Source organism: Scyliorhinus canicula, chromosome 17, assembly GCF_902713615.1.
Source record: "Scyliorhinus canicula chromosome 17, sScyCan1.1, whole genome shotgun sequence".
Classification (NCBI taxonomy): domain Eukaryota; kingdom Metazoa; phylum Chordata; class Chondrichthyes; order Carcharhiniformes; family Scyliorhinidae; genus Scyliorhinus; species Scyliorhinus canicula.
Window position 1 is genome coordinate 133775379 of NC_052162.1, and position 66233 is coordinate 133841611.

Sequence of the window (66233 nt, forward strand, 5' to 3'; positions counted from 1 at the left end):
CACTGAGAACAGGTGAATGGCCTCTCCCCCGTGTGAACTTGCTGATGTCTCTGCAGGTTGGATAACTGGGTGAATCCCTTCCCACACTGAGAGCAGGTGAATGGCTTCGCCCCAGTGTGAACTCGCTGGTGTACCTGCAGGCTGGATAACTGTGTGAATCCCTTCCCACACTGAGAGCAGGTGAACGGTCTTTCCCCAGTGTGACTGCGTCGATGAATCTCCAGCTCAGATGGGAATCCGTATCCCTTCCCACAGTCCCCACATTTCCATGGTTTCTCCATGTTTTGGGTCTCCTCGTGTTTCTCCAGATTGGACAATCAGTGGAAGCCTTGGCTACACACAGAACATGTGCACTGTGTCTCCTCACTGTGAATGGTGTGTTGTTTTTTCAATTTGTGTAACCTGTTGAAGCCCTTTCCACAGTCAGTTCACTGGAACACTCTCACTCGGGTGTGTGTTGTGTGGGTCTCGGTGCTTTTCAAGTCACATTCACATTTAAAATCTTTTGAAGTCGACAGATCAGACAAATCTGCTTTCCCCCGATGATATTCAGATCAGAAGGAATCGAGTGAGTTTGTCACATCGAGACGTGATGTTTGACATTTCTGTCTATAATTCCTCCTCTTCCAATATCCTTTAAAAACAATTTACAAAAGTCATCATTGTTAGTACAGGATAGAAATTCAGAACAGACAATTCTAGTTCCTATGAAATATTATTTCCTCTATTGTTCTCCAAAAGCTGTAAATCTCCATCCCACACAATCTCCCTCCATTCTCACTCTGCTGTATCTAATATTCATCCTTCCAATTCTCCTGAAGGTGCTGGTTCATGTTGATTGACAGATCCAAGCTCAGCTCACTGCTTCCTGACCAGGACACAGAGATTAGAATAGGAGCAAGAGTAGGCCATTCGGCCCACCGAGTCTGCTCAACTATGCAATGAGACCCTTGGCCGATCTACCTCAGCACCATTTTCTCCACATGATCCCCATATCTCTCGATATCTTCAATATCTAGAAACCTATCAATATTTGTCTTGAACATACCTGATGACCAAGGCTGCACATTCCTCTGGGGTAGCGAATTCCAAAGCTTCACCACATCCTCGAGTGAAGAGATCCCTCCTCATCTCAACTTTCACTCTATTTTTCTACCTGTTCCCCATAACTCTTAACTTCATTGTCAATAAAATATCTGTCAAACTTGTGCTTCAATATATTCAATGACCCCCAGATACAACTGGTCCCTGTGGGACAGAAATCCAAAGACTAACAACCCTCTGAGGGAAGAGATGACTGGAAATCTATAACATAGCTACAGTTGGAGATTACATGCCGAGAAATAATAATATATTTACTTTATTACAGAACGGTAAATAATATATCTAATCTGTATCATGTAACAACACTGGATATATCTCTGTCCATTATTAATTTAATTGTCCTGAAATGTCAGCCATCACCTGGGGAACCCACCCCTTTAATTGTGAACATGAGGAAAGAAACAAGCCTTTTTTGAAATAAATTTAGAGTAACCAATTTTTTTTTTGCAATTAAGGTACAATTTAGCGTGGCCAATCCATCTACCTAGCACATCTTTAGGTTGTAGGGCTTAGACCCACGCACACACAGGGAGAATGTGCAAACTCCACACAGACAGTGACCCGGGGCCGGGATCGAACCCGGGTCCTTGGCGCCATGAGGCAGCAGTGCTAACCACTGTGCGTCAGAGACTATCCTTTTAGTCAATCAAATAAATGCATCACCTGTTAAGGAGATGGGTGGAAAGAGATGGAAACACTTTGTGCAGCCGCTAACCTTCATGTAATTTTTTTTCCCCAATTAAGGGGCAATTTAGCGTGGTTCCAGTTTGGGCTCAAAGCATCAATGAGGACTCTGATCTCCGGCAAGGAAGGAAACCCTGGCAGGTGGGCGGAGAGGATTCACAAACACCTGCTGGAGGCCCCAAACCCCCAATAAGACCCATTGATTTTATTGTCAGTCTGCAGACAGGAGCTGGAGAACTGAACCCAGGCAGAGGAGAGGGAGGGAGAAAACTGGGAGTGAAGGAAAGAGATGGTGCAGATGGTGAGATGGGTTTGGATTTCAGCCCAGGGAGAGTGTGTCGGACAGATAAAAATGTTCCAGAGAAACTAGAATTGTCTGTTCAGAATTTCTATCCTGGACTGACAGTGATGGCTTTTGTTTATTTCTAATTAAAACAGTTTTTTTTTAAAAAAAAGAGTACTCAATACCTTTCCCCCAATGGAGGCATAATCGTTGCGAGGCCAATTCACCTCCCCTGCACATCTTTTTGGATTGTGGGGGTGAATCCCACACAGACACGGGGAGAATGTGCAAACTCCATACGGCAGTGACCCGGAGCCGGAATCAAACCCGGGTCCTCGGCTAACCAGATGGAAACTCAAATCAAACTTCATATCAAGATTTAACAGAGTCACTCAATTCATGAAAATGAAATGAAAATCGCTTATTGTCACGAGTAGGCTTCAATGAAGTTACTGTGAAAAGCCCCTAGTCGCCACATTCCGGCGCCTGTCCGGGGAGGCTGGTACGGGAATTCATCAGGACCTGAATATCATTGGCCTGTGAATGTGGAAGACAAAATGCTGTCTGTTCTGTCCATAGGAAAACACTTTATTTTTCCCCCAATAAGTTTAGAATACCCAATTATGTTTTTCCACTTATGGGTCAATCGTAGCAGGAGAGAGAGAGAGGCAGACAGAGAGAGAGAGAGGCAGACAAAGAGAGAGAGACAGACAAAGAGAGAGAGAGAGACAGACAAAGAGAGAGAGAGAGAGACAAAGAGAGAGAGAGACAGACAGACAGACAGAGAGAGAGAGGCAGAAACAGAGAGAGAGAGAGAGAGAGAGACGGTCCCGTTGGAAACTAGGTCTAGTAAGGGACTGCATTCTAAAATATGTTTTATCCTCGAAGTGGGCAGTATGGTTGATTTACTTTTCTTGCTGCCCTCAGAGAGCTGCCCCGGCAGCAGTAAGCTGGTTGGGAGGTGGGAGGGGTGGGGGTGGGAGGGGGGGGGGGGGTGAGGCTGCTGCCAGTGAACCAGTTTTGGCTGGTTGAACAAGCTTAGCTTCTGGGTGAGAGCCTGGGGGGTGGATTTGGATCTTGAGTTTGGTTTCAATTTGTGTGTCTAGGTGGGGCGCTGGTGGGAACTGAGGGTGGGGATGAATGTGGTAGCTCAACGATGATGACTATAGAACTGTTTTTTTTTTACTCTAAGGGTGTGTGTGTGGCGGCTATCTTGGGTGGACCCTTGGCCTGTACTTTTGAAGATTTACTGGATTGACCCTCACAGATTCAGTGATGTGGGGGTGGGGAGGGGGGCACGACCCCCTGATTCAGGGCTGGTCACCTGGACCGTAAAGGAATTGGGTGGACCAGTGAAGGTCGAGGGTTTTCGCTCACCTGAAGATTCTAAATGCTGGTGTGGTGTCCTTGCAGGAGACTCACTTGCGGGTTAGAGATCAGACCAGACTGCGGAGGGGTGAGCCAAGTGTTTCACTCGGGCTTTGACGGAAAGGCTCGATGTGCTGCAATTTTAATCAATAAACAGGTCCCTCCTTCGGTCACTGGGGTCATTGCGGACACTAATGGGAGATACGAGGTGGTCAGTGGGTCATTGGCAGGTACATTGGTGATGCTGGTGAATGGCTAAGCCCCTAACTGGGATGATGTGGCACTTTTTAATAAATTGTTGGGATCCATCACAGACCTGGATACACATCAATTAATTCTTGGAGCAAACTTCAATTGTGAACTGCATCCAAAAATGGACAGGTCCAAGCCCATTCAAACACTACACAGAAAAATGGAGTGAAATCTGGATGGAACACCCGGCATCGACACAGGCATCGGAAACGACAACAGCAAACCAGGCAAAAAATAAGTAAATCTGATCCCATCAGTAGATTGTAACAGAATTATGGGACACAGATTTCAGATTGTGAGCAAGATCTACAGGGGAGATATGAGGAAGAAATTTTACAGAGTGTGTGATAATGATCTGAACTCAATGCTTACACACAAAGGTCGATAATCTCCAGGTCCTGATAACCCGAATGGTGCTGTCAGAATTTGATGTGAGGATTGGTTGTGAATTTCCTGTCTGCAAATCCCTTTCTAAGTCCCTGTGAAAGAAGTTTACAAAGGCATCACTGTCAGTCCAGAATAGTAATTCAGGAAAGATAAACATTTCTCCTGGTTTGAATTTGCTGTGTGTAAATCCTCCCCTACTAATCCCCTGTAAAAGGAGTTTCCAAAATTAATCACTGTCAGTCCAGGATAGAAATTCACAACATTCTCCCCTCCTGCTCCCTGGTCCAGGATGACCGCTCATGCCCCCCACTGCACACTGACCCTCGTTGTCATCAGCAGTCCCCAGATTTGAGGGTGATGTTGACTCAGGGCTGAGAGATTCTGCCCTGGGTCTTCATGTGACAGAACAGAGCCACAGAGCTTTGGACACATGGGGCAGGATGTCCAATAAAACAGTGAAATCTGGAGAGCAGGATTGGCTTCCTTTTCTTTCCATCTCTGCCACCGCTTTAAGACCATAAGACCATAAGAAATAGGAGTGGAAGTAAGGCCATTCGGCCCATCGAGTCCACTCTGCCATTCAATCATGGTTGGGCATTTCAACTCCACCTACCAGCATTCTCCCCGTAGCCCTTAATTCCTCGCGACATCAATAAGACATTGGGACTGAAAGACTAACCCAGTTTGATGGACAATTTGTCTCCAATCTGAACAATGGGGAACAAGCTCCTCCCACTCATTGAAACATCGCCCCGACAAAGATGACAAACGTGCATGCCCCCTGATGTACATCCAAGAAAGATGGCGGCCGTTAACGCGAAACGAATATGAGGAGCTGCAGACCGCTCGGTGTGGTGGATGTGGCGAATGTATAAAAACTGTTAATTCACCAGTATATTGTGTTACATTATACCATGTTATTAACCCTGTGGGCTCCATCCATGGGCGACTGTGTGGCTTCACCCACAGGGGGAGATGTGGAGGATGTACGGGCTCTGCCCATGGCTCCGCCCCTTTTAGGAAGTATAAGTGCAGCAGACCTGTGGGACCGCCTTCAGTATTGTACCGGTCGCAGGCACGCAAATTTGTAAGCAGATTAAAACCACTCTTTACTTCGACTCGCGTCTCCGAGTGAATTGATGGTCGCATCACTCGGTACAAACGGAGTTCCAGAAACTCTTTTCCGAGGATTGCAGCTTACAACAGCTTTACACAACGTTTCCACCCACTCCCGCAATCTCTCACTCCCTGCATATTGTTAAACGCCTCTTACCAATTTCGGATCCTAAGAAACGAAAATGCTGGAAAATCTCAGCAGGTCTGGCAGCATCTGTAGGGAGAGAAAGGAGCTTGTTTCAGATTCCAGCATCCGCAGTAATTTGCTTTTATCCAGTGTTTAACTCACTGACACCTCTCTTCCAGGAATGCCTACCCTGAAGAAGTACTGCTCTGTCTGTTAGCTTTGACAAAGAGTCATCGGACTCAAAACGTTCGCTCTTTTCTCTCCCTACCGATGCTGCCAGACTTGCTGAGATTTTCCAGCATTTTCCCTTTCGTTTCAGATTCCAGCATCCGCAGTAATTTGCTTTTATCGGATCTGCAGAAGACGTTCTTCCCCTTCGCCATGACCCACACTGCGCATGCTTCAATCACAGCGGGCCCCGCCCCGCATTCACTCCGATTGGTTGGAGGACCAGCGGCTCCCAGTAAGTCCTCCATTTCCGCCCCTGCTCTACCTATTGGTCCGGAGCTGCCGTCAATCACCCGGGCATTGTGACGGTTTCAGATGGTGAGAGCAGCCACAGGCTCAGGCTGACTCGCTGATTGTCCAATAATAACAGTGAGAGTCTCAGTGGGACAATCAGACAATAATAGTGGAGATGGGGCCCAGAGGAGAAACAGCAAAGGATTTACTCACTTTGAGAGTAACAAACACAGTATCTGTTCCCATAATAAAAGTCAGGCTGCAGTATGTGAGTGAACACATCATTGGATCCTATGCAGAATCTTAGAATCCCAACAGTGCAGAAGAACATACAGTGCAGAGGGAAGCCATTCAGGCCATCGAGTCTGCACCAACCCACTTAACTTCTCACTTCCACCCTATCCCCATAACCCTAATAACTACTGCTAACCTTTTTGGACACTAAGGGCAATTTAGAGTGGCCAATCCTCCTAATCTGGACTGTGAGAGGAAACTGGAGCGCCCGATGGAAACCCACGCAGGGGAGAACGTGCAGACTCCGCACAGACAGTGACCCAGGTGGGATCGAACCTGGGACCCTGGTGCTGCGAAGTCACAGTGCTAGCCCCTTGTGCTACCGTGCTGCCTAAAGGAGGCCATTCAGCAAATCGAGTCTGCACCAACCCTCAGAAAGGCCACCCTACCTTGGTGAATTCCCCACCCTATCTCCATAATCCCTCCCAGGGACAATTTTGCACAGCCAATCCACCTAACCTGCACACTTTGGACTGAGGGACGAAACCGGAGCACCCAGAAGAAATTTACGCAGGAAGACAGGAAGAATGTACAAATTCCACACAGACAGTGCCCCGAGGTTGGAATTAATCATCGAATCTACAGTGCAGAAGGAGGCCATTCAGCCCATCGGGTCTGCACCGGCATTACCTGATCTGGCCAACCCACTGAAATGTGGTTAATTCTGAATTGCCTTCTGAAATTGCCAAGCAAACCACTCAGTTTAACGGCAATTAGGAATGGGCAACCAAGCTGGTTTGCCCGTGACACTCACATCCCATAAAGAACAGAGAAAATCAAAGGGCTGTTTCCAGTGCCGGTTTCCAAGGAATCAGTACTGGGCCCTTCACTCCTGGTTACATCATTGACTTGAAAGTAAATGGAGGAACATGAATAAGAAGTTTACCTGTGACACAAAAAATGATTGAACACTTGAGGAATGAGGAAGAAAGCTGGAGGGAAAACAAGGCAAAGGATTACATGATAAATGGCAGGACAGGACTAGTTAGACCAGAGCTAGATTCCTGTGCACAGGAAGATTGCACCAGAGAGAGCAGAGTGGGGATTTAACAACATCAGCCAGAAATTGACAATGTTTGCTCTGAGGAAAGTTTGGATAAACTGGGGCTGTTTTCTTTGGAACAGGAAAGACTGAGGAGACCAAAATGAAATTATGAAAAGCAGCCTGGCTAGCTCAATCGGTAGAGCATGGGACTCTTAATCCCAGGGCCGTGGGTTCAAGACCCACGTTGGATGCTTCTGTTTCTTTAATCTGAGAACATTGAACTGAACTGTTTTATGGGAGGCACGGTAGCACATTGGTTAGCACTGTTGCTTCACAATTCCAGGGTCCTGGGTTCAATTCTCCCTCAGGTCATTGTCTGTGTGGAGTCTGCACGTTCTCTCCGTCTCTATTGTGGGATTCCTCCCGGTGCTCAGATTTCCTCCACAAGTCCCGAAAGACGTGCTGTTAGGTAAATTGGACATTCTGAATTCTCCGTCTGTGTACCGGAACAGGTGTCAGAATGTGGCAACTAGGGGATTTTCACAGTAACTTCATTGCAGTGTGAAAAAATGAAATGAAAATCGCTTATTGTCACGAGTAGGCTTCAATGAAGTTACTGTGAAAAGCCCCTAGCCGCCACATTCCGGCACCTGTCCGGGGAGGCTGGTACGGGAATTGAACGGTGCTGCTGGCCTGCTTGGTATGCTTTAAAAGCCAGTGATTTAGCTCAGTGAGCTAAACCAGTGTTAATGGAAGCCTACTTGTGACAATAATAAAGATTATTATAAGTGTATAAAATTCTGAGGGATCGAGGGCGGCACGGTGGCTCGCAGTGCTGACTGTGCGCTGAGGACCGGCTTCGATCCCAGGCCCGGGTCACTGTCTGTCAGGAGTTTGCACATTCTCCTGGTGTCTGCATGGGTTTCACCCCCACAACCCAAATATGTGCAGGTTAGGTGGATGGGCAAAATTAAATTGCCGCTTAATTGGAAAAAATATAAATTTATATTTTTAAAAAATTCTGAGGGATGAAAATAGATTGGATAGGAAGGTCCTATTCCCTTTGGTTTTAGGGAAGGACCAGGAGGTTTAGAGGGTGGCGAGAATCTGTGACATGCTGCCTGAAATGATGGCAGAAACCCTCATAACATTAAAGTATTTAGATTGACATTTGAATTGATGTAACTTAAAAACCACAATCTGCCCTTAAATTGCCCCTTAATTGTAAAAAAAATAATTGGGTACTCTAAATTCATATTTTTTTTTTTTTTTAAATAATTTTTATTGAAAGAGTTTTTCCATACAAACATTTACCCCTACTAATTTTTAAATTATTTACAACACAATCCCTCTAGGCAAATGTCCCTCCCTCGCCCGCCCTCTCGCGCGCACCAGTCCTCCCCCCCCCCCCCCCCCCAGGCAACCTTAACAAACAAGGCAGCCTACAGTTTCAGACATGAGCAGCGAGCAGACTTGCCCGCGTTACAGTCGTGCATGTCCCCCCACGACCCTTGCTGCCCCCCCCCTCCCCCCCCTCCCTCCCCCCCCCCCTCCCTCCCTCCCCCCCTCCCCCACCCCCCCCCCGGGTTGCTGCTGCCACGACCCCGAACGTCTATCTCTGATCTAAAAAGTCAAGGAAAGGTTGCCACCGCCTGGAGAATCCCTGTACCGACCCTCTCAGGGCAAATTTGATCCTTTCTAGCTGAATATAGCTAGCCATATCGTTAATCCAAGTTTCAACGCTTGGAGGCCTCGCGTCCTTCCATTGAATTAATATCCTTCGTCGAGCCACTAGGGATGCAAAGGCCAGTATTCCGGCCTCCCTAGCCTCCTGTACCCCCGGTTCTACCCCGACCCCAAAGATCGCAAGCCCCCATCCTGGTTTGACCCTGGACCCCACCACCTTCGACACCGTCCTTGCCACCCCCTTCCAGAACCCTTCCAGCACCGGACATGCCCAGAACATATGCACATGGTTCGCTGGGCTTCCCAGACATCTGACACACCTGTCCTCACCCCCAAAGAACCGGCTCATCCTTGTCCCCGTCATGTGAGCTCTATGCAGCACCTTAAATTGAATGAGGCTCAGCCTCGCACACGAGGAGGAAGAATTGACCTTCTCCAGTGCATCCGCCCACGTCCCGTCTTCTATCTGCTCTCCCAGCTCCCCTTCCCACTTGGCTTTCAGCTCCTCCCCTGATGCTTCTTCCGCCTCCTGCATTATCTTGTAGATGTCTGATATCTTCCCCCCTCCGACCCAGACCCCCGAGAGCACCCTATCACTCGCCCCCTTACTGGGGAGCAGGGGGAACCCCTCCACCTGCCGTCTAGCAAATGCCTTCACTTGTAAATATCTGAACATGTTTCCCGGGGGGAGCTCAAACTTCTCCTCCAGCCCTCCCAGGCTCGCAAACCTCCCCTCTATAAACAGGTCCTTCAGCTGCCGTATGCCCACCCTGTACCAGCTCTGAAATCCCCCGTCGATGTTCCCCGGGATGAATCTATGGTTCCCTCTTATTGGCGCCGCCAACAGACCTCCCATTTCCCCCCTATGTCGCCTCCACTGCCCCCATATCTTGAGGGTGGCCGCCACCACCGGGCTCGTGGTGTACCTCGTGGGGGGGAGCGGCCATGGTGCCGTTACTAGGGCCCCCAGGCTTGTGTTGCCACAGGACGCCCTCTCCATTCGTTTCCAAGCTGCCCCCTCCCCTTCCATCATCCACTTGCGCACCATTGACACATTTGCCGCCCAGTAGTACCCCGAAAGATTGGGTAGTGCCAGCCCTCCACTGTCCCTACTCCGCTCCAAAAAGACCCTCCTCACCCTTGGGGTGCCATGCGCCCACACGTAGCTCATGATGCTACTCGTCACCTTTTTGAAGAAGGCCCTAGGGAGGAAGATGGGCAAGCACTGAAATAAAAACAAGAACCTTGGGAGGACCGTCATTTTGATTGACTGCACCCTCCCCGCCAGCGACAACGGTACCATGTCCCACCTCTTAAATTCCTCCTCCATCTGTTCCACCAGCCTGGAAAAGTTCAACTTGTGGAGGGTCCCCCAGTTCCTTGCCACCTGCACCCCTAAGTACCTAAAGCTCTTTCCTGCTCGCTTGAAGGGGAGTCTCCCAATACCCTCTCCCTGGTCCCCCGGGTGTATCACAAAAACCTCGCTTTTGCCCAAATTTAGTTTGTACCCCGAAAAGTCCCCAAACTCTGCTAATAGTTCCATTATCTCCGGCATTCCCCCTTCTGGGTCTGCCACGTACAGCAGTAGATCATCCGCATACAGCGATACTCGATGTTCCTCCCCTCCCCTAGTCAGTCCTCTCCACCCCCCTGAACCCCTCAGTGCCATCGCCAACGGTTCAATCGCCAGTGCGAAAAGTAGGGGGGATAGGGGACATCCCTGCCTGGTCCCTCGGTGGAGCCCGAAATACTCCGACCTCCTCCCGTTTGTCACTACACTCGCCGTCGGGGCCGAGTAGAGCAGCTTCACCCACTTAATAAAGCCTTCCCCAAACCCAAACCGTTCCAACGTCTCCCACAGGTACTCCCACTCCACCCTATCGAATGCCTTCTCCGCGTCCAGCGCTACCACTATCTCAGCCTCCCCCTCCACTGCCGGCATCATAATTACATTCAGCAATCTCCGCACGTTCGTGTTGAGCTGCCGCCCCTTCACGAACCCCGTCTGGTCCTCATGGATTACCCCTGGCACACAATCCTCTATTCTAGCTGCCAGGATCTTTGCCAGCAACTTGGCATCCACGTTCAGAAGCGAGATAGGCCTGTAGGACCCGCACTGCACGGGGTCTTTATCCCGCTTCAATATCAGGGAGATCAGAGCCTGCGACATTGTCGGGGGCAGAACCCCCCCCTCTCGCGCCTCATTAAAGGCTCGTACCAGTACCGGTCCCACCAAGTCCACATTTTTCTTATAGAATTCCACCGGGAACCCATCTGGCCCCGGCGCCTTCCCCGCCTGCATCTGACCTATTCCCTTGACTAGCTCCTCTAGCCCTATTGGCGCCCCCAGCCCTTCTACCAGCCCCTCCTGGACCCTTGGGAACCTCAATTTGTTTAGGAAGTCCTCCATTCCCCCTCTCCTCGTCGGCGGCTCAGACCGATACAACTCCTTGTAAAAATCCCTGAAGACCCCGTTCACTTCTTGCCCCTTCTGCACTACCTTCCCGCCCCTCTCCTTCACTCCCCCAATCTCCCTAGCCGCATCTCGTTTGCGGAGCTGATGTGCCAGCATCCTGCTCGCCTTTTCCCCATACTCATAAACCGCGCCCTGTGCCCTTCTCCACTGCGTCTCTGCCTTTCTGGTGGTCAGCAGGTCGAACTTGACCTGCAGGCTGCGCCGTTCTCCCAGCAGCCCCTCCTCTGGTGCCTCCGCATATCTCCTATCCACTTCCAATAGCTCCCCCACCAGCCTCTCCCTCTCCTGCCTCTCCTTTCTTTCTCTGTGCGCCCTTATGGAGATCAGCTCTCCCCTGATCACTGCCTTCAGGGCCTCCCAGACCATCCCCACCTGCACCTCACCCGTGTCATTCAAGTCCAGATAGCTCTCAATGCTCTTCCGGACCCTTTTACACACCTCGTCGTCCGCTAACAGCCCCACATCCAGCCGCCACAGCGGGCGCTGGTCCCGCGCCTCCCCCATTTCCACATCCACCCAATGTGGTGCATGATCAGAGATCGCAATGGCCGAGTACTCAGCTTCCCGTACCCTCGGGATCAGCCCCCTGCTCAACACGAAGAAATCGATTCTGGAGTACACTCTATGGACGTGGGAGAAAAAGGAATACTCCCTCGCCCTCGGCCTACCAAACCTCCATGGGTCTACTCCTCCCATCTGCTCCATGTACCCCCTCAGCACTTCTGCCGCTGCCGGCCTCCTATTGGTCCTTGAGCTCGATCTGTCTAGCCCGGGGTCCAGCACTGTGTTAAAGTCCCCCCCCATGATCAAGCCCCCTGCCTCCAGTCCCGGAATGAGGCCCAATAGGCGCCTCATGAAACCCGCGTCATCCCAGTTCGGGGCATATACGTTGACCATCACCACTTTCTCCCCCTGCAGCTTACCCTTCACCATCACATACCTACCCTCCTTATCCGCCACCACCTCCTCCGCCACGAACGACACCCTCTTTCCCACCAGAATCGCCACCCCCCGGTTCTTTGCGTCCAATCCAGAGTGGAACACCTGTCCCACCCACCCCCTTCTCAGGCGAACCTGGTCCACTACCTTCAAATGGGTCTCCTGTAACATTGCTACATCAGCCTTCAGTCCCTTCAGGTGTGAGAATACCCTTGATCTCTTGACCGGCCCATTCAACCCCCTCACGTTCCAAGTGATCAGCCGGGTCGCGGGACGACCCGCCCCCCTCCCCTGCCGATTAGCCATGTCCTGTTCCCTGCTCGCCCCGGGTCGACCCTCCCCTTCTGACCCGCTCCCCATGGCGATGTCCCCCTCCCCCCACCTCTCCAGTCCTCCACTTCTCGTTTCTGGTCTTTTCAGCAGCAACCCGGTGTCCCTCCCTAACCCCCCTCCCTCCCCAGGCTAGGACCCCTCCTAGCCGCGATGTACCCTCCATTGTACTCCCGTAAGTCAGCTGGTTCACGCTGACCCGGCTGCTCCTGCCACACTCCGACTCCCCCCGGCTCGGGGGGGGGGGGCCTCCCCCCCCTTGCCACTCCTCCCTGGCCCCGCTCCAGCGCGGGAAAGGTCGCCATTGCTAGCCACGCCCCGCACTCCTCCCCTCCCCCCTCCTCTGCCCCGCGCGCGGGAAAACAGAGGAAAGCCCGCGCTTTCGCCCTGCCACACCCCACCCCGCCATCTTCAGTTCCACCCCCGTCCCCGTCCATGCCTGTAAAGAACCCCCCCTAGGAGCCCATATCCCCGATCTGCTCTCCCCCCCCCGTCCCGCCTCCCCAACTTAACATTATAAATAACAGATAAATAACAAATAACAATGTACTTAACAGTCGCCCTCTCCCAAACAGCATAAATAACCATAAATAACCATGAATAACCACAATAACAATAACTAAGGGAAGTTGGCAAAGGGGGAAAAAACATCAGAAGAAAAACCACAGCAAGAGTTCAAAATCCAAACAAAGAATTCAGCTGAAAGTACCCGAGCGGCTACGGCCGCCAAGTATCCCCTGGGTCTAATTCGAGTCCAGTTTCTCTTCCTGTACAAAGGCCCACGCCTCCTCTGGGGACTCAAAATAGTGGTGTTGGTTCCTGTAGGTGACCCACAAGCGCGCTGGCTGCAGCATTCCGAACCTGATCCGTTTTGCATGTAGCACCGCCTTCGTCCGGTTGTACCGGGCCCGCCGCTTTGCCACCTCCGCACTCCAGTCCTGGTAGACCCTCACCGTCGAATTCTCCCACTTGCTGCTCCTTTCCCTCTTGGCCCACTCCAGCACTCTTTCACGGTCGCTGAGTCGCTGGAACCGCACCAGCACCGCCCTCGGGGGCTCATTTGCTCTTGGCCTCCTAGCCATGACCCTGTAGGCCTCTTCCAGCTCCAGGGGCGAAGGGACGGCCCCTGCCCCCATCAGGGAGCTCAGCATTTCTGCTACATATCCCGGGAGGTCTGACCCCTCCAGGCCTTCTGCCAGGCCCAAGATCCTCAGGTTCTTCCGCCTCATTCGGGTATCCAGCTCCTCCAAACGGCTCTGCCATTTCAGGTGGAGTGCCTCGTGCACCTCTACCTTTCCCACGAGGACCGTGGCCTCCTCCTCCCTCGCAGTCATCTCCTGTTGCAGCTCCCGAATCGACGCCTCTTGGGTCGCCTGGGCTCCCATCAGCCTGGTGGTCGTCGCATTCATTGACTCCAAGAGCTCCATTTTCAGCTCCGTAAAGAAGCGCAGGAGAGCGGCCTGCTGCTCCTCCGCCCATTTCCTCCATTCCTCGGGTGCACCACCGGCCGCCATTTTGGTCTTCTTCCCCCGCTTTTTTTTGGGAGCTGCTGTTGCTCTCTTTACCACCCCACTCCGGGTACCGACCATAAAGTTGGTCTGGTTCTCTTCAGGGAGCCTTCCCCCACCGGGATTTGTCCTTACAGCGCCGTTGGGGCCCTCCAATCGGCCCGAAAACACCTTTGTAGCAGGAGCAGCCAAACGTGCGACTTAGCTGGTCATAGCCGCAACCGGAAGCCCCTAAATTCATATTTTAAAAACATTCCAAATAGATTGGAAGCTGTGGGATCCAAAAAAAACTGGGCAGAGATTTAGGGAAGAACAAGGAGATTTAGAGGGTGAAAGGGTGGTGAGGATCTGTGACATGCTTCCTGAAATGATGGCACAAACACTCATAACATTTTAAAAGTACTTCGATACTTAGCATACTTGGCAGCTAAACTGGGCGGACTGCCCAGTTTTAGCTCAGGTTGAAGAAGGAGCAGTACTCCGAAAGCCAGTGATTTGAAACAAACCTGTTGGACTTTAACCTGGTGTTGTCAGACTTCTTACTGTGCTCACCCCAGTCCAACGCCGGCATCTCCGTATCATGACGAATAACAAGGTCAGCAGTATGCACAGTTTAGCTGCCAAGTATGCTAATACGGTAATTTTAAAATTTACCTGCCTACAAAATATTTAACTTCCCCAATATAATCGATGTAATTAGTCTCAAATTCAACCTGGAATGGTTATTAAAAGTTTCCCAGTCACTCTGATATATGAAATCTTGGTCCTCAGACAGAACAAACCATTTTACCTCCCAATGATATTCAGGTCCTGATGAATCGAGTAACTCAGTAAGATGATGATGTGATGTTTGAAGTTCCCATCAGTAAATCCTCCTCTTTCTAAAGGAGTTTCCAAAGGAATTTCACTCTCACTCCAGGTAGCATGGTGGTTAGCATAAATGCTTCACAGCTCCAGGGTCCCAGGTTCGATTCCCGGCTGGGTCACTGTCTGTGTGGAGTCTGCACGTCCTCCCCCTGTGTGCGTGGGTTTCCTCCGGGTGCTCCGGTTTCCTCCCACAGTCCAAAGATGTGCGGGTTAGGTGGATTGGCCATGCTAAATTGCCCGTAGTGTCCTAATAAAAAGTAATGTTAAGGGGGGGGGTTGTTTGGATACGTGGGTTTGAGTAGGGTGATCATGGCTCGGCACAACATTGAGGGCCGAAGGGCCTGTTCTGTGCTGTACTGTTCTATGTTCTATGTTCTAAGAGAAATTCACAAGATTCTCTCTTCCGGCTTCCGGGTCCAGGACGGCTGCGCATGCGCCCTGCTGCAGCTCAGAAAGATGGCGGCCGCACAGGCGCCGTGCGGCATATCGCCCCCTAAACAGATGACAGCTGTTAACAGGGGCCGATCAAAGAGACAAACACCAATGCCGCCGCCCCATTCGGTACAAACATAAACGTAAAGCGCCTCTCTATGCGGAGCATGCGCGGTGCTGCTCCGGGCTGAGCACAGCCGCAGTGAGAGTGAGTGCGGCTCCCAGAGGCTGAATGAGAGCCGCCGCGAGCGGGGACAATGGTGAGAACCCAAACCCCCCAATAAGACCCATTGGTTTTATTGTCAGTCTGCAGACAGGAGCTGGAGAACTGATCCCAGCAGAGGAGGGGGAGGGAGAAAACTGGGAGTGGACGAAAGAGATGGTGCAGATGGGTTTGGATTTCAGCCCAGGGAGGAGGGAGAGTGTGTGGGACGGGGATTTACAGCTTTGGGGGAACAAGAGAGGAGAAAATGTTCCAGAGAAACTAGAATTGTCTGTTCAGAACTTCCATCCTGGACTGACAGTGATGGCTTTTGTAAACTCCTTTTACAGGCTATTGGAAGTGGAGGATTGGCCGACAGAAAACTCAAACCAAACATCACATCGAAATCTGACAGCCACTCGATTCATCAGGAGCTGAATATCATCATGCTTTGAAACTGGAAGGAGAAATGTTTGTCTCTTCCGTTTAAGGAAAAACATTTCAAAGATCAGTGTGACTGGAAAAGCACCGAGACACAGACACACCCAAATGAGAGTGTTTCATTGCACTGACTGTGGAAAGAGCTTGAGCTAGTTACACAGCCTGAAGGAAAATCACACCATTCACAGCAGGGAGAAACTATACTTCTGCTGCGTGTGTCGACAAGGCTTTAAACGGGAGAGACATAAGGACACCCTCACCATGGAAAAACCATGGAAATGTTCGGACTGTGGGAAGGGATTCAGTTACCCATCACAACTGGGAGTTCATCGCCACAGTCACGCTGGGGAGAGAAAGTTCATTTACTCCATTTATGGGAAGGGATTCACCTATTCATACAACCTTCTGACACACCAGCGAGTTCACAGTGAGGAGAGGCCATTCACCTGCCCTGTGTGTGGGAAGGTATTCACTCGGTTATCCCACATTGCGACACACCGAATTGTTCACACTGATAAGAGACCATTTACATGTCCTGACTGTGAGAAGAGTTTTAAATGTAAAAAGGATCTGCTGACACATCAATGTATTCACAATGGGGAGAGACCATTTACCTTCTCTGTATGTGGGAAAGGATTCATTCAGTTATCTAACCTGCAGACACATCAACTTGTTCACTCTGATAATAAACATTTTAACTGTCCTGACTGTGAGAAGAGCTTTAAAAACAAAAAGGATTTACTAACACACCAATATGCTCACACTGGGGAGAGGCCATTCACTTTGTGTGTGGGAAAGGATTCAGCCGTCCATCTGCCCTACTGAACCACCAGAGAATTCACACTGGGGAGAGGCCATTCACCTGCTCTGACTGTGGGAAAGGATTCATTAATTCATCCAACCTTCTGATACACCAGCAGCTTCATACAGGGGATAGACCGTTCACCTGCTCTGAATGTGGGAAGGGATTCACACGTTCATACACATTAGCAGGTTCACAGTGAGGAGAGACCTTTCACTTGCTCAGTGTGTGGGAAAGGGATTCACTCGTTCATCCAACCTATTGAATCGCCAGCACGTTCACACTGGGGAGAGGCCATTTACCTGTGTGTGGGAAGGGAATCAGTCAGTCATCCAACCTGCTGACACACCAGAGAGTTCACACTGGGGAGAGGCCGTTCACTTGCTCCATATGTGGGAAGGAATTTTCTCATTTATCTTCTGAAACACCATCGACTTCACACTGGGAGCGGCCATCCAACTGCAATGTCTGTGGAAAGGGATTTACTCACTCATCCCACAAGCTAACACACCAATGAGTTCACAAGCGACTACAAGGTTTAGATTATACCCTTATTGATGCTGTTAATCATGTCCAGGACGTTGAATAATGTTCACTCTGACTGTCTTAATCTGCTGATGAGGTTTATTATTCTGAATAAATGTGAAATAAATCAGCTTTGTTTGAAACGTTGTTGCAGATTTTTGTCTTTCCCACCTGAGTGTTTAACATCACCTGTCTGCAGCTCAGAAAGGACAATCTGAGGGAGGATCACACGGCAGGAACAGAACTTCAGCCTGGACACAGTCCTTCAGGGTCACACTGAGAGGGACAAACAACACTTTGGTCTTTCTCATCTCTCTTCACTGTCAGCAAAGTCCCCGTGTGGGTTAATCCTGAGGTGTGTAAGAAATGTGTCCCAGCTGCTCTCTTCCACATCTCAAAACCCCGAGACACGGAACAGAAGCTTCTGTACAACTGTGTTCAGAGTCGGGAAGAACAATGGTGACTGCTGGAAATGTAATAATAATAATTGCTGATACATTTCGGATTCAATTAAGTTACTGTGAAAAGCCCCTAGTCACCACTTTCCAGCGCCTGTTCGGGGAGGCCGGTACGGGAATTAAACCCGTGCTGTTAGCCTTCATCTGCATTACACGCCTGTTGTTTAGCCCACTGCTGGCAAATCAGCAATTGGTGTAAAACTGTGATGTTCCTGACTGAATGTAAAGCAGCTGGTTTCAGTTTCCAGGCTGAAAATACATCGGAATCCATGTGTTTGTATACATTTTAATGTGTTTGTGTGACAGTCACAATGAATTAATTGAATTAAAACTTACTTAAAATAATTAAAATAGATTGGTTGAAGTTTGCATTAAAATAGCAGCAGGCGGGACATCACAGGAACCTGGTAATAGCAGGGAGAATTAGACAATAGTTTCATTCCTCGATGAGGAAGGAGCTGCAGCTTGTGTCCAAGAATTCCCAGTTTTATAGATGTGTGCTTCCCACATTCCGTCCTTTTAAATAAACCTCACTCCTACCAGCCTTTAACAAACATAAACATAAGAGAAAAGGGCGAAGCTGTGTCTGCCCCTTTAAGGGGAGCGGAGCAGTGTCAGAGCCCCGACTGTCCCTTTAAGAATGAGTGATGTGTTCAGCTGAAGATTCCTATTGGCCGTTTTCTGGATTGTGTGCTTACTCTGATCATTCTCAGTGATCCTCGGGTATGTGAACCTGTTCTCCTGTCTCTCATTCACTGAACATCTCTGTTCTCTCTCAGATTATCACTTAACCTCTCCCCGCACTCACACTCACTAATTTCACATACCTCCCACCTCTCTACCTTCTCTCTGGCACTCTCTCTGTAAACATTTCTATTTCACAGAGCGCCTAAATTCACTAAACTTTTCTCTCTCTCATTATCTCTCTCTGAAGACGCACCGAACCTCTCCGCTTTCTGAGTGAACATCTCATTTATGAAGACTCAGTCCTTTCTCTCTCTACCTCTCACTTTCTCTCTCTCTGATTGGCCCTGACTCACTTTTAATCTCCTATTTTCTAATAACCCACTTTGAGGAAAATTTAAGTTTCTATAATGTCCCCTCATTTCTCCCAGTGATATCCTCAGTCCATCTTCCAACTCAGTGAATATGTTAATAAATTAAATAACCTCATATTTTGATGTATAAAAAGGAAACGGGATGAATGTAATGCTGAGGCCGGCAGCAATCTGTGTGGGTGTTCTTGATGCTGTCACAGTGAGTTCACCCTCACAGGCAGGAAGACTGTTCACGGCGATAACATGAAACTGACGCCTGCTGTTTCATTCTCAGGTAACACAACTTCCTGTTTCTCTGCTGCCCGTTCCAAACCGCACATCTCACTTCTGGGCAGAAAATAAATCCAGGGACCACAATCTGGTGAGAATATCTGTCAGTGCGGCCTATATCTGTCCACAGAGTGAGGGCAGAGTCACACAGATCACATTGTGGTGACATTTACAAATGAGCCGGTTATTTCTGTTCAGAGTCTCCATTCCCGGACAGAACCGGCTGTGTCTGTGAACCAGTCACTGAGTTCCCTCTGCTCTCTGTAGCTGGGAACTAATAACCTGCTCCCTTATATTTTCTATCATTCTTTATGTGTTACTTGTTTCCTCTATTTCTCAGCTTTTATCTCTCGCCACCTCATCTTTTTGCTGTTTAAAATCTCAGTTTTTCTCACAGTTCTTCTGCCTCTCCTTTCCTCTGTATCTCTCTCTGTCTCGATGTCTGTATGTTCCTCTTTAATAGAGGTGTTGAATTTGATGAAGGGGTTGTAATAGGTTAAAGAAAGAAAGAGGGAGAAAATTAGTAAATGTTAGAAAAACTCAGCCGTTCTGGCAGCATCGGTACTGAGAGAAACAGAGTTAACGTTTCGAGTCCCTGTGACTCAGAGCAGGAGAAACCGGGATTGTCCCTCTGAGATCAGGGAAGGTGAAGAGGTGATTTAATAGAACATAGAACAGTACAGCACAGAACAGGCCCTTCGGCCCTCGATGTTGTGCCGAGCCATGATCACCCTACTCAAGCCAACGTATCCACCCTATACCAATTCCCAGTTCTGTCATTTGTAAATGTCACCACAATGTGATCTGTGTGACTCTGCCCTGACTCTGTGGACAGATATAGGCCGCACTGACAAAATAGAGGTGTTTAAAATGAGGAAGGATTTGTGATAGTGTCGATGGGGAGAAACTGTTTCCCAGGAGCAGGAGGATTTGTAACCAGAGGACACAGAGATTTAAGATATTTGACAACAGAACCCAAGGGGGTGATGAGGAGAATTGTTTTAACACAGTGATGTGATGTGATCTGGAATTCCACTGACAGGCTGCTGGAAGCAGATTTACAGTAACTTTCAAAGGGAATTGGATAAACACTTGCAGAGGGTAAATTGGCAGAGTTATGGTGAATGGGGTTAATTGGACAGTTCACTCATCTTTGTAACATTCTGAATTTTCCTCAAACTGAGATTTTAACATTTGACCTTTTCAGTCACACTGTGTCTCAAAGAGAAGATTAAAACTTTAATTTTGATGAGCTGTCAGATCAATTTCCTGTGTGACTGTGTAACTCGAGAACTATGAGAAGGATCTGAATATTTTCAGTTCCTCTAACAGATGCACCTCAGATATCAGAAATCTCTGGAGTTCCCCATGTCCTCATTGCTGTCCCCTTGGGTATAACAGCTCTCAGTCAGGTGGAGTCAGTCACATGTGTCTCTGTCATGTTTCCATTCCTATTTTATCACACACCTCCCGGTGACACCACAACACAGAAACCTCAACATATCATTGCTTCCTTACACCTTGTCCTCCTATTACAATTGGATGTTTATTGGGCCACTTGTCTCCATTAACATCAGATTATCTGCAGTTAAAATGACCTCAGAGGCACTGGAACCAGACTATGTTTATGATACCAGACTCCAATCAGCCCAGGACCTGCAGTGGCAACATCGACCAGAATTGGAATAAAAGGCAGGTTATTGTCTAATAAAGGGGGCAACACGGTTGCACAGTGCTTAGTTTGATCCCGGCCCTGGGTCACTGTCCGTTTGGAGTTGGCACATTCTCCCCGTGTCTGCGTGGGTCTCACCCCCACAACCCAAAGATGTGCAGGGTAGGTGGATTGACCATGCTAAATTGCCCCTTAATTGGTACTCTAAATTTATTTTTTTAAAAGGTTATGGTCTAACAGTGACAGAGTAACACACACCAGAAGTGGATTATATTATGTTGTCGACAAACCATGACTAACTCACTATTATATGAAAACCAAATTTAGTTATGGTTCTCTAGATACTGAGTGTATTATCATTACATTGGATCCAATGATATGTTCACTCACACGCACTGCAGTCTGACTTATTATGGGAACAGACACTGTGTTTGTTACTCTCAAAGTGAGTGAATCCTTTGCTGGTTATCCTCTGGGCCCCTATTATTGTCTGAGACCCTGTGGTTTTATAGGGTTTAACGACTGTCATATGATAAGGGCAGATAATTATAACAATAAAATTTTTTTTTAGTTTTGTGCGTGATGACCTGCTGTGTTTACCTACACGCAGCAGGAGTATATCCTCCATCCGCCACTTAGTCTGGTGTGATACACGGTGTGAAAACTAAGTAAAGGAACAAAAATTAACAAATGGACAAAACAAAGGGGGCTCCTCCCAAACAACGAATGGAGGCGCAGACAGTCAGGTCGGATGACCCCCTTGGTCGCCGGCTGCTTGGACCTATTAATGGCAAGTTTGGCCAGGCCCTGTTCACAAGGAGGTTCTCCGCCTTCCCCGCCCCCCTCCGCACCGGATGTCCGTACATCAGGAGCGTGGGGCTGAAGGGCAAACAAAATTCCAACAAGAGCATTGTCAGGAAAGCAAAAGGGAGTGCAGCCGAGGACAGACAACATACACGTGCTCCACGGTCTCTACCAGGCCGCAAAAGTGTCAGGTCTCTGGGGAGGCCGTGTGGTGATTTAACTTTACTTTGTTTTCACACCGGGTATCATGCCAGATTAAGTCCAGATGCAGGATATACTCCTGTTGAACGGCACTGCCCTGTGCAACACCCTCCACCTCAGGTCCCCAAGTTTTATGGGGAGGACGCGTCTGTAGAGGGACCTCCAGCGCCGGACGACAACGAGGCAGCGGCGGTGTCCCGAGGTAAGGTTGCGGCCTCCGGGTTGGTTAGGACGGGCACGGGGTCAGTACCCATGATGGGGCCAGGTGTGGACGGGCCCGGTCCGACCGCCGTGCCGTCTTCTGTTTGCTGTTTTTTGGCCGCCTCTGGTCTAGCGGAGGCTCCCTCTCCCCCCGCCAGCAGCCGCGGTGTTGACAGGGGCCGGCTGCTGGGTAGACGAAGAGGTGGCAGAGGAGAGGGGTGGCAGTGCCAGCCGTGGCCACTCTGGAGGTGGTGTTGGTGGTGGCCGTTAGGGTGGGGTAGTTCCAGCGAATATGCCCCAGCCCTCTGCAGGCATGGCACCGAAGGCCATCCGCAGACCAGAACACTTTACGGTCCTTCCCTTGGTGGGAGACCACAAAACCTCCTCTGTGATCTCCTCCCGGGTCAGGCGGACAAAAATCTGATGCCTCCAGCAGGTCCACCGCCACGTGTGTCCCGCACACCATGAGTCCCCTTTCCAGGACATGGTGGACCGTCTGCTCGGCCCGCAGGAAATACACGACCTTGCTGTACATCCTGGAGGCGGCTACGATGGCCGAGGGGCCAAAGAGCCCGGCCATCGCACGAGTGCCCACCTCGATGGTCATGGTGGGGTGGGCATAACATTTGACCCCAAGTTGCCCTATTCGTAGGCAGAAAGGTGAGGGGGCCGCGGAGGGTCGAGAGGCTCCCGTCCCTGCATAGGTTCTAGGCTGCCCTGCGTTCGGCAGAGTGGAGGATGCCCCTGGGGTACTGGCCATGCCCACCCCTGGTACGGTCAGGCCGTGTATCTAAGACCAGGGTAGTAGGGAAATGGTGGGGGTGGAGGGGTGATGGACGTGGCACCACAACAGCATGTGCCACAAGGGAAGGTGCTGCAGGGCAACAGCAGAGCGGGGCAGCATTCTTCAGCCATGGAGGGGCCTAAAACAATGTCCCAGGCTGCCCCACACCCGCCACAGGTGGTGAAAGGCAGGCGGACGGCGGTCTTCAGCCCTGTGGGGCACAAAACAAAGCCCTTGGTCTTCACAACAGCCCCATGTGGTCCCACTCCCACCTCAGGCAGAGGGGTGGGAGGACAGAGTCTTCACCCCGGGAGGGGGGCAGCAACAGGCCCCAGGCGGTCCCACCTCAGGCAGAGGGGCGGGAGGACAGAGGGCAGGGTCTGCAGTCCCAGGTGGTCCCACTCCCACCTCAGGCAGAGGGGCAGGAGGACAGAGGGCAGGGTCTGCAGCCCCAGGTGGTCCCACTCCCCCCTCAGGCAGAGGGGTGGGAGGACAGAGGGCAGGGTCTGCAGTCCAAGGTGCTCCCACCTCAGGTAGAGGGGCGGGAGGACAGAGGGCAGGGTCTGCAGTCCCAGGTGGTCCCACCTCAGGCAGAGGGGCGGGAGGACAGAGGGCAGGGTCTGCAGCCCCATGTGGTCCCACTCCCACCTCAGGCAGAGGGGCGGGAGGACAGAGGGCAGCAGGGAGGGGGAGGGGCTGAGACAGGAACAATCAGCGAGTCAGCCTGAGCCAATGGCCGCTCTCACCATCTGTCACCGTCACAATGCCCGGGTGATTGACGGCAGCTCCGGACCAATAGAAAGCGGAGGCGGGACGTGAGGATCGAGTGAGGGCGGCTGGTCCTCCAACCAATCGGAGTGAATGAGGGGCGGGGTCAGGCTGTGATTGAAGCATGCGCAGTGTGGATAATGGCGATGCTGAATGGGGTCTTTTTCAGATCTGGAATTGGTGAGAGGCATTTAACAATATGGAGGGAGCGAGAGATGGCGGGGGTGGGTGGAAACGTTGTTTAAAGCTGTTGTAAGCCGCAAATCTCGGAAAAGAGTTTACTGCACCCAGTTTGTACCGAGCGGAGCTGCAGCTCTTCATGTTGGGCTCGGGTTAACGGGCGCCATCTTTATTGGAATGTGGCAGGAAAGGCTTCCCCAGGACAATCCACCTTTCTCAACAAGACCTCTTACACCTGACTCACTCAATCCCAAATCTACACACATTGAATTTAGTGCTGTTGCAACCATCTCGTTAATGTACATATGGTTATTCGATGCCCATTTGGTGCAAAGTACATTACTGCTGATTTGGAAATCTGGTAACCATTTTGCAACAAAAATGTTGACCGCCAGAATTCTAACAAATTTGAGAGATCGTCAAATTATCTTTATAAAGCTGTTGTCACTGTTTGAAAACCTAGCACTGACTACCTTAAAACCTCAGTTTCTACAGGGTAGCAAGTACTTGGTACACTACTATTAACCATTCATATCACACTAGCCTTACTAGCATGCGCATTTCTCATCTTTGTCGGGGCAATGTTTCAATGAGTGGGAGGAGGGGAGGATTTACACACAGCAAATTCAAACCAAGAGAAATGTTTATCTTTCCTGAATTTTATTTCTGGACTGACAGTGATGCTTTTGTAAACATCTTTCACAGGAACTTAGAAAGTAATACGCAGACAGGAAACTCACAACCAATCCTCACAGTCCCCCAGCTCGATGCAAACCCGGGCCTGGAACTGATTGGGGTTCGGAGCCTCCGGTGCGCATGCTCCAGCTCACAATGCCCAAAGGAGTGATTGACGGCAGCTCTGGGCAATAGGACGAGAGGGGTGGGCCGGGAGGCCCCAGCGACACCCCCACCCCAACCAATCGGAGTGAATGAGAGGCGGTGCTGACTCAGGTCTCTTACGTAGGCTGGAGCATGCGCAGTACCGATGACAACGCAGGATTCAGGATATTGAGTGAATATCCTCAGCTGGTCAAATTCCGTCGGGTAAGTGATGAGGGAGGGATGGAGCCGGTGGATGTCGGGAGGCTTTATGAACACTCCGTGCAACCCAGGCCCCGAATACGAAGCTCGGATACCGCAGTTGAACCGGCGAAAGCTGCTCGGGCTTTTCCACGAGACAGGCCCGGGTGGCCGGGCGCATGCGGAAGGAGCGAGAGCCCCGGCTTTGCTCCGCCTCCCATTCGCTCTGATTGGCTGGAGGACCAGCCGCTCTTCTTCGGTCTTCCAGCCCCGCCCCCTCTTCCTATTGGTCCGAACCCGCCGTCAATCAGTCCCCGGGCATTGGGAGCTGGAGGAAACCCTTCACCATCATTGTCAGCTCCCTGGTTTGCAGGAAACTGGGAGTGGAGGAAAGAAATGGTACAGATGCTGAGATGGGTTTGGATTTCAGCCCAGGGAGGAGGGGTGTGTGGGACGGGGATTTACAGGTTTGGGGGAACAAGAGAGAAAAAAATGTTCCAGAGAAACTAGAATTGCCTGTTCAGAATTTCTATCCTGGACTGACAGTGATGGCTTTTGTCAACTCCTTTTACAGGGGGTTAGAATTGGAGAATTTGCACACAACAAACTGAACCCAACGGAAAGGTTTGTCTCTTTGTGAATTCTATCCTGCATTGACAGTGATGACTTGTGTAAAATGGGAGACCACAACTCTCAGTAAAGATTAAATGGAGTGGGGCCTTTTTGTATCGACAACAAGAAATTAAGCATTGACCTGCTATAAATCGTATAAATTATCAGTAGTTTGGAGAGGGCGATGTGAGAGAGTTGACCATTCAATAAACAACAGGTCATCAATGCAAGAAAGTTACGAATTAAAATCCAAGTGAATAATACAGACAAAATTATTTATCACGGGTTCAGAATGTGCAACTCATTACCATGGAAAGGAGTTGAGGAAAGTGCTGAGATGTTTTCAAAAGGAATCGGGACAAGCACATGAGAGAAAATGGAATCGAAAATCAGCTGAAAGGCTGAGATTTGATAGGTGGGATAGTCGGAGATGTGTGCTGAGTATTGACAGCAGGGGCTGGTTTAGCTCACTGGGCTTATTCGATGGCTTTCAAAGCAGGCCAGCAGCAGGGTTCAATTCCCGTACCAGCCTCCCCGGAAAGGCGACGGAATGTGGCAACTCGGGGCTTTTCATAGTAACTTCATTGAAGCCTACTCGTGCCAATAAGTGATTTTCATTTCATATCGTTTTCATTTCAGCAGAATTTGTGACAGAATGGCCTGTTTGTGTCTTATATATTCACAATATTTCAATGTAATCTCCTTTTACAGAAACATCATGTTGAGATCTGACAGAGTCACTTGATTCATCAGGACCGGCCTTTTAACTTAGATGGAGAAATGTTTGTCTGTTTTGTCTTTTGGAAAACATTTCAAAAATGACTGATTCAAAAGCACCGAGACACAGACATCTCAGTAATTTTCCACAGTTAGCTGGAACTGAGCTTTAACCAATCACACAGCATGAAATTAAATTGCAGCATTTACATCAGGGAGACACCGTACTCAGGCTTCAACTGATGATCCAAGTTGGAGAGACACAAGGACATTCGTACCAAAGGAATCAAGAAGCAGCAATAGGACATTCAGCCCCGTGAGCCTGTTCCACCATTTAATAACATCACGGCTGATCTGATAGTGACCTCAAATCTGCATCCCACCTACTGATAACGTGTCAATAACCATGAAGAAACCGTGGAAATGTGCAGACTGTGGGATGGGATTCAATTACCCATCTGAATTGGAAACTCATCGACGTATTCACACTGGAGAAAGGCCGTTCACCTGCTCGGTGTGTGGGAAGGGATTCACTCGGTCATCCCACCTCCTGACACACCAACTTGTTCATACTGAGCAGAGACCATTTAAATGTGCTGACTGTGAGAAGAACTTTAAAAGCAGAAAGGATTTACTGTTACATCAACGCACTCACACTGGGGAGAGGTCATTCACCTGCTCCGTGTGTGGGAAGGGATTCACTCAGTCGTCCGAACTCCTGAAACACCAACTTGTTCATAATGATGAGAGACCTTTTAAATGTGCTGACTGTGAGAAGAGCTTTAAAAGCAGAAATGATTTACTGTTCCACCAACGCCATCACACTGGAGAGAAGCCATTCACCTGCTCCGTGTGTAGGAAGGGATTCACTCAGCCATCGAACCTCCGGACACACCAACATGTTCACACTGATAAATGTTCTGACTGTGAGAAGAGCTTTAAAAGTAAAAGGTGTTTAACGATACATCAACGCACTCACACTGGGGAGAGGCCGTTTACCTGCTTCGTGTGTGGGAAGGGATTCACTGAGTCATCCCAGCTTTAGAAACACCAGCGTGTTCACACTGGGCAGAGACCGTACACTTGCCCCGTGTGTGAGAAGAAATTCACTCAGTCATCCGATCTGACTAGACACCAACTTGTTCACACTGATCAGAAACCTTTTAAATGTTCTGACTGTGAAAAAAGATTTACAAGTAAACAGAATCTGCAGAAACACCAGCGAGTTCACACTGAAACAGAATCATAGAATTTACAGTGCAGAAGGAGAGCATTTGGCCCATCGAGTGCACCAGCCCTTGGAAAGAGCAACTTAAGCCCATATCTCCAACCTAACCCATAACCCCACCTCACCTTTTTGGACACTGAGGGCAATTTAGCATGGCCAATCCATCTAACCTGCTCATCTTTGGTCTGTGGAAACCGGAGCACCCGGAGGAAACCCATACAGACACGTGGAGAACATGCAGACTCCACACAGACAGTGACCGAAGCCAGGAATCAAACCTGGGACCTTGGAGCTGTGAAGCAACCGTGCTAACCACTGTGCTACCGTGTCGCCCATGCGTGGGAGCGTGTCGAAGCCAGCTATTTTCTATAGGTAAAAGATAGCTATTTAGCATTAAGCCCCTAGTCTATTGAATACTATTTTAAAACTCACTCATAACCTCAGGTCATTTCAAAACACACGTTCAGCATTTCAAAACATAGCTTCAACAGAACACAGAAACTGATTAATTAAAACAGCATTCTTATTCAGCTAACAAATACATTTGCAAGATAACGTGACCAAGGACAGGGCAGGCTCCATAATAACAGGGTAGGAACCTAAAGGTGCTATTGTCCGCAGCAAGAATCCAGTTCATGCAGCTAGCGATAAGGAAGCCGAATCGCATTCCATAAGCTCATACAAGAATGCATTTTAGGGTAATGTTGCCTATTAATGAGTGACAACTAACCCTCAAATCAAACTCATTTGATGTTAATCCAAACCAATTAGAATTACATTGGGATGTAGATAGATGGCTAAAGTCTGATATGATTTGGCATAACCGTGATGGATTTTCGGCCATCTCTCTCTCTTTCCGGAATCAGTCTATACTTTGACTTAAATATTTGCTGTCTGTTTTTTTTTCATATTTCACTTTCTGAGTTTGACTTCTGAAGTTATTGCGAGATGTTTGCCTAAACAAGAAAATAATTTCTGTGATTGTTTGAAAGTTGAATTGTCAACAGATTGCCTCCCTGTGAGTCCTATGCTGCCTGGACTTATTAGTGAATAAGACTTTAAATGACTCAGTTGTAATCAATAGAGACAAATAAAGCAGATTCTTATTTGCACCTGAGAAGTTTTAACTTAAATTTCTACTGAGTATTAGTAATCGCAGTGTACTGCTAAAACCGCATGGTAGATCTAACAACCTGGCGTAGTTCGGCAAAAGGGGAGGAGCTCTGAAAGGAGATCGGACGAAGGCGGAGAGGTTCAGGAACCTTCGGGAATAATCGGAGGAGGCCCACGAGGACAGAAGATCCAAGTACAAACAGCTAGACTGGGGTAATAAAGATCTTTTTCACCCATTGAAAGTCTTAAAGCCGCATCAATCAGTGCTTCAACCCCTGGAAAGGATATTTTCATAGACTGTGCTAAATCAATCAGGTGCCGGTCGTTGAAACTAAAATAAAACGGGACTGGGAAAAAAAATAGTCACGGTAGTGTACACAGATACACAAAGGGAGTTGACCACCAAACAATTGGGTGTAAGGCTGCATTTATGGTGGTCATGAGTCCTAAAATAGACTCAGGACCTTCAAATGGTGGAGGACTACTCCCCACATAGTCCAAGTGAGGTAGTGCTGTACTGAATGTTTCTATTGAAGATATATTGGGAGATTTTGGATCTTTCATTCGTAGACAATTTAGACCATGTGAAATCTCAAGAAAAATAGAATCAAAATGGATATCCCCAGAGGACAGTGGTCCCTTGATAATATCAAGAGGGCATGGGGAAAATACACACGATTGCATGGTGCAGAATGTGTAAAATGGTCCGTGGCAATTATGGGACAAATATGCAGACAGCAAGAAAACTATTAAAAATAAAAGTGATCATGAGCTTAAGTCTACTAAAAATCAACTGATTGCAGTTGTTGAGGAATTACGCGATGCAAAATCCAAACTTGAGCATTATGATGAACTTAGAACAAGATTGGAAAACAAATCCTTTAAAGTCCAGCAACTATCTTTTCAAATTGAAGAATTGCAACATAAAGTTCTTGAAATTAAGTCAAAATACCAACAGTCACAAACAAAAACAGAGCAAATTGAAATTGAAAATTGCAAGTTAATCGAAGAAAGATTTGATTTAGAAGGAGAAATGAACAATTTAAAAACACACTGCAAAATCCTGATTGACAGTCTTGCAGCTCATAATTTAAACCAAAGCACAGCTCAGATTCAACAAGCAGCTGAACAAACAGTTCAAATTCAGCAAGCGGCACAATTGGCAATAGCACAGCCGAGATCAAGTGTCAGGACTAAATTAAAATCTAAAATTCATTTGCCAATTGCATCAGATGAAGATAGTGATGCAACACGTTTTCCTACAATGCAAAATACTAAATTAATTCGACTAGCCCCTTTTAAACACAAACGGATTAGAGTTGGAAGCACGAAAGTAGAAAAGGAAGGTGAAACTGTCACTAAAAACATATTTGACCACCATTGGATTCATAAACCAGCAGACCCTGAAAAAATTGACAATTGGTCCAAAGATCTTCAACACCCTAAAAAGGGTAGTATGACCACATGGGATCAACTTCACAGATTACAATCCGTTTATCATCTCCACCCATTTGCTGGAGTACAAATTCTGACTTGTAGTAGGCATTCGTGCCAGCGCAACTCTTGGAATAGACGTAGAAATGGCCCTCGGAGAGGATTTGCAAAATTTAGAAGCTGGTTGGCTGGTGATCAAAAATTGTCTGTTAAACTTTCGCCCCTCGAGAATTGATTGGTCTAAGATCACATCTTGCACTCAAAATATAATGAAGATGTTCAGGATTTCGAAGAAATATTTTTACATACTTAGAACACTCAGGAATGACACTCGAACATGAAACTGACACATGGGACACAAGCACTTTAAGTCCATTTAAAACGGCTTTTCTAGCCGGTGTTAAACCTGAAGTTTCTGCTGCCTTGAATTTGGTTTTACCGGCTTGGGCCACAGCCGGTACATATCGCGACATAGTTGACCGATGCATTCAGATAGATCATGATTTGCACAACCAGGCAATCTTAAACACTGCAGCTGCTCAAATGCAGCCTATGGTACCTGCTCAAATGCAGCCTATCGCTCAAATCCAGCCCATGGTACCTTTTGCTCAAGTTCAGCCGATGTTACCCATTGCTCAATTTCAGCCTATGTTATCTGCTGCTCCAGCAGCAGGTGTTGCTCTACCCGCTGCTCCAGCGGCGGCTGTTGCAGCGTCTACAGGAATATCAGCAGTAACTACAATTTCACCACAAGCGTCAGGGCAAACATGTACCCTTGCTCCATTAAAATCGTGTAAGAAAATACCACTATGTCTTTTCTGCGGTAGAGTAGGACACTGGATGGCAACATGCTATCAAACAACAGATGGATTCGAGAAATGATAATGAAGTAGACAATGTCAACTACAATACGTTTCCACCTCGTGGTCAATCACGTAACGCGCACAAAGAAGACGCACCCAGACTTGCGTACAGGGATTCTAGACCCTCCCAGCCATTTCCATGTAGGGAGGAGCCGTACCCACGTAGGGACGAGCCGCACCCATGTAGGTACGAACTGCACCCACATAGGGACGTACACGATGACGACAATGCTATGAATGAAATGTTAAACAGCTGTCCTCCAGCTCAGAGACGTTCTCTGTATGATCATTTTAAAAACTACTCGACCCCACTCTTGAGGATTCTCTCTATTTTTCTCTACATGCACTCATGGAACAGAAAAATTATGGACTATATATTTCACTAAGAGTGGGAGGTATTCATATTCATTTCTTATTTGACATATTTGACACTGGAACTGAACTTACCTGTGTTACTGAACAGAATGCTGCTTTCTTTCCCCTAACTGCAGGAAAAATTGAAGCTTTTGCTGCAGGAGGAGATACTATTACTCTTCGGAAAACTAAACCACTGCTTTTAGAATTTGGACCACATCAACTGATGGCATCAATATGGGTAGGTCCAGTAACACAAGCACTTCTAGGTATGGACATCTTATCACAACTACATTCTTCACTCAATTTCAATAATGGAAAAATCACCTGGTCCATTAGACACATCAAAAAAGATGAAATACAGAATCATCCAATTTGGGCAATTTACAAAAATGATTGTGGTCTTTTGAAAATGGAACCAGTCACTTTCACGGGATCCGCTCCACCTTGTACCAAACAATACCCTATTAATAAAACTTCAATTCAAGGTAATCTACCTATAATAAAACAACTTGAAGAAAGGGGTATTTTAGTGCGCATTCACAGTTCATCAAACAGGCCTGTCACAAAGGCTAATGGCACATGGCGCCTCACTATTGACTACAGAAAAGCAAATCAATTCATTGTCAGAAAAGCTCCTTTAGTGGCAGATCCATCTACAATCTTTAACTCATTAACTCCTGATCTTCAATGGTTTTCAGTCATTGATATGGCAAATGGCTTCTGGTCAGTACCAGTAGCTAAGCAAGTACAACCACGGTTTGCTTTTACTGTTAATCAGCAACAGTACACATGGACTAGACTACCGCAAGGTTTTCACAATAGCCCAACTGTTTACCACATGGCTCTGCAGAATCATCTCAGGCAACTGCCTGATCTGCCTTCAACCATTATTCAGTATGTAGATGATGTTCTGATAGCCTCCATCAATAAAGATGATCAAGAGAAAGATCTATGGGTGGTTTTGGACCACCTCAGTACTAATGGTCACAAAGTTAGCTTTACTAAAGTACAAATTGCCCAGGAAGAAGTTGTTTACTTGGGTCAGAAAATTTCCAAAGGCAAAAGGGAACTTATTGAGGACAGAAAAGCTGCCATCAAAGCAGCTAAAGAACCCTCAACTGTACAGGAAGTCAGATCTTTCTTGGGACTCTGTAATTTTAACAGAAATTGGATTGATTCTTATACTCAGTTATGCCAGCCATTAAATGATCTTTTAAAAGGAAACAGAAAATCAAAAGATCGAGTTAAACTCAGTTCTGAACAAAAACAATCATTTCTGAATTTGAAAAAGACCCGTGTTCAGCACCAGCCTTAGGTATTCCAAAAAACGGAAAACCTTTTACCATGTTTGTTCATGAAAGAGATGGTTACATGACTGCAGTACTAGCTCAGGAACATGGTGATCAGTTAAGACCGATTGGATACTAAACTTGACAATGTGGCACTAGCATTTGGCAGTTGTTTACGAGCCATGGAAGCCACATGTTGAGCTGTAATGGCAACATCAGGGCTTGTCCTGAACCAAAGGTTAACCATTAAATGTCCACACTCAATCCATTCTCGACTATCCAGGAACAGTGTCACAAGTTACATCAGCTAGATGGACAGCAGTTTTGGAAGCTCCCAACCTATATTTTCACAAAGCCAGTCCTGTAAACCCATCATCTTTGCGCCTGCTTCCCGAGGAACAAAAGGGAGGGGAGGGAGAAGAGCATGACTGTGCAAAAATACTCGAGGAAATGGAAGAAGTACGCTTAGTAGAAGAAGAGCCACTGCAGAACCCAGATTTAATCCTGTTCACTGATGGTTCCTCTTTTATTGACAAGGGTATCAGAAAAGCTGGGTGGGCAGTCACAAGCCCATACGAAGTATTAGCTGAAGGACGTTTGAACCCAGGTACATCAGCTCAGCAGGCCGAATTAAAAGCACTAACAGAAGCATGCCATATGGCAAGAGATAGAACTGCTAACATCTATACTGACTCCAGATATGGTTCTGGAGTAGCATATGATTTTGGTCATCTAGGGAGAAAAAGAGGATTTGTCTCAACAGCGGGTACACCTGTGCGGAATGCAAAGGAAGTACGAGATCTTCTAGAAGCTATGGCCTTACTAAAAGAAGTATCAGTTCTAAAATGTAAAGCCCCTACTCATGAGGACATTATGGAAGCAAGAGGAAATGTTCTCCCTTTGTGCCTTTCAATGGCATCAGGAATTCAGTCACATTTACAAATTGGGAGTAACCACCTTATTACATGATTTATGTGAAATACAGGATGTTTGTACTATGGAAGAAAAATGGACATGGTTAGAATCAGGTATTCAACCGTCTGATGATGAAATTTGGGGAGAAGTTCAAACTTGTAAACCCCAGAACAAACCGTTATCTTATTCTGAGACCGATAACAAAATGCTGCTGGCCCCGATCCAAAAGCCTCTCATGGCAGTTTTAATAGACTGTGAGATTTTTAAACAAGAAAAGCCTGTTCAGTTAAGCGACGAGCCTAATGGCAAACAAAGTGTAATACAACTTAGCCCATTAAGCACCAAACAGCTTGGAGTTGTTTTTGTCACTGGTTTAAAACCAGAACTGTTTGCAGCTTTAAACTTGATCCTACCCAGACCTCAGTCCAAAACCTAAACTGCTAACAAAGTCACGTTAATCCTTGCCTCTCCTCCTCCATTAATGACAAATCCAGCCCTGCGAAGACGACCATTTAGCGAGTTTCCGATTTCAGGATTACACACTGGACTCTTACGATGAAGGCCCGCCTCCTGGCTTCAGGGATATGGGATAAGTCACGTATCGCTAAAAAGTTGCCAAGAAGTGTCAACTTGAGAAAACTGTAATTATTTTGAATGTTGCTTTATTAATTTAAAGAAATTAAGGGCAGCACGGTGGCCTAGTGGTTAGCACAACTGCCTCACGGCGCTGAGGTCCCAGGTTCGATCCCGGCTCTGGGTCACTGTCCATGTGGAGTTTTCACATTCGCCCCGTGTCTGCGTGGGTTTCGCCCCCACAACCCAAAAATGTGCAGATTACGTGGATTGGCCACACTAAAATTGCCCCTTAATTGGAAAAAATAATTGGGTAATCTAAATTTATTTTTAAAAATTAAGAAATGAACATATCTTGTTAGTTGTGCCTCCTTTAACAGAATCGATGAATTCAGCTGCAGAAAACCAAGATTCAGCGCAAGATTGGTTCAGTCATATATTCAATATTATTGTATTTGATATTTTAAAATAAATGTTTAAAATTAGCCTGGAAATTAAAACTTCAGACAATGAGGAAGCTGTTTTGTTTTTAAAAAACTCTGATTAAAAGCAAATCTATATTCCAAAAGAACACATCATTCTAAGACATTTGATAACGGGAATTTGGCAGCAATCCAACTTTTACTCCCGGTCCATTTGAGTGACATATATGAAAAACGTTTAGAGATGCAAATGGCATCATTCCAATTTATCCACCCACTGTGCGCCCTTTTTGTCTCTGCAGGAAAATTAACCCTTTCAACAAGCTTTTGTGTATAATCCAGAAGATGTCAAAGACCTAGTAATTCACATCCAATACAAAGTTTTTAAAAAACTTGACCAACCCTTTGATTACACTTGTTGGGGTTGACTTTCCAATTGGTTGGGTAGCACAGGAATTAACATCATTAAGGGACTTTTCCTATTTTGCATATTTGGACTTATCATTTACTTACTAATGCTGCTGATCAGATACTTTGGCTAATGCATGCCTACCCATAGTGCCCCACCAATCCACATGGTTCATATTTATTCAAATGCACCACTAGCCAATAACATCAAAATGGAAGGTTTTGGGCAGCACGGTGGCACAGTGGTTAGCATTGCTGCCTACGGCGCTGAGGACCTGGGTTCGAATCCCGGCCCTGGGTCACTGTCCGTGTGGAGTTTGCACATTCTCCCCGTGTCTGCGTGGGTTTCGCCCCCACAACCCAAAAGATGTGCAGGTTAGGTGAATTGGCCACGCTAAATTGCCCCTTAATTGGAAAAAATAATTGGGTACTCTAAATTTTTTTTAAAAAGGAAGGTTTTGCTGAACTATTATTTACTGCATTATTATTCATTTATTAGTGAATTATTATTAACAATTTATTACTAAATCACATTATCAACATTGATAATAATGTTACCATTGATTACTAAATCATATACTCAACGTTTTACTGTATAATCATTTTATTTGTATACGGAAATTATTATTTGACTATATTAACATATTGTACAATTTATTAATACTGAATTAGTAGTATCAAATTTGATTAATTTATTAATTGTTATTCTTGAGAATTATAATGATTATTGCTGAAATGCCTGATGCGATGCTTAAAACTGCAATGACAATGAGTTAATCTTTGCGCTTTTACCTATCCTATCGCATTAATGGTGTCTTTTATCTTATTGTGATAATATCTCACTTATCCTTTCAAACTATCAACGGGCTGAATTATTGAAGCCAGCTATTTTCTAATGCACCTGATAATCTATAATGGGTAAAAGTGAGCATTAATACCCTAGAATTAAATACCATTTTTAAACTCACTCATAGCAAAACACACATTCAGCACAATTCATTTTAAAACATACAGCTTACAAGATAGCATGCCATTGTTCTAACACAACTTTAAATACATAGTTTCTGATAAAGCATGTGCTTTAATGAATACATTTCTCCAAGGGTAAGGGGAATCTCCATGACAACGAGGTGGCTAACAGTCAATACAGATAAGAATGTTGAAACCGCATTCTTCAGCTCACCCAAGAACCTATGTTTTCTATTAAATGAGTGACAACTATCCCTCGAATAAAATTTATTTGATGTTAACCTAAACCAATTAGGATTACATTAGGGTTTAATTAGATGGCTAAAGACAGATATGATACAGTATAACTGTGAAGTTTTGTTCGGCCATTTTTAGCTGGATTACACTCTCTCTCTTTCCGGAATCAATCTATTCTTTGACTTAACTATTCGCTGTCTTTCATATTTCACTTTCTGACTTGACTTTTGAAGTTATTGAGAGCTGTTTGCCTAAGCAAGAAAATCATTTCTGTGATTCTTTGAAAGTTTCAATTGTCTACAAGTTGCCTTTTAAATGACTCTCAATTGTAATCAATAGAAGACAAATTAAACGATTCTTATTTGCACCTGAATATGGAAGGAGAATGTTTGTTCTGTCTATGGGAAGGGATCTTAAACATTAATGTGAATGGAAAAGCACCGAGATACATACAGACCAAGTGAGAGTGTCCCAGTGAACTGACTGTGGAACAAGCTTTAACCAGTTACACAGCCTGAAACAAACATTGCACCATTTACAGTGGGGAGAAACCGTACAGGTGATCCAGTTTTCTCCCACAAGTCCCAAAAGATGTGCTGTTAGGTAATTTCAACTTTCTGAATTCTTCATCTGTGCACCTGAACAGGCTCTGGAATGTGGCGGCTCGGGGTTTTTCAAAGTAAACAGGAATCAAAGTGATCGTCCAACCTGGAGAGACACCAGCAGCATGGATAAACCGTGGAAATGTAGGCACTGTGGGAAGGTATTCAGTTATCCATTCACACTGCAAATTCATCAACACAATCACACTGGCGAAAGACTGTTCACCTTCTCTGTGTTTGGGAAGGGATTCACTAATTCATCTGATTTTCTGACACACCAGTGAGTTCACACAGGGGAGAGACCATTTATCTGCTCTGAGTGTGTTTGGAGTGTGGAGCATCCTCCTCCAGCTCGCATATCACACCTGCTGATACACAAGCGACTTCACACTGGGGAAAGACTGTAGACCTGGTATATTTGTGGGAAAGGTTTCACAAATTCATCTGATCTTCGGACACACAGGCAAGCTCACACTGGGGAGAGGCCATTCACCTGTTCCATCTGTGGTAAAAAAAATTCATTCAGTCATCACTCCTCACTACACACCAACTTAGGCTTACATTAATATTACAATGAAGTTACTTTGAAAAACCCCGAGCCGCCACATTCCAGAGCTTGTTCAGGTGCACAGATGAAGAAGTCAGAAAGTCGAAATTACCTAACAACACATCTTTTGGGACTTGTGGGAGAAAAATTGGAGCACCCGGAGGAAATCCACGCAGACACGGGAGCACCTGCGACCCAAGCGGGAATCAAACCTGGGACCCTGATGTTGTGAAGCAACAGTGCTAACCACTGGGCTATCCTCCAGTTGCCGGGTAGATGTCAGAGTTCTAGCTGTACTAGAACAGCTTGGCTAGGAGTATGGTACAAGTCTTCAATACTATTGCCAGAATAATAGGCGTGATTCTCCCCCCCCCCCACGCCGGGTGGGAGAATCGCTGGGGCGCCGCGTGAGTCCCGCCACGCCACCCCGGCACCCGCACATGATTCTCCCTGCCCCCCAAACCAGCGTGGCGCGATTTACGGCTGGCCGCTGGGAGAATCGCAGCTCGCCTTTTGTAATGAGCGAGCGGCGATTCTCCAGCCCGGTTGGGCCGAGCGGCCGGCCCAATACGACGAGTTCCCGCTGGTGCAGTCCACACCTGTTTGCTGCCGGCGGGAACAGCGGGGGGAGGGGGGGGGGGGGATACAGCACCAGGGGTGGGCTCAAAAGGGGTCTGGCCCGCGATCCATTCACCTTTTGCCCTGGTGAAGGAGTTGTGCTCTGAAAGCTGCTGATTTGAAACTAAACTGTTGGACTTTAACCTGGTGTTGTAAAACTTCTTACTGTGCCCACCCCAGTCCAATGCCGGCATCTTCACATCCTGTTCACATCCTGGGGCTGTTTAGTACAGGGCTAAATCGCTGACTTTGAAAGCTGGCCAGCAGCATGGTTCGATTCCCGTACCAGCCTCCCTGAACTGGTGCCGGAATGTGGCGACTAGGGGCTTTTTACAGTAACTTCATTTGAAGCCTACTCGTGACAATAAGCGATTTTCATTTCATTTTTCATTTCATTTCATTTCCTGATATATCAGATAGATATTGTTCTGACAGTGCCACCTGGTGTAAATAATTTGATTGAATGTCCAAAGATTGGATTGGATTTTGTTTATTGTCATGTGTACCGAGGTACAGTGAAAAGTATTTTTCTGCAAGCTGCTCAACAGATGATTAAGTACATGAAAAGAAAAGGAAGTAAAAGAAAATACATAATAGGGCAACACAAGGTACACAATGTAACTACATAAACACCGGCATCGGGTAAAACCTGGTAGGAGTTAATGTGGACATGCTGAATTTCCATAGTTTCGGGAGGAAGTATAGGCGCTGTTGTGCTTTCTTGGTGGTAGCGTCTACGTAGGTAGACCAGGACAGATTTTTGGAGATGTGTACCCTAGGAATTTGGAACTGCTAACCATCTCCACCTCGGCCCGTTGATGCTGACAGGGGTGTGTACAGTAGTTTGCTTCCTGAAGTCAATGACCAGCTCTTTCGATTTGCTGGCATTGAAGGAGAGATTGTTGCAGCTGCACCAGTCCTCTAGACTCTCGATCTCCCTTCTGTATTCATCGTCATTTGAGATCCGGCCCACTATGGTCGTATCATCAGCAAGCACAGGGATGAAGGGCCAAATTATTTCCATCGATAATGGAATGAACAGTCAATTTCAGGGAATAGAGAGAAAAAGAGAGGGGAATAGAGAGAAAAAGAGAGGGAAAGCAATGATTCTGAGACAGAACCCAGTCCAAATAGAATCCGGGGAGCTGAAAGCAAGGTTGGAAACGCTTAAAAATCTCTCCTTATTCCCAGAAATGAAATATAAGAGAGTACTGGGACGGCATGATGGTGCGGTAGTTAGTACAGCTGCCTCATTGTTCCCAGATCCTGGGTTCAATCTCGGCCCCAGGTCACATTCTCCCAGTGTCTGCATGGGTCTTACCCCCACATCCCAAGAATATATGTAGGGTAACTGGATTGGCCACGTTAAATTGCCCTTTAATTGGAAAAATGTATATAGCGAGCACCTATTTACAAAAATGGGTGTGACTTTTTTTTGAAAAGCAATTGATCTCAATTGGGTAACAAATTTATTTTCACTGCAGTGTCAAGGTTCAATGGCGCTGTAATTACCCAGTATTCCCTTCGTATGTGCAAGTGCCCTATTCGCTACACAGGAGCCAACCGCTCAGGCGCAATGCTGGGCTGTATGTGGAGCATGCGCAGTGTCACTTTGCTGGGGCCCTGTGCGTGCGGGAGACGCTTTTCTGAACGGGTGAGAGTCGGTGGGCCGGAGGGGGGAATGGAGCCGGGAGTGGGGGTGGGGAGGGAGCCGGGAGTGGGGGTGGGGAGGGAGCTGATGCTTCATAAATACCCAGTGCAGGTCTCTCAACCTCAATAGGAACATGGAAGCCCCGAGTTTGTAACACCGAGGCTTTTCCCCATGAACAGGCCCAAGTGACCGGCCGCCACCTTGGATCAGTGGGGAGTGACGCGCATGCGCCGTTATGTGACGCAATAGTGTGGGCGGGGCCTCAGGGTTCCGGTGACCAGGGAAGAGTTTCCTTTGCGACCTTTCTGTTCTCAGAGCTGGATTCAGGTGGACGCAGAGGCGACACTGGTTCAGGTGGTGATGGACATCCTGGTGCATCCTCAGCCACCAAGAGTAAATATACAACATGTCGAGGATTTGAAAGATAGAAACATGCCCCAATTTGATGCATTTTTGTTTATGAGGCATCGAGGTGTCCCTCAATTCTCAGCAACATTTGTCACTGAGCCACACAGGGGAATATCAGAGCAGGTGGACAAAAGCTTGTCTGCAAGGTATGTTTTAAAGAGATTCTGAAAATAGGAAAGTGAAGGAGTGAGCAGGAGAGGTTTAAGGAAGAATTTCCACAGCTTGGCTTTCAGGCAACTGAAAAAACAGGCACCAGTCAAATCGATTAATATTGCAAATGCTAAATACAGCATTGTGGCCCAGTGGGTTAGCCCTGCTGCCTCACAGCGCCGAGGTCCCAGGTTCGATCCCAACTCTGGGTCACTGTCCGTGTAGAATTTGCACATTCTCCCCGTGTTTGCGTGGGTTTCGCCCCCACAACCCATCTTTGGTGGATTGGCCACGTTAAATTGCCCCTTAATTGGAAAAAATGAATTGGGTACTCTAAATTTATTTTTTAAAAAGCAAAAAATATTGAGAATGCTCATGACCATAACATGTAAGATGTAGAGCATAGTAGGCTATTCGGCCCATCGAGTCTGCCCTGCCATTCCATGAAATGGTGGCTGATCTGACATCCTCAATTCCACTTTCCCGTCTTATCCCTATAATTTCCTTGATTCCCTTCCTGATTAGCAATTGTCTATCTCAGTCTGAGTCCAGAATTAGATGAGAGCAAACATCTCGGTGGCTGGATGAGATGACAGAGATAGGGAGACACAACCCTGGTGGAAAAGGTGCTTCTTAAACAGGAAATGTTATAGGTCACTGAGCCACTGGATTAACTCAATATTACAGGGAGGTTGAATGTGGGAGGTCATCTGAGGGTACGTTAGGATAGTTGGATCTAGAGGAAATAAGAGAATGGATTGGGTAGCACAAGTCGATAGCACTGTGGCTTCACAGCACCAGAGTCCGAGGTTCGATTCCCCGCTGGGTCACTGCCTGTGCGGAGTCTGCACGTTCTCCCCGTGTCTACGTGGGTTTCCTCCGGGTGCTCCGGTTTCCTCCTACTGTCCAAAGATGTGCATGTTAGGTGGATTGGCCATGCTAAATTGCTGTTATTGTCCAAAAAGGTTAGGAGGGGTTATTGGGTTACTGGGATAGGGTAGAAATGAGGGCTTAAGTGGGTCGGTGCTGACTCGATGGGCTGAATGGCCTCCGCCTGCACTCGGCCAGACCAGGTAAGGATGGCAGATTTTCTTTTGTTCATTCTCAGGATGTGGGTGTCGCTGGCTGGGCCAGCATTCACTGCCCATCCCTAATTGCCCTTGAACTGAGGGCATGTCAGAGCATTTTAAGGGTCAACCAGCTGACTGTGGATCTGGAGTCACATGTAGGCCAGACCAGGTAAGGATAGAAGATTTTCTTCACCCCACCCAGGCCCACCCCACCCATGCCCACTCCATCCTCATAACCCCATCCAACATCCAAGTCCTTGGAGACGAAGTGGCAATTTGGCATGGCTAATCCACCTAACCAGGCCAATCCACCTAACCTGGCCAATCCACCTAACCTGGCCAATCCACCTAACCTGGCCAACCTGTGCGTGGAAGGAGCTGAAAGGGAGCGGTAAGATTCCCTACTTTAAAAAAAAACTTAACTTGCAGTTTGCAGTGAGTGGGAGGAGCAAATTGCACTCTGGGAAGGTGAGTGAATTGATATATTTGGGCAGCGGCTAAACCTGAGACACTACCCATGTAGTGTCTCCCACCCGCCCTCCTCTAACCAAAAAAAAAGACTTGAAAAGGAGCAGCGGACACCAGATTCTCGGCGGGAGCAGTGGCGAGGGGTCTTTGCAAAGGTAAGTTTATCTCTTTAAAACTTTAAAAACTTACCTGGAAGAACGACATCACAGCAAAGCAGAGATCTGATTGGCTGGTAAGGAAAGTGCTCCAATTAGCAGCAGCTGGGAGAAATTTAACTCTTCGTGTGTTGGTAAGTATTGTGATTGGTAGGTAAAATCTTTGTTCCTTTCACTTATTAATTATTTGATAGTATAGTTTGTAGTCAGTTAAGGTAAAGGGTAAAAACGGCAAGAGATCCCAGATCCGTGTTATGCTCCTGGTGCTCAATGTGGGAGTTCAGGGATGCGGCCGATGCCCCTGACTCCTTCATGTGCGCGAAGTGTGTCCAGCTGCAGCTCCTGTTAGACCGCATGACGGCTCTGGAGCTGCGGGTGGACTCACTTTGGAGCATCCGCGATGCTGAGGAGGTCGTGGATAGCATGTTCAGTGAGTTGGTCACACCGCAGATTAGGATTGGTGAGGGAGACAGGGAATGGGTGACCAAAAGGCAGAGAAAGAGCAGGAAGGCAGTGCAGGTGTCCCCTGCGGTCATCTCCCTCCAAAACAGGTATACCGTTTTGGACACTTTTGGGGGAGATGACTCACCAGGGGAAGGCAGTAGTAGCCAGGCTCATGGCGCCGTGGCTAGCTCTGCTGCACAGAAGGGCGGGGAAAAAGACTGGCAGGGTTATAGTCATAGGGGATTCAATTGTAAGGGGAGTAGACAGGCGTTTCTGTGGTCGAAAACGAGATTCCCGAATGGTATGTTGCCTCCCGGGTGCTCGGGTCAGGGATGTCTCCGCAGGACATACTAAAGGGGGTGGGTGAACAGCCAGTTGTCGTGGTGCATATAGGCACCAACGATATAGGTAAAAAAAGGATGAGGTCCTACAATCAGAATTTAGGGAGTTAGGAGACAAGTTAAAAAGTAAGACCTCAAAGGTAGTAATCTCAGGATTGCTACCAGTGCCATGGGACAGTCAGAGTAGAAATTCAAGAATAGTAAGTATGAATAAGTGGCTTGAGAGATGGTGCAGGAGGGAGGGGTTCAGATTTTTGGGACATTGGAACCGGTTCTGGGGGTGTTGGGACCATTACAAACCGGATGGTCTGCACCTGGGCAGGACTGGAACCAATGTCCTAGGGGGTGCTTTTGCTAACACTGTTGGGGAGGTTTTAAACTAATGTGGCAGGGGGATAGGAACCAGATTAGGAAGTTAGAGGTCAGTAAAGAAGCAGCAACTAAAGCTCGTAAGGTACGAGATAATAAACTCCATGTGACTAAGGGGAAGAGTCGACAGGGAAGAGATGATGAACGCAAAGGGACAGGTGGTCTGTCGTGCATTTGTTTTAATGCAAGAAGTGTAGCAGGTAAGGCAGATGAACTTAGGGCTTGGATCAGTACCTGGGAATATGATGTTATTGGTATTACTGAGACTTGGTTGAGGGAAGGACAGGACTGGCAATTGAATATCCCAAGGTATAGATGCTTCAGGAGGGATAGAGAGGGAGGTAGAAGGGGTGGAGGAGTTGCATTACTCGTCAGAGATGATATCACAGCTGTGATTAAGGAGGGCACGATAGAGGATTCGAGCACTGAGGCAATATGGGTGGAGCTAAGAAATAGGAAGTGTGCAGTAACATTGTTGGGACTGTAGCCATCTAAGATGGACACCAGTCTACAAAATGGAGAACCACAAAGAATACAGGGAAAAACAGCCATAGTAAGGACACACAGCTTGCAGAAGCATTTAGCATTTAGCACGTACAAAAACCGGTTTCAAGGCAGCTGCAGAAACTCAGCCAAAGGTGCAAATAGGAAAACGATCTGCATACTAATGAGGTGATACCGGCCCAGTCCCAGATACAATAGAAACATTTTAAGTATCAATCGATACTTTTCAATAGCTACCCAGCCAGGATGGCGCCAGAGAAACCAGAACAATGAGCCCTAAGAACCGCCCCAGCCATCAAGGAAGGACCCTAGGATAGGGGGGTTCGAATCATATCGATTGGGAAAGACCCAATTGATCCCCAGCAGGTGAGAGAGCCCGCCCCAAGGGGCACGGACCTCTGGGGACCTATAAAAAGAAGGTCCCGCACATGGTCCGGCCTGCTGCTGTCTCCGGTCTGCTGTCTCCTGTTTGTCTTCAGCCTCCAGACCCTTGTCTTACACCAGCCATCGAGTAGCAGCCATCGATCAGTAAGTGCCAACGACGATCGCTACGTGACCCAGGCATTGCTTGTACTCTTGTTGAATATTAGCGAACAGAAGTTACAGTCCAGAAATGAACAAAGGCCTTGTTCCCCTGACCTTGCTTGTTCCTACTTAGATAAGTATTAGTCGTTAATAGTAGAAGTAAGTTAGTCTTTTAGCGTGCGCATGAGTATTTATTATAATTGTTATAATAAACTCTAATTGTTTTGGACTTACTAATCGGTGTATGACTTTATTGACTTGAACTTGACCTTGATACACTTGTGACGGTGTCTATAACGGCACCTGGCGACTCCAGAGCATAGATACAGATACAGAGCCAAGCCAGTGTTAAGCACACGTCCTTTATTGGAGGCGTGTTAATCACACTAACTTAGAACGACCAACATGACTTTACTACAGGCCTCCCAAAAGTAAGCATGAAGTAGAGGTACAAATATGCAGACAGATTATAGAAAAATGTAGGAGCAATAGGGTGGTTGTGATGGGAGATTTTAACTTCCCCAACATTGAATGGGATTCGTGTAGTGTTGGAGGCGTAGATGGAGCAGAGTTTGTAAGGAGCATCCAGGAGAGTTTTTTTTAGAGCAGTATGTAAATAGTCCAACTCGGGAATGGGCCATACTGGACCTGGTATTGGGGAATGATCGCGGCCAGGTGGTTGATGTTTCAGTCGGCGATTACTTTGGGAATAGCGATCACAATTCCGTAAGTTTTAGAATACTCATGGACAAGGACAAGAGGGGTCCGAAAGGAAGAGTATAACAAAATTCAGCAGGAGCTAGGGAATGTGGATTGGGAGCAGCTGTTTAAGGGTAAATCCACATTTGAAATAGAACGATACAGCGCAGTACAGGCCCTTCGGCCCTCGATGTTGCACCGACATGGAAAAAACTAAAGGCCATCTAACCTACACTATGCCCTTATGATCCATATGCTTATCCAATAAACTTTTAAATGCCCTCAATGTTGGCGAGTTCACTACTGTTGCAGGTAGGGCATTCCACGACCTCACCGTACAACTGCAACATGACCTCATGGCTCCGGAACTCAATCCCTCTACCAATAAAGGCCATCACACCAGAGGCCTTCTTCACAACCCTATCAACCTGTGGAATGTGGAAGTCTTTTAAGGAAAGGTTGATTAGAGTGCAGGACAGACATGTTCTTGTGAAAATGAGAGATAGAAATGGCAAGATTAGGGAACCATGGATGACGGGTCAAATTGTGAGACTAGCTAAAATGAAAAAGGAAGCATATTTAAGATCAAGGCGACTCAAAACTGATGAAGCTTTGGAGGAATATCGGGAAAGTAGGACGAATCTCAAACACGCAAAAAAAAGGGCTAAAAGGGGTCATGAAATACCTTTGGCTAACAGGGTTAAGGAAAATCCCAAAGCCTTTTATTCGTATGTAAGGAGCAAGGGGGTAACTAGGGAACGGATTGGCCCACTCAAAGACAAGAGAGGGAATTTATGCATGGACTCAAAGGAAATGGGTGAGATTCTTAATGAGTACTTTGCATCGGTATTCACAAAGGAGAGGGACAAGACGGATATTGAGGCTAGGGATGGATGTTTAAATACTCCAGGTCAAGTTGCCATACGGAAAGGGGAAGTTTTGGGTATTCTAAAAGACATTAAGGTGGACAAGTCCCCAGGACCGGATGGGATCTATCCCAGGTTACTGAGGGAAGCGAGGGTCGAAATAGCTGGGGCCTTAACAGATATCTTTGCAGCATCCTTGAGCACGGGTGAGGTCCCGGAGGACTGGAGAATTGCTAATGTTGTCCCTTTGTTTAAGAAGGGTAGCAGGGAAAATCCAGGGAATTACAGACCTGTGAGCTTGACGTCAGTGGTAGGCAAACTGTTGGAGAAGATACTGAGGGATAGGATCTATTCACATCTGGAAGAAAATACACTTATCAGTGATAGGCAGCATGGTTTTGTGCAGGGAAGGTCATGTCTTACAAACCTAATAGAATTCTTTCAGGAAGTGACAAAGTTAATTCATGAGGGAAGGGCTGTAGATGCCATATACATGGACATTAGTAAGGCGTTTAATAAGGTTTCCCATGGCAGGTTGATGGAAAAAGTGAAGTCGCATGGGGTTCAGGGTGTACTAGCTAGATGGATAAAGAACTGGCTGGGCAACAGGAGACAGAGAGTAGTGGTGGAAGGGAGTGTCTCAAAATGGAGAAGGGTGACTAGTGGTGTTCCACAGGGATCCGTGCTCGGACCACTGTTGTTTGTGATCTACATAAATGACCTGGAGGAAGGTATAGGTGGTTTGATTAGCAAGTTTGCAGATGATACTAAGATTGGTGGAGTTGCAGATAGCGAGGAGGACTGTCAGAGAATACAACAAAATATAGATATATTGGAGAGTTGGGCAGAGAAATGGCAGATGGAGTTCAATCCAGGCAAATGCGAGGTGATGCATTTTGGAAGATCAAATTCAAGAGCGGACTATATGGTCAATGGAAGGGTCCTGGGGAAAATTGATGTACAGAGAGATCTGAGAGTTTAGGTCCATTGTACCCTGAAGGTGGCAACGCAGGTTGATAGAGTGGTCAAGAAGGCATACAGCATCCTTGCCTTCATCGGACGGGGTATTGAGTACAAGAGTAGGCGGGTCATGTTACAGTTGTATAGGACTTTGGTTAGGTCACATTTGGAATACTGCGTGCAGTTCTGGTCGCCACATTACCAGAAGGATGTGGATGCTTTGGAGAGGGTGCAGAGGAGGTTCACCAGGATGTTGCCTGGTATGGAGGGTGCTAGCTATGAAGAAAGGGTGAGTAGATTAGGATTGTTTTTGTTGGAAAGACGGAGGTTGAGAGGGGACCTGATTGAGGTATACAAAATTATGAGAGGTATGGACACGGTGGATAGCAACAAGCTCTTTCCAAGAGTGGGGGTGTCAGTTACAAGGGGTCACGATTTCAAGGTTAGAGGGGGAAAGTTTAAGGGAGATGTGCGTGGGAAGTTTTTTACGCAGAGGGTGGTGGGTGCCTGGAACGCTTTACCAGTGGAGGTGGTAGAGGCGGGCACGATAGCATCATTTAAGAGGCATCTAGACAGGTATATGAACGGGCGGCAACAGAGGGAAGTAGACCTTGGAAAATAGGAGACAGGTTTAGATAAAGGATCTGGATCGGCGCAGGCAGGGAGGACTGAAGGGCCTGTTCCTGTGCTGTAATTTACTTTGTTCTAATCCACCTAACCTGGCCAATCCACCTAACCTGGCCGATCCACCTAACCTGGCCAATCCACCTAACCTGCACATCTTTGAACTCTGTGAGGAATCCGGAGCACCCGGAGGAAACTCACACAGATACAGGGAGAACGTGCAAACCCCACACAGTCACCCAGGGCCGGAATTGAACCTGGGTCTCTGGTGCTGTGAGGCAGCAGTGCTAACCACTGTGCCACCTCCTGTCTTACAACCCTCAAGAGAAAAAAATACCTTCATCTCCATCTGAAATGGGTGACCCCTTATTTTGCAACAGTGACGCCTTGTTCTAGATTCTCCCACAAGAGGAAACATCCTCTCCACATCCACCCTGTCAAGACCCCTCAGGATCTTATATCATTCAATCCAGGTTTGACCCAAAACTTTAAATCTGTGTCCCGGCTGCTTGTACGATCAGCGAATTGAAACGGAGTTTCTTTGTCCACCTGATGGAAACCTGGCATAATCTTGTGTCCCTGAATCAAATCTCCCCTCAGCCTCCTTTGCTGGAACCATTCTGGTAAATCTCCTCTGCACCTCCTCCAGGAACCTTCACATCCTTCCTGAAGAGTGGTGACCAGAGCTTTATAAAGATTCATAGAATAGAATTGGAGCCATAGAATTCCTACAATGCAGAAGGGGGCCATTCGGCCCATTGAGTCTGCAGTGATTCTCTGCAACGGCACCCTGTCTAGGCCCACACCCCTACCCTGTCCCTGTAACCCCATAGCCCCACCTAACCTGCACATCCTTGGACACTAAGGGGTAATTTATCAAGGCCAATCCACCTAACTTACCCTTCTTTGGACTGTTGGAGGAAACCTGAGCACCGGGTGGAAACCCACGCAGACATGGGGAGAAAGTGCAAACTCCACACACAGTCACCAAGGCCGGAATTGAACCCGAGTCCCTAGCGCTGTGAGGCAGCAGTGCTGATCACCGTGCCACCAGAAGCATAGTTTTGGGATCAATATTACTGTTTGTGAATAAAAGCAAATTACTGCGGATGCTGGAATCTGAAGCCAAAGAGAAAATGCTGGAACATCTCAGCAGGTCTGGCAGCATCTGTAGGGAGAGAAAAGAGCTAACAAAGGACCATCTGGACTCAACATGAGATCTTTTCTCTCCCTACAGATGCTGCCAGACGTGCTGAGATGTTCCAGCATTATCTCTTTGGTTACTGTTTATGAAGCTCAAGATCGAATTTGCTTTGCCATCTATTCTCTTTAATATGACTTGTAGATGTACAAAATCTCTCTTCACCTCTTTCTTTGTCCTCCTTTAAGAGGCCAGTTGGGTTTTTGTGACAATCCAGCAGTTTTCATGGTCACTTTTTCCCAGTGCCGGCCCCACAAATGACCAGATTCATTCAGCTCAATTTCACAACCTGCCTTTGTGTTTCTGTGGGTTCTCTCTCACTCCCTATTTTCTGTTTTCAATCAGTTTCACAGGGTATTCGAAGGGGAGGCTTCAAAGTCCGGAAACTCAAACCAAGCATCACATCAGGATCTGACAGAGCCCTCAATTTATCATATCCTAAATATCAGCGGATTTTGAACATGGAAGGAAAAAGCATCGTTCACAGTGGGGAGAAACCGTACACGTCATCAGGCCCCATGAGACAGAAATGCAGCCGCACTGAGGAGAAACCGTGGAAATGTGCGGACTGTGGGAAAGGATTCACTTCCCCATCCAAGCTGGAAACTCATCGACGTGTTCACACTGGGGAGAGACCATTCACCTGCTCCACGTGTGGGGAGGGATTCACTCAGTCATCCGCCCTGCTCAGTCACCAGCGAGTTCATACTGGGGAGAGACCGTTCACCTGCTCCACGTGTGGGAAGGGATTCGCTAAGTCATCCAACCTGCTGAGTCACCAGCGAGTTCACACTGGGGAGAGACCATTCAGCTGCACCAAGTGTGGGAAGGGATTTACTGAGTCATCCACACTGCGGAAACACCAGTGTGTTCACACAGGGGAGAGGCCATTCACCTGCTACACGTGTGGGAAGGGATTCACCTGCTCCACCTGTGGGAAGGGATTCGCTCAGTCATCAGCCCTGCGGAAACACCAGCGTGTTCACACTGGGGAGAGACCGTTCACCTGCATCGAGTGTGGGAAGGGATTCACTTTGTCATCCCACCTGCTGAGTCACCAGCGTGTTCACACTGGGGAGAGACCATTCACCTGCTCCACGTGTGGGAAGGGATTCGCTAAGTCATCCAAACTGCTGAGGCACCAGCGAGTTCACACTGGGGAGAGACCATTCACCTGCTTCACCTGTGGGAAGGGATTCACTCAGTCATCAGCCCTGCGGAAACACCAGCATGTTCACACTGGGGAGAGACCGTTCACCTGCTTCACCTGTGGGAAGGGATTCACTCAGTCATCAGCCCTGCGGAAACACCAGCGTGTTCACACTGGGGAGAGACCGTTCACCTGCATCAAGTGTGGGAAGGGATTCACTGAGTCATCCAACCTGCTGAGTCACCAGCGAGTTCACACTCGGGAGAGACCGTTCCCCTGCTCCACGTGTGGGAAGGGATTCACTCAGTTGTCCGCCCTGCTCAGTCACCAGTGTGTTCACACTGGGGAGAGACCATTCATCTGCTCCACGTGTGGGAAGCGATTCACTCAGTCATCCAACCTGCTGGGTCACCAGCGAGTTCACACTGGGGAGAGACCGTTCACCTGCTCCACGTGTGGGAAGGGATTCACTCAGTCATCCACACTGCGGAAACACCAGCGAGTTCACACTGGTGAGAGACCATTCACCTGCTCCACGTGTGGGAAGGGATTCACTGAGTCATCCCACCTGCTGAGTCACCAGCGAGTTCACACTGGGGAGAGACCATTCACCTGTTCCCAGTGTGGGAAGGGATTCACTGAGTCATCCAACCTGCTGAGTCACCAGCGAGTTCACACTGGGGAGAGACCATTCACCTGCTCCACGTGTGGGAAGGGATTCACTGAATCATCCACACTGCGGAAACACCAGCGTGTTCACACTGGGGAGAGACCATTCACCTGCTCCACGTGTGGGAAGGGATTCACTCAGTCATCCAACCTGTTGCGTCACCAGCGTGTTCACGCTGGGGAGAGACCATTCACCTGCTCCACGTGTGGGAAGGGATTCACTCAGTCATCCAACCTGCTGAGTCACCAGCGAGTTCACACTGATTAGAGACCGTTTCAATGTCCAGACTGTGGGAAGTGCTATAATAGTTCTGGGGAATTGATGAGTCATCAACGTGTTCACACTGACGAGAGACCGTTCAGGTGCTCTCAGTGTGGGACTGGGTTCAGACAATCATCTTGCCTCACTGCACATCAACGAATTCACACTGGGGAGAGGCCATTCACCTGCTCCGAGTGTGGGAAGGGATTCACCACTTCATCCAACCTGCTGAGTCACCAACGAGGCCACAAGTAAACACAGTGATCGGGTTTTGCTGTGAACTCACATTCAGGACTGAACCATGTTCATTTGGGTCTCTTTCTGCTGATGACAAAGTCCGGCCCATTTACAGGGGCTAATATTCTGGCTGAAAGTTAAATAAATTAGAATTATGTTAAATACGCAGTGTTGAAACTTTCTAATATCTCTGACACAAGTTAGTTCCTTTTGAAGTACTCTCGCTCTCCCCTGTCTCTTCCATCCTCACCTCCAACAAGAAGTGTGAGGAGCTTGTGGAGCTTCTTTGTGACTGAGATTGAGTCAATCCGATCAGCTGCCTCTGCTGCTTCCCGCCCTTCCACGAGCCCACCGGACCAAACTGTCGCTAAATTTCATCCTTTTGACTTCTGGTGGCGGCCATGGAGTAGGAGGTCGCGCATTTGGGAGTTCCTGCTCGTGACGGACATTTTGAACCTATTCTCCCAATTTTTTTCGGAATTCTATTAGAAACATCGGTGGAGAGTGAGACAGTGAGGAGAAATCCCCACCAGTATGTGGAGCCGTGGACCAGAAACAGTCGTAAAAGAAGAATTAGTTGAGCAGCGAAGCTGACTGTAGAACCTGCAGCGCGGGAAAGCATGGCGGAGGTGCAGGATCCCGGTTTGGTGACACAGTGGTCAATGTTACTGCGGGTGGAGTTCATTCAGGAGAGCTTCGGCAAGCAAATGAAGGCAACCTAATTAAGGCAAGGATTGATTGGGTGGAACGGGCTGGAAGCCCATAGACCGGCGATCCAGAAGGTGGCTGAGCACGAGGACCATTTAACCGCTTTGGAGGTGGAGGTGGGGCTGATGAGGGACCACCAGGAAAAGTTGCAGGAGGAGCTGGAGAACAGGTCCCAGAGACAGAACCTGAGGATTGTTGGCCTCCTGGAGGGCAGTGAAGGGTCGGATGCAAGGGCATGTGTGACAAATATGCTGGAAAAGCTGATGGGAGATGGAGCGTTTTCTCGACCCTTGGAAGTAGATAGAGCGCTTGCGAGGAAGCCGCGAGTGATATGAACCTCTGAGGGTGATCCGGGTGCGAATGCATCGCTTCCTGGGTAAGGAGTGGATTTTGCGGTGGGCGAAGCAGACACTGAGCTGCAAGTGGGAGAACTGTGAGCTGCGCATCTACCAGGACCTGGGCGTGAAACTGGCCAAAAGACGAGTTGGATTCAATAGGGTAAAATCGGCCCTCTTCGAGCAGGGGGTGAAGTTTGGGTTGTTATACCCAATGCGTCTGTGGGTCACGTTTGAGGGCCAAGAACTTTACCTTGAATCGCCGGACGAAGCGATGGACTTTATCAAAGACAAAAGGCTGGCAGGAGTTTGAGGGCACTGAACCTTGGGGGAGGGTATTGCGGTATCGATTCTGTTAACGTTTCCTTAGTTTTGATCTGTATATGCAGTGCTCTCTGTGTAACAGTTTTTTAGGCCGTTGCTTAGATTTGTAAAGTTAACTTTATTTCAGTAGGTAGATGGTGGAGGGATTTTTTCTACTGTGTGTTGATTGGGGACTGTGATGTTTTGAATATGTATGTTTGAGCCGGGGGGGGATGGGGTAGGATGTCTGGCGCCATGGGTGGGTTACCAGGCTAGGTGGGCTAAATCACGGAAGTGCAGTGGGGGAGGGGGTGGTGAGCAGGTGGTAAGTTTGTTCAGGGGGGTTGGGATTCTTGTGCTGCTAAAGTGGGGCGGAGGGGGGGAAGAGGGAGCTGCTCTGCTGACAGAGGAGAAACTATTGCTGAGAGACAAAAGGGGAGGTCGAGGACAGTGGATGCCCAAAGGCGGGCCAATGGAGGTGAATTGTGGGGGTGGGTGGGGTAGACCCGTGGAGGTTCGGACGGCCAAGAGTGAAGGAATTTTCTTTTTTTCTCCCATGTGCACAAAGCGTACTGCCGGATCGACTTCTTTATTCTGAGCATGGTTCTACTGGCGAGGGTGGTTGATACCGAATATTCGGCAATTGCTGTGTCGGATCATGCCCCACATTGGGTGGATTTACGGGTGAATAAGGAGAGAGGGCCAGCGCCCGCAATGGAGGTTGGGTGTGGGACTGTTAGCGGATGAGGGGGTGTGTGGGCGGGTGAGGGAATCTATCCAGAACTATTTGGAAATAAATGACACGGGGGATGTCTCGGCAGCAACGGTTTGGGAAGCGCTGAAGGCAGTGGTTAGGGGGGAGTTAATGTCGATACAGACCCATAGGGAAAAGGTGGAGCAAGCAGAGAGGGACAGGGTAGTTGGGGAAATACTCCAGGTGGACAGGACATATTCGGAGGCCCCGGAGGCGGGGTTATTGAAGGAGCGGCAGGGGCTACAAATGGAGTTTGAGCTGTTATCTGGAGGGAAGGCGGAGGAGCAACTGAGGAAGGCGAGGGGGGAGCGGTATACGAGTATGGTGAGAAGGCCAGTACGATGCTAGCACACGAGCTGAGGAAAAGAGAGGTGGCCAGGGAGCTTGGAAGAGTGAAGGACAGAGGTGGGAGGTCTTGGACCCAGCAGGGGTGATTGGGGTGTTTAAGGAGTTTTATAGCAAGTTATATGAGTCAGAACCCCAGCTGGGGTAGAGGGGATGAGGCAGTTTCTGGGTGAGTTGAAGTCCGAAGGAAGGACTTGTGGAGTGGTCGGGAGCCCCGATTGGAATTGAAGAAATAGTAGAGGGGCTGGAGGCCAGACATTGGGTAAGGCCCTGGGACCAGACAGCTACCCAGTGGAATTTTATAAGAAGTTCTCGGAGATGCTGGGCCCGCTGCTGGTGAGGGTATTTAATGAGGCAAGGGAGCAGGGTGCCCTTCCCCCAACAATCTCGCAGGCCTTGATCCTGAAGCGGGTGATGGACCCTGAGCTATGTGGGTCATATAGGCCAATCTCCCTATTGAACGTGGATGCCAAACTGTTGGCCAGAATATTGGCCTCAAGGCTAGAGGGCTGTGTCCCTGAGGTGATAAGGGAAGACCAGACGGGGTTTGTGAAGGGCAGTCAACTTACGGCCAATGTCAGAAGGCTCTTAAACGTTATGAGAGGTGGGAGAGGGAAAGGTATCGGATATCTACAAAGAACTCATGGAGTCGAGGGAAACTCAGATAGAGGAGTTAAAGGGTAAATGGGAAGAGGAGCTCTGGGGAGGATAGAGGCAGGTCTGTGGGCGGATGCCTTGAGCAGAGTCAATACGTCCTCATCATGTGCCAGGCTCAGCCTGATACAATTTATGGTCGTTCACAGGGCAGACATTTTTAAAAAAATGTAGAGTACCCAATTTATTTTTTCCAATTAAAGGGCATGTTAGCGTGGCCAATCCACCTAGTCGACACATCTTGGGGTTGTGGGGGCGAAACCCACGCAAACACAGGCAGAATGTACAAACTCCACACAGACAGTGACCCAGAGCTGGGATCGAACCTGGGACTTTGGCGCCGTGAGGCAGCGATTCTAACCACTGTGCCATCGTGCTGCCCCGTTCACCGGGCACAAATACTGGTGGCCTGGATGAGCAGGTTTTTTGGGGTAGAGGAGAGGTGTGTGTGTGTGTGTGTGTTGGTGGGGGGGGGGGGGGGGGGGGACAGCAAGTCATGTCCATATGTTCTGGGCCTGCCTGAAGCTTGGGGGATTCTGGCAGGGTTTTACAGATGTCATGTCCACGGCCCTAAAAACACGGGTGGTGCTGAGCCCAGAGGTGCCGGATTTTGGAGTGTCGGCAGTCCAGGGGGCGAGAGAGGCTGATGTCTTGGCCTTTGCCTCCCTGGTAGCCCGGAGACGGATATTGCTAGTGTGGAGGGACTCGAAGCCCCCGGAATCAGAGATCTGGGTTAGCGACGTGGCTGGATTTCTCAGACTTGAAAAATCAAGTTTGCCCTCAGAGGGTCAACGCTCGGTTTCATCAGGAGGTGGCAGCCGTTTGTCGACTTCTTTAGAGAAAATTAACTGTCAGCAGAGGCAAAAAACTTAAAGGCGGGTAGTTAGGCTATTCTCTGTTGAGGGTAGGAGGGACTTGTTAGGGATGGAGATGATTTATGCACAATGTTTTATGTGGATTTGCATTGTTTACTGTTGTCACATTATTATAAAATTACAAAACCTTAACAAAATGTATTTTTTTTTAAAAATCAACATCACCAAAATCAGATCATCTGCACATTGCCACATTGCTGTTTGTGGCATCTTGCTTTGTGGAAATTGGCTGCTGCATTTCCTATAACAGTGACGACACTTCAGAAGCACTTTGGGACAAGCTGTGGTTATGAAAGGCGCTACAGAAGTGCAAGTTTTAAATTGAAGATTGATGCTTTCTGATCCTTAATTGATTTCAGACATCCCCAATTAATAAATTTGCTTTGGTTCGGGCAAGACTTTAACCAATTAAATCAAAGGCAGAATTCTGAACAGTAAATTTAAAAGGAGTTTTTTAATGAGAAGCTTTACTGAACGACTTGAAGACATTTACGTTTACAACTTCACGCAGGTGATCAGTCTGTGGAAGCGTAACCCTCCCTGGCTCCTTTGACACTAATTTCCTTGGAACTCGGCCTCGAGAGTCTTCAGTACTTGGCCAGCAAGGAAGACCTTCGGAACCTCGACCTTTATCCCCAAAGTGACCATTACCTCATGTCAGAGTTGGGCCTGTGGTAACATGACCATTGGTTAATTGGGCACCAGTTTAATTTAATTGGATCTTTAATTACTGACACCACCTTCTCTCATTACCTTTGACAGGAATACAATTGAACAGTTTCATTCTATCCCTTTATCTGATTCTGTGCAACCCCTTATTCAGTTTCAAACATTGAGGCTAATCAGAGTTGGAAGGTCTCCCTTGCCAGTACATTTATCCTCATCGCACATTCTTTATATACACAGGAATTAATTTATACAACAAATAAAACTCAGACTTTTACTATAACTACTGATTCATTATTGTTTAATTAATTGTAACTCAATTAAGGATCACTACTTATTTAATCATGTTACAGACTGGTAGCTAATTAATACAGTAACATTTAATTTATACATTTGGTTTATACATACACTAGTTATCTACTGAGTACACTCAGTATGCTTCACACGGTGTCTGTGTCTATGTATTTACATTGTGTATTTATCGGATATCCTAGATTGTTTCATGTATGGAACGATCTGTCTGGACTGTACGCAGAACAATACTTTTCACTGTACCTCGCTACATGTGACAATAAATCAAATCCAATCAAAGAGACAGTTTCTGACTAATGTTCAGATTGAACAATGAGCCGCCTTAAAAATTATTCATTCACGGGAGGTGGGCGTCACTGGCTGGACCAGCATTTACTGCTCATTCCAATTGCCCTTGAACTGCGTGTCTTGTGAGGCTATTTCAGAGGGCACTTACAAATCAACCACAACATTGCTGTGGATCTGGAGTCACGTGTAGACCAGACCACGTAAGGAGAGCAGATTCCAAAAGGACATTAATGAACCAGATGGGTTTTTACAACAATCAACAATGTCATAATTTGACTTTTAATTTGAGATTTTATTCAATTTCAATATCTGTCAAAGGCAGATTCAATCCCAGATCCCCAGAGCATTAACCTGGGTCTCTGGATTACTTGCCCAGTAACAATACCATTCCTCCACTGCCCAGCCCACATAGTCTTGGCAGAATATGATGTCTTGTAACTTCTCAAAATTATAAAAGTAATTTATTTTTCAAACAAATTCTGATAGTTCTGCAGTTTCTGGAAAGATTTTGGTTGATAGTATTATTTTTAAAAATAAAGATCTAGCTGAGAGCCGCAGAGGGTTGGAAGGGGATGGTGAGGGGCGGGGTTGAACACAGGGTTTCTCTTTATGCAGACGACCTGCTCCTGTACATGTCGGACCCAGTGGCTGGGATGGGAACTATACTGGGAATGCTGAGGGAGTTCGGCCAGTTCTCAGGATACAAATTAAATACGGTCAAGAGTGAAATGTTTGTGGTACAGGCAAGGGGCCAGGAGAACAGATTGAGAGGGCTACCGTTTAGGTTAGTTGAGGAAAATTTCCGGTATTTGGGAATCCAGGTGGCACGAGACTGGGGCAGGCTGCATAAGTTAAATTTGGCCAGGGTGGTGGAGCAAATGAAGGGAGAGTTTCGGAGATGGGATGCACTCCTGCTGTCGCTGTCAGGGAGGGTGCAGACTGTAAAGATGACAATCCTCCCTCGATTTTTGTTTATTTTTCAGTGCCTCCCGATCTTTATCCCACAGTCCTTCTTCAAAAGAGTTAACGGGCTGATCATGAGCTTTGTCTGGGCGGGAAAGTCTCCGCGGGTGAAGAAGGCGATGTTGGAGAGGAACCGCAGCGAGGGAGGGCTGGCTTTGCCGAGTCTGGTCAATTATTACTGGGCGGCCAACATCGCTATGATAAGGAAGTGGATGGTGGGTACGGGGTCTATTTGGGAGCGGGTGGAGGCGGCTTCGTGCAGGGGCTCCAGTTTGGAAGCCCTGGTCACGGCTCCTCTACCGCTGCCGCCGGCCAAGTACACCATCAGCCCGGTAGTGGTGGCGACCCTGCGGATATGGGGCCAGTGGAGGAGGCATGTGGGGGAGATGGGGGCGTCTGTCTGGGCGCCAATCTGCGACAACCATCGGTTTGCCCCCGGCAGTATGGATGGGGGGTTCCGAGTATGGCAGCGAGCAGGGGCGGGAAGGGTGGGTGATATGTTCCTGGAAGGGAGCTTCGCGAGTTTGAGGAGCTTGGAGGAGAAATTTGGGTTGGTAAGGGGAAATGATTTTAGATACCTACAGCTGCGGGACTTTGTTCGTAGACAGGTCCCATCTTTCCCGCGCCTCCCGCCAATGGGGATCCTAGACAGAATAGTCTCTGGGAGGGACGAAGGGGAGGGTAGAGTCTCAGGTATTTATAAGGTGCTCATGAGGGAGGAAGGGTCCCAGACAGAGGAACTGAAACTTAAATGGGAGGAGGAGCTAGGCGGGGAAATGGAGGATGGGCTGTGGGCAGAGGCCCTGAGTAGGGTAAACTCGACCGCGACATGTGCTAGGCTCGGGCTGATCCAATTTAAGGTCGTTCACCGGGCCCATATGACGGTGGCTCGGATGAACAAATTTTTCGGGATAGAGGACAAATGCGCTAGGTGCGCGGGAGGACCAGCGAACCATGTGCACATGTTTTGGGCATGCCCTGAGCTGAGGGGGTACTGGGACGGATTTGCGGGGGTCATGTCCCAGGTGCTAAAAACAAGGGTGGTGATGAGTCCAGGGGTGGCAATTTTTGGGGTTTCGGAAGACCCGGGCGTCCAGGGGGAGAAAGCGGCCGATGTGCTGGCCTTTGCTTCCCTGACAGCCCGGCGACGAATATTATCGGCGTGGAGGGACTCAAAGCCCCCGAAGACTGAGTGGTGGCTTGCGGACATGTCATGTTTCCTGGGGATGGAAAAAATTAAGTTCGCCTTGAGGGGATCTGTGCAGGGGTTCACCCGGAGGTGGCAACCATTTATTGACTTCTTTGCGGGAGAGTGAGCGTCAGCAGGGGGGTGGGGGGAGGGTAGAGTAGAGTAGGAGGGAAAATATGGCGGGTAGTACGGGTGGGAGGGGAGCGGGCTTGTGCAATATGTTACGATGGAATTATTGAAAGTACGTGGATGTTTGCACATTTTTGCCTTTTTTGCTTCCTTTCTGATGATGTCTGTAACTGTTTATAAAGCCAAAAACTACCTCAATAAAATTGTTTATTAAAAAAAAATAAAGATCTAGTCTTTGCAATATAATTACCTAATACACCAATTCACTAATGATAATCAATGTTAACTACTGAATAATCATGAATTTAATTCTTGTTTTTTGCTATGAAATCAATACATAGTTCATATAGAAAAGGTACAGAAGGTGAAATGGCTGCAGGAAGCCACATGTTTGAGATATAAAAGGGCTTCCTTGACATTATTACTAATGACAGTGAATGCACTATGAAAATAAAAATTTAAAAACTAAATGTGATTACATATGCGTACTTACAGCGTCCTACATTGCAACAGTGAATATGATTCAAAAGCACTCCATTGGCTTTAAAACACTTCAGGAGGTCCAGTGGAAGTGAGATGTTTTATAAAAATGTACATTTGTTCTAATTGTCCACAAACTAGGATATATTACACTTGATGTCCTCACCAAAATCATTGATAAAGATTGAGTCTTAATTTTGTGTAATAACCACGGCATTGACACCATTTTTAATACTCTGTGAAACTCCCGACACACCATATGCACAATTATTTGTTGTGAAATACAGCGAGTTGTTGTGATTTGGAATGCACTGTCCATAAATGGTGCTGGAATCTCATTGGACTGTAACTTCCAAAAGGGAAATTGGTACATTCTGAAAAAGAAAACAAAATAGTCGAACTATGGAATTAAATGGGTTGCTGTACAAAGAACTGGCACGGGAAAAATGGGCCAAATAGACTTTTCAGTGCTCGAGGAGCCTTGTGTACATTAAAGCAGTGGTAACGACCTGGAACCTACTGCCTCTGAGGGTAGGCGGTGCAGAGATGACAGAAGGATTGCAATAGGAAATTGGACAGGCACTGAGAGAAATAAACCCACAGGGATTCGGGGATAGAACGGGGCAATGGACAGACTGGCTTCCTCCACAGGGAGCCGACATGGTCTCAAAGGGCTGAATGGCCCCATTCGCCATCCTCCAGATGCTGTAATCTCAGAAGAGAGATTCAGCTGCTCCAGTCGCTCCAGCTAACTAGAGTCCCTCATCTCTGGTGCCATTCTCGTTAATGTCCTCTACACCCCAAGAACATCACATCTTTCCGAAAGTGGGGAGCCCATATACAGGGTTCCATTGCAGAGGGATAGAATTGAAAAACACGGAGGAAATGTTCAGCTTGTTTCGAACGATGGTTAGACTACACTGGGAGCTCTGTCAACATTGGTGATCTCCATTTAGAAAAAGAAATAGATGCACTGGATAAGGTGCAACAAAGATCATAATGTACAGAACTGAGAGCATTTAACACTCGGGAAAGGCTGGGGCAGCTTTTTTCTGGAAAAGCAAAGGCTGATGGGTGACCTGGTGGAAGTCTTTGAGATTATAAAGGGATTCAATAGGTATTTCAGTGGAAACCTCTATCCTCAGCGAGTGGTGAGAATGTGGAACTCGTTACCACAGCGAGTGGTTGAGGTGAACAGCATGAATACATTGTATGGAAAGGTAGATACATACATGAGGGAAGGAATAGAAGGAGATGCTGATGGGGAGATGTAGAGGGGTGGGTGGAGGATCATGTGGAGCACAAATACTGATACAGACCATGGCTAACCTCAGCCGGTATGGGAATTTAACCTGTGCTGTTGGTGTCACTCAGCACGAACCAGCCATCCAGCCAACTGAGCAAACCGATCCCCATGTAAATCTGTAATAATTCCTTAAATATCAGTGATTGCCTGTCTCCCGCCACAATATTTAATGTAGTTTCCCAGTGCACCTCAGACAACTTGCCCCTCATACCCTGATTGTTTTCTTCTGTGAGAAACATGAAGATAAATTAAACAAAAGAATCATGTAACCACCATAGCCCATCTACATGGCAATGAGGCATGATTTTTGGGGTTTCCAAACAGAAATGGTAATGAAACATCTTCTAACCGCCAAACCCCTTTCGCTCCTTGATCCTTGCGAAATGTGTAACCAGATATTGGCAAGAAGGCCCAGAGAGAATCAGCCCACTGGGGGAGAAGCCGTGAGACCGGCCAGTCCAGCAGAAAGAAACCCTCCGACCATCCCCATTGACCAACAGAATGAACAAAATGCAATCCTGGATGTAATTGAGAACAGAAACAATAACAGCGGAATCCAATCCCTATAATCAGTTCTGAACTTGTTGGTGTCTCAGAAAGTGCGATGAATTACTAAATCCCCTCACACATTGAGAGCAGGTAAACGGCCTCTCCCCAGTGTGAACTCCCTGGTGTGACTGCAGACGGCATAACCGAGTGAATTGTGTAAATAGAACAGAGAACGATACAGCGCAGTACAGGCCCTTCGGCCCACGATGTTGCACCGACATGGGAAGTCAAAAACTAATGGCCATCTAACCTACACTATGCCATTATCATCCATATGCTTATCCAATAAACTTTTAAATGCCCTCAATGTTGGCGAGTTCACTACTGTTGCAGGTAGGGCATTCCACGGCCTCACCACTCTTTGCGTAAAAAACCTACCTCTGACGTCTGTCCAATATCTATTGCCCCTCAATTTAAGGCTATGTCCCCTCGTGCTAGCCACCTCCATCCGCGGGAGAAGGCTCTCACTGTCCACCCTAACCCTCTGATCATTTTGTATGCCTCTATTAAGTCACCTCTTAACCTTCTTCTCTCTAACGAAAACAACCTGAAGTCCATCAGCCTTTCCTCATAAGATTTTCCCTCCATACCAGGCAACATCCTGGTAAATCTCCTCTGCACCCGTTCCAAAGCTTCCACGTCCTTCCTATAATGAGGCGACCAGAACTGTACGCAATACTCCAAATGCAGCCGTACCAGAGTTTTGTACAGCTGCAACATGACCTCATGGCTCCGGAACTCAATCCCTCTACCAATAAAGGCCAACACACCATAGGCCTTCTTCACAACCCTATCAACCTGGGTGGCAACTTTCAGGGATCTATGTACATGGACACCGAGATCCCTCTGCTCATCCACACTGCTAAGAATTTTACCATTAGCCAAATATTCCGCATTCCTGTTATTCTTTCCAAAGTGAATCACCTCACACTTCTCTGCATTAAACTCCATTTGCCACCTCTCAACCCAGCTCTGCAGCTTATCTATGTCCCTCTGTAACCTGCAACATCCTTCCACACTGTCTACAACTCCACCGACTTTAGTGTCGTCTGCAAATTTACTCACCCAACCTTCTGAGCCCTCCTCTAGGTCATTTATAAAAATGACAAACAGCAACGGTCCCAGAACAGATCCTTGTGGTACGCCACTCGTAACTGAACTCCATTCTGAACATTTGCCATCAACCACCACCCTCTGTCTTCTTTCAACTAGCCAATTTCTGATCCACATCTCTAAATCACCCTCAATCCCCAGCCTCCATATTTTCTGCAATAGACGACCGTGGGGAACCTTATCAAACGCTTTACTGAAATCCATATACACCACATCAACTGCTCTACCCTCGTCTACCTGTTCAGTCACCTTCTCAAAGAACTCGATAAGGTTTGTGAGGCATGACCTACCCTTCACAAAACCATGCTGACTATCCCTAATCATATTATTCCTATCTAGATGATTATAAATCGTATCTTTTATAATCCTCTCCAGACTTTACCCACAACAGACGTGAGGCTCACCGGCCTATAGTTACCGGGGTTATCTCTACTCCCCTTCTTGAACAAAGGGACCACATTTGCTATCCTCCAGTCCTCTGGCACTATTCCTGTAGCCAATGATGACATAAAAATCAAAGCCAAAGGCTCAGCAATCTCTTCCCTGGCTTCCCAGAGAATCCTAGGATACATCCCATCAGGCCCCGGGGACTTATCTATTTTCACCTTGTCCAGAATTGCCAACACTTCTTCCCTACGCACCTCAATGCCATCTATTCTAATAGCCTGGGTCACAGCATTCTCCTCCACAACATTATCTTTTTCCTGAGTGAATACTGACGAAAAGTATTAATTTAGTATCTCGCTTATCTCCTCAGCCTCCACACACAACTTCCCACCACTGTCCTTGACTGGCCCTACTCTTACCCTAGTCATTCTTTTATTCCTGACATACCTATAGAAAGCTTTTGGGTTTTCCTTGATCCTACCTGCCAAAGACTTCTCATGTCCCCTCCTTGCTCGTCTTAGCTCTCTCTTTAGATCCTTCCTCGCTTCCTTGTAACTATCAAGCGCCCCAACTGAAACTTCACGCCTCATCTTCACATAGGCCTCCTTCTTCCTCTTAACAAGAGATTCCACTTCTTTGGTAAACCACGGTTCCCTCGCTCGACCCCTTCCTCCCTGCCTGACTGGTACGTACTTATCAAGAACATGCAATAGCTGTTCCTTGAACAAGCTCCACATATCCAGTGTGCCCCACCCTTGCAGCCTACTTCTCCAACCTACACATCCTAAGTCATGTCTAATGGCATCATAATTGCCCTTCCCCCAGCTATAACTCTTGCCCTGCGGGATATACTTATCCCTTTCCATCACTAACGTAAAGGTCACCGAATTGTGGTCACTGTTTCCAAAGTGCTCACCTACCTCCAGATCTAACACCTGGCCTGGTTCATTACCCAAAACCAAATCCAATGTGCCCTCGCCTCATGTTGGCCTGTCAACATATTGTGTCAGGAAACCCTCCTGCACACATTGTACAAAGAACGACCCATCTAATGTACTTGAACTATATCTTTTCCAGTCAATATTTGGAAAGTTAAAGTCTCCCATAACAACTACCCTGTTACTTTCGCTCTTTTCCAGAATCATCTTCGCCATCCTTTCCTCTACATCCCTAGAACTATTAGGTGGCCTATAGAAAACTCCCAACAGGGTGACCTCTCCTTTCCTGTTTCTAACCTCAGCCCATACTACCTCGGAAGAAGAGTCCCCATCTAGCATCCTATCCGCCACCGTAATACTGTCCTTGACTAGCAGCGCCACACCTCCCCCTCTTTTGCCCCCTTCTCTGAGCTTACTAAAACACCTAAATAGAGGTGAACATCTTTGAGTTATGGGGTGACACCCACACAGACACTTGGAGAACGTGTCTCCACATGGACAGTAACCTGGGGCCAGGATTGAACACTGGTCCTCAGCTCCGTCAGACCGCAGTGCTAACCATTTAGATGAGGGAACAAAATGCAATATCTCCAAATTTGCAGATGACACAAGTTGCGTGGAAGGGTGAGCTGTGAGGAAGTTGCAGAGATCCTTCAGTGTGATTTGCACAAGTTGAGTGAGCCATTCACCTTCATTGCAAGCGGATCCAAGTACAGAAGCGGGGATATCTTGCTGCAATTATACAGGGTCTTGGCGAGAATATTGTGTGCAGTTTTGGTCTCTGAATCTGAGGAAGGTTAGGTGTGTATTCGCTGGAGTTCAGAAGAATGAGGGGGGGGGGATCTAATTGAAACCTATAATATTCTAACAGGACTTGACAGGGGAGATGCAGGAAAGATTCTCCCGACGGTGGGAGTGTAGAGAACCAGAGGTCACAATCTGAGGATACGGGGTAGACCATTTAGGACAAAGATTTTTTGTTTTTTAATTTAGTATACCCAATTAATTTTTTCCAATTAAGAGGGTCCAATTTAGCGTGGCCAATCCACCTACCCTGCACATCTTTTTGGGTTGTGGGGGTGAGGCCCATGCAAACACGGGAAGAATGTGCAAACTCTACACAGACAATAACATAGAGCCGGATCGAACCTGGGACCTCGGCGCCGTGAGGCAGCAGGGCTAACCCACTGCGTCACCGCGCTGCCCCAATTTAGGACAGAGAGGAGGAGAAATTTCTTCATCCAGAGAGTGGTGAGTCTGGAATTTGTTACCACAGGAAATAGTTGAGGCCAATACATTGTATGTTTTTAAGAAGCAGTTAGATATAGCACTGAGGGCAGAAGGGGGTCAAAGGATACGGAGGGGAAAGCGGGATTAGGCTATGGAGTTGGATGATAAACCGTGATCATAATGAATGGTAGAGCAGGCGCAAAGGGCCAAATGGTATCTTCCTGCTCCTATTTTCTATGTAATCCCTTCTCACACTGAGAGCAGGTGAATGGCCTCTCTCCAGTGTGAACTCGCTGGTGTGTCTGCAGAGTAGATAACTGTGTGAATCCATTCCCACAGAGAGAGCAGGAGAATAGCTTTTTCCCAGTGTGAACTCATTGATGTTTCCGCAAGATGGATAAATCACTGAGTCTCTCCCCACTCAGAGCAGGTAAATGACATTTCTTCAATGTGAACTCGCTGATGGTTCCGTAGGCTGGATAACCAAGTGAATCCCTTCCCACACTGAAAGCAGGTGAATGGCCTCTCCCCAGTGTGAACTCGCTGATGGCTCCGCAGGTTGGATAACCAAGTGAATCCCTTCCCACACTGAGAGCAGGTGAATGGCTTTTCCCCAGTGTGAACTCGCTGGTGTGTCTGCAGACTAGATAACCGAGTGAATCCGCTCCCACAGATGGAGCAGGTGAATTGCCATTCCCCAGTGTGAACTCGCTGGTGTGTCTGCAGGCTGGATAACTGTGTGAATCTCTTCCCACACACAGAGCAGGTGAATGGCCTCTCCCCAGTGTGAATTCGCTGATGTCTCAGCAGGGTAGATGAATCAATAAATCCCTTCCCACACTGGGAGCAGGTGAATGGCTTTTCCCCAGTGTGAACTCGCTTATGTTTCTGCAGGCTGGATAAATCAATAGATCCCTTCCCACACTGAGAGCAGGTGAATGGCTTTTCCCCAGTGTGAATTCGTTGGTGTTTCCGCAGGGTGGATAAATCAATGAATCCCTTCCCACACTGAGAGCAGGTGAACGGCCTCTCCCCAGTGTGACTGCGTCGATGAGTCTCCAGCTCAGATGGGACTCTGAATTCCTTCCCACAGTCTACACATTTCCACGGTTTCCCCATGTTTTGGGTCTCCTCGTGTCTCTCCAGGTTGGACAGTCAGTGGAAGCCTTGTCTACACACAGAATATGTTCACTGTCTCTCCTCGCTGTGAATGGTGTGATGTTTTTTCAGGTTGTGTAACTGGTTGAAGCTCTTTCCACAGTCAGTTCACTGGAACACTCTCACTCGGGTGTGTGTTGTGTGGGTCTCGGTGCCTTTCCAGTCACACTGATGTTTAAAATCTTTCGAAGTCGACAGATTGGACAAACATTTCTCCTCGCCGATGATATTCAGATCAGAAGGAAGCGAGTGAGTTTGGCACATCGAGACGTGATGTTTGAGATTTCTGCCTCTCATTCCTCCTCTTCCAATATCCTTTAAAAACAATTTACAAAAGTCATCATTGTTAGTACAGGATAGAAATTCACCGTAACTTCATTGCAATGTAAGCCTACTTGTGACAATCAAGATGATTATTATTAAAATTCAGAACAGACAATTCTAGTTCCCATGGAATATCATTTTCTCTCGTTCTCCAAAAGCTGTAAATCTCCATCACACACAATCTCCCTCCATTCTCACTCTGCTGTATCTAATATTCACCCTCCCAATTCTCCTGAAGGTGCTGATTCATGTTGATTGACAGATCCAAGCTCAGCTCACTGCTTCCTGACCAGGACACAGAGATTAGAATAGGATCAAGAGTAGGCCATTCGGCCCACCGAGTCTGCTCAATCATTCAATGAGATCCTTGGCCAATCTACCTCAGCACCATTTCCCCCACACAATCCCCATATCCCTCGATATCTTCAATATCCAGAAACCTGTCAATATATGTCTTGAACATCCCTGATGACTGATTTACTTATTACAGAACGGTAAATAATACATCTAATCTGTACCACATAACAACACCAGACATATCTCTGTCCATTATTAATTTAATGTCCCCTGAAATGTCAGCCATCTCCTGGGGAACCCACCCCTTTAATTGCGAACATTAGGAAAGTGACAATTTTTTTGAAATAAATTTTGAGTAACCAATTAAGTTTTTCCAATTAAGGTACAATTTAGTGTGGCCAATCCACCTACCCTGCACATCTTTGTGTTGTGGAGCTGTTACTCACGCAGACACGGGGAGAATGTCCACATGGACAGTGACCCAGGGCCGGGATCAAACACGAGTCCTTGGCGCCGTGAGGCAGCAGGTGCTAACCATGGTGCGACCAGAGACCATTCTTTTCGTCAGACAAATAAATGCACGAACC

General features: G+C 47.5%; 2 long non-coding RNA genes and 1 other non-coding gene across 3 annotated transcripts; all 3 read left to right on the forward strand.

The window, feature by feature from the left end:
* Window positions 1-7240: 7240 nt before the first annotated feature.
* trnak-cuu lies at window positions 7241-7313 on the forward strand. The gene has a single exon. It is a non-coding gene; the product is annotated as a tRNA-Lys (tRNA).
* Window positions 7314-23609: 16296 nt separating this feature from the next.
* LOC119952044 lies at window positions 23610-26067 on the forward strand. Its single transcript, XR_005457749.1, has 3 exons — window positions 23610-23666; window positions 24372-24710; window positions 26010-26067. It is a non-coding gene; the product is annotated as an uncharacterized LOC119952044 (long non-coding RNA).
* A 25891-nt stretch (window positions 26068-51958) lies between these two features.
* LOC119952117 lies at window positions 51959-55266 on the forward strand. The gene is made up of 2 exons (XR_005457769.1): window positions 51959-52373; window positions 54492-55266. It is a non-coding gene; the product is annotated as an uncharacterized LOC119952117 (long non-coding RNA).
* The last annotated feature ends 10967 nt before the right edge of the window (window positions 55267-66233 follow it).